The sequence below is a fragment of the Amphiura filiformis genome, chromosome 6 (genome assembly GCF_039555335.1).
Source record: "Amphiura filiformis chromosome 6, Afil_fr2py, whole genome shotgun sequence".
In the NCBI taxonomy this organism is placed as follows: domain Eukaryota; kingdom Metazoa; phylum Echinodermata; class Ophiuroidea; order Amphilepidida; family Amphiuridae; genus Amphiura; species Amphiura filiformis.
In genome coordinates this window covers 66579797-66636959 of record NC_092633.1, presented here as the reverse complement: position 1 = coordinate 66636959, position 57163 = coordinate 66579797, and the positions used below count along the sequence as shown (strand labels likewise).

The 57163-nt window shown below is 37.5% G+C and overlaps 1 protein-coding gene across 1 annotated transcript; it reads right to left on the bottom strand.

Moving 5' to 3' along the window:
- Positions 1-5894: 5894 nt before the first annotated feature.
- Positions 5895-33279, bottom strand: LOC140155861 (uncharacterized). The gene is made up of 9 exons (XM_072178853.1): positions 33171-33279; positions 24538-24770; positions 23588-23784; positions 20130-20643; positions 17564-17735; positions 13890-14203; positions 13185-13332; positions 11937-12076; positions 5895-10902 (listed from the first exon to the last, which is right to left on the bottom strand). The coding sequence occupies exons 1-9, from the start codon at positions 33226-33228 to the stop codon at positions 10690-10692; spliced, it is 1989 nt and encodes a 662-aa protein (XP_072034954.1). The 5' UTR covers positions 33229-33279; the 3' UTR covers positions 5895-10689.
- Positions 33280-57163: the final 23884 nt, after the last annotated feature.

Below are 57163 nucleotides of genomic sequence, written 5' to 3'. Positions count from 1 at the left end.
GAAAAAATCCATATCTTCAATATGAAAGGTCAAAATTTTCAATTGACTGTCGGCTTTTCCTCCCTGCTACATACACTTTAAGAATATGTCATTAGATTTATATAATTTACTTCGAGGACTGTTATATATCAAAATTTGAAAAATATCAAATTTTTATAATTTGTCATAAAATTTGTATTATATTGTGATTTTCAAAAATGAAAATTATCTGAAATCAGAAAGACATGCTTCATATTCATAATGCAATTCGATAGGTCTGAGGTGCTCTCATGTCCCACAAAAAATACTGTCGAAACGCAATAAACGCACATTTTAGATCCCTTAATCAGCTTATTATTAATCAATGTATTTCCGTATTTAGCTAATACGCAGTATAGGCCTTTTTGGTGGACCGCATGTTACTAGCTTACTAGCTTACTTAGTAACTGACTAACCATTTGGTCTTAAATGGGCATGGGCATATCTCGAAATGCCACGAAGCTATAACCCCCGAGTGGTCTCAAATGAAGAAGAAAAAAGTAAGAAAAACAATGAAAACACACAAGAGGTTCTACTCCTAATTCTTTTGAAGTTGCGTCCATTTTACTCCCCTCTCACGGCAAAAGATGTAAGCGACTCATTTTTGGGGAAGTTAAATCCTTATGCTTTGCATTGAGAAGTGGGGACATACACATTGTGACTGTTTTGGTGTACCCCCGCCGGGGGCAAAGGTTTTTGACACGGCCAAAAGAAGGACACAGTCCAGCAAACTAAGGTAAACGTCAAACGAATTTTTTTCACCACAATGCATTTATATAATGTCCCTAGAACATGTAGAAGGTTTAAGGTTTTTGGCACGTCAAAAAAAAAAAAAAAAAAAGGGGGGGGCAAAGGTTTTTTGGCACGGTCAAAGGGGGGGTACAGTCCAGCAAACTAATTGATATTTAGGTAAACGTCAAACGAATTCCAAGAGAATGTTTTTCACCACAATGCATTTCTATATTAACGGAATGTCCCTAGAATGGCATACTGAAAGTCCCTAAATATCCAAGTGGTGGAAATATGCCTAATTTGCATTAATCTAAAATTGCCACTAATCACAACCTTATTTTGAATTTAACACTAATCTTATATAACTTTTCAGGTATTTTAGATGCCTAAAATGGTTATTCAGAATGGATAATCAATACATGTTTCACAAGTTTGTCAAACATCTCAATATGGATGCCTTAATTTGCAACAATGCAAAATGGCCGCCAATTTTAGGACATTATATTGATTCGGTCATCATTCCCAGTCTTAGACAACGTTTGTGGTAATTTAAATACCTAAAATGCACATTTTAGGGTCGGTAATTTCTATATATGTTTTACAAGTGTGCAACGTGCCTTAATATGAATGCCCTAATTTGCATAAATCCATAATGGCCGCCGATTGTCATACTACAGTTAAGTCCATTTTAATTTCCTATACACAATGCTCTCACCATTGACGTGTGACCTCTACAAACAGTGCATAGTGCAGTTATGTCCACGGCAAATTCACCGTGACCTTTCCAGCCATAAACACGCTTAGTGAAGATTAAACCGAGATATGCAGTATATTAAACCATTATGGTAATCGATTGTCCAATGCAAATTTATTACCACGTGATAATATTAATCCAATGAGCGATCGAATTGTCCACTACGGTCGACTAATCCAATTGATAACGACGCTATTGACATGTACGGCCGGAGCTCCACTGACCGAGTTTTGGGGGTATTTTTAAATGGTTTGCTGTCATTTACTCATCAAAGCGGTCCCCCGTTATTATAAGGACTATGCTAAAGATTTAAAGATTGGCATGTAGAGAATAAACCATACTTGATTGACATTATTACGGTTTCGTGGCACCCCTCTAAATGCAACCAAGCCAGGGCGGCCCGGTGAAGCAAAATATGCATTGGAATAACACGGGAGTTTGGATATAACGGTATGATTTCTTTCTCACACAAATGTATGGTCCCCCATTATTAAAGCTTGTACCGGGTTAAAAATTCAGATATTTTGAAAGAATAAGTAATTGAAACATAGAGCAAGTACTAAAATCATAGCTTTTATACTTTTTGATATATGACGCTAATTAGTTCATCTCCTATATCTACAACACATCGCTACCAGTAGGGGTCAATTGCCTATTGTGAGTGCTCCTGTGTTGTGTGCATACATGTAGGCAACAATAACTGCATGATGGTATGTTAGAAGTATAGGGCATTGCCTAGTTAACGTCACTGTCAGTGAAAACTAACAGGCCAATATTTTTGGTACTCTCTGAAATTCTAGAAAATATAGTTTTGTAACATGTCATAAATTTTTAGCTAATAATATTTAGATGTTTGGAAATATTCGTACTTTTGTGTTATAGTAAGGAAGGGCACGGCATGGCCTGTAAAATTCCCTGTGTAAATCAAATGCCCCGGCGCGGCCCAAGGACTCATGTGCACTTGGTTTATCCCGATTCCATGCTCGCTCTCGCAGGTTTTCTCCGGGATCTCCGGTTTCCTCCTGTATCGCAAAAATCGGTGATTAGTTGTTTGGTTATCAAAAACTTCCGTCACCCAATTGAATTTGGGGAGCTGCACAGATAATTGGTGGATATTACAATCTAAATGCGGATAGGTGTGCGCCGTTCGGCAGCAACCTAGTTGATGCGATCTGATTGTGATGATTCACCATTGCAGCGAAATTACAGCGATTTGAGTCCTCTAAGATCTGGAAAAAGGCGCTTTATAAATCCAAAATTTATTTATTTATTAACTTTTAGTGACTATCACTCATTTTGTTGACCGCTGCTCTCTTCCGAAGGGCATTAAAACTAAACCACTTGACGGATATTTTGCTGTCAATCAATAATTCGAAAAACACGCTATTTATCCATCTAAATAAATTTAGATCTACTTCTTTTTTTGCAACCTGCAAGTTCAATGGGTTGGCATGATAATTTGAAAGTTTTGTAATTTTTCGTGTTAAAACAACGAAATTAGAGCTCTTCAAACAGGGGAATGTCATGAGCTAATTAGTATGCATAATTGGTTACGGAGCGGTACGCGCACTGTTTGTTATGCATATTTACTTTCACACAGAGCAGCGTTTGTGCGTGCTCACGACTGACTGAATGTGGCAAAGTCACCTTCAGTAGTTGTCTCGGTCCCAGCCGGTTTGTGTTCCTCCGTCATTAAACAAACCGTCTGGCGACAACCCCAAAATGACGATCGCTGATTGGTTTAATGAATTTCCAAATAAAAAGGTTTTCAATTGGCTATAGCTGATGAATTAGGGCGTGAGATGTGTAAGTGACACAAACATCGTACTTTGTAGATACCGCAAAACGCAAAATGTACGCTAGCTTGCAGCCACTGAGGCGCCAATCGTCTGATATCGCCTTTCATGTCAGCGACTCGCAACGCGTACTCACATACGTTGTGTTGATTAATACAGGGATTTATATCGCTGCATGGCTGTCCATCACTTGCCTTATTGTTATTTGGCAACACAATATTTTACGGCGTTAATTCATCCAATCAGGAAAGACGTTTTATGAGGTTGTCGCCAGACGGTTTGTTTAGTGACGAAGGAGCACAAATCGGCTGTTACCGGGACTACTTCAGTAGCATCAATAGGCTATTAATTTCGATATCTGGTGGTGGCGAGTTGGTACAACAAGTGCCACGGCACACCAGGTAAATAATTAGAGAGTTTGCGGAATGAAGTTACTGGAACTTTAACGGCAACTTCAAAAATATTGATTGGATTTCTTGCTCAAATTCACTTCAACGCGAACGTCAGATTGGTTTCTGTACCAACAGCGTCTTGTTGCTTAAACTCGGGACATGTGTATCAATGTGCGTTCAAAAGAAGGGCATGTGTAAGAGCTTGTTACCAATTACATCCAAATGTCTCTCTTTTGTTTAGTCAAATGGTTATTAGTCCCACTTCAAGACAAAAGACTCTACCTTAAGAGCTTCGTTTGAGTAAACATGAATGAACTCGCGATACCACTCAACATGGATTATGTCGGGACCCAGCGTTAATCTCCTTATCATATTATTTTGAAACTAGCTAGGCCCTATACGTTTCAATTAATATTCTTACGATAGTTATAGGCCTATATATATATAATATTATTTAATAAAGGCTCGTCAGCTTTGTCAATTGAATATATGAATACAAAAGCCACCTAAGTCCATACTTTGGCCAAATTGAGTTAAGCATGGGAAATTGTTGCTATACATAGGCCTGTCATATGCATGAAAGAACAACTCAAATTCATCCTCTGTGTCTATTGGGCATGTGAAAAATAGCATGTATGAAAGAATCGCCCAATTCCATGATTTGAGTCTTGTAACACATTGATTGAAATCCAGTATGTATAAAAGTCCACTTGTAACACATTCATTGCTAGAGAATGACTTTTGAACAAAAATGGGTTTAATAAAGGAAAGTGTGTGGTTTATATTACATGGCAGAATGCTTATCAACATTATACATACCTGTGTGCTTTATTTTGTATTATCTTACTAGTGGTAATCTCATTCTAACATTGTTGTCTTTGTATATGATTCAAAAAACCACCCAAGTCCAAAATTTAAAATGAACCCCACGAAGTCCCTGAAATGCTAATCGTCATACCTAATACAGGTTAATCCACTCATTTGCACGTAAAACTTACCATATTGACCAGGTAAATCTAACTGAAGGAATTAAAATGATACACGGGTTTTTCTCTCAAAATAACTTCGCATGGACTTAGGTGGCTTTTGTATTCATGTATTCAATTCCATATTCCAATTTACTTCGCAAAGCCTAATGAAATACATATTCTTTATTTCTTTCCCCTCCTTCTGAATCTCTCTCCCCCTTCCCCTCCTGTTTCCCCTTCCCTACATTCTCCTTATTTTCCCCTCCTTCTCCCCTCTATCTGTACTCGCTCTCTCAAACTTGACCCTCCTATAATTACCCACTCGCACTCCTGTTTCCCCCTCCCCAGTGATTTTGTCAGGGTTTTTCTGTTAGGAGGGCGTGGGCCGATTCTCAAACGGAAACGTTTTTACAAAATGGGCTTAAAATGGCAGAAAAAGGCCTAAAAGCGTAAAATATCACGGCGGCCAGCATCCAAAAGGGAAGGGTCAAGAAGGAAGAGAAGATGTCCCACAGGGAGCCCCCCTGGCTACCAGCAAAGCACCTCCCTGTCCACTTCCAATGCCCTCCTCTCCTCCTCCCTACCCCCCCCTCTCTCTCTCTCTCTTACCAGGCACAACCTATGACATGTTATATATAAAAATGTTATGCACCTGCTTTACTCTTCCAGAAGTATCGTACACTGCTGGCTCAAGTAAAACCAGACCATTTTACGGGTACTTAATCCCCTTAGCGTTGAAGTCAAGCCAAAAACTTGGTTCCGCAAGCTGATTTGGTGTACGTCATGAGCACACACAAAATTATATATCAAGTGTGATGTTTGGAACAAAATTTATTTTGATTTAATTCAATCAGTAATTTTCAGCAACATGTAGCATGTTTTTTACCCAAACCAAATTAGATTTCCAATAATTGGTCTATTAACTAGATAATACATAAGTGGTAATTATGTAGTCTATGAGGAAATAGGCAAACTATTGTTCTAAAGTATGATGTATTTCATCATAATTTACGGCACACTATAGATTCTCGCGTTAACTTTAACTTCAAGCGGCTTTAATGGCAGAGTGGTTTTGAATACATAATCCTCTATAATCCTCTAGACGTTAACGTTAAAGTTAAAGTAACTTCATTCCGCAAGGTCTCTATTATATTGTACAGGCGGGAAACTAAATCAATGCACGGACGTGTATCTGTTACCATACCGCTATATCGCCATTTACAAAATAGAGTTGACATTTTTATTTGTTCCTAATCAATGATAACTACCCTATTGTTAGTAATGACTAAACAGAATAAAAATCCTATATTGTTGAGGGGACAATAAAAAAAAACTATTAATCTTATTATTATTAGTACCTCATTTCAAATATTGAGTTTTTTTAGTTTTGGTTTTGGTCACGTGGTTTCCTATTATCCTGCCTAACCTCTTGACTCACAATATATTGATATCTTTGTTTCTACCTTTTGTTAAAAACTTAAAAGTTGTATCAAGGAGATTCGGTTTTCATTTGTGATCCGATCAAGCAAAATCAGTCGGAACTCGGAAATATTGATTTTGAGATATAGCCAAACAAAGGAAATATTTCCTTTTGTTTTCCCTTGTTTTGGAAACTCGTTGCTCATATCTTTGGAACCGGCTGTTCAATTTCAATGGAGCTTTCTGCAAAATCCAGCTTTGTAAATGCCTTTTGCTATCCTAAAAGAAACTGACAATTTAATATTTCCGAGTTCCGACTGATTTAGTTTGATGGCATCACATTTCAGTTTCTTATTTAATGGTGTGAAGAAGAAATCATTTAGTTTGAAGTTACCTGATCTAAGTATACAAAAGAAATGTTTAAATTTTGCAATGCAATATTCACGAGGAGAGAAATCGAGCATGTCGATCTACATTGAAAAACATGGTTTAGAAAACCGAATAAGCTATGGCTATTTTCGATGTGGCTGCCATTGAGGTGTGGGAATGCGTGAAATATTGGATTTGTCTATAGTATAGGCTACATCTTCCTCAACATCTTCCAGCCGGGATGGATTAGATCATGTACAGTCATCCACGTGTTTATACTCTAAAGTTGTACGTCAAAGTGTGTACAGATTACCGATTTAGCATGCGGCGACACCAAAAGGTTCTTAAAAACACATTGTTTTGAATTTGTTTTTGTATATTTTGTTACTTAATTGAATGTGAGCGAGCGAATGAGTAAGTTAGGGTTCAGGGATCGGGGCGGAGACAGCTAGCCTATTAGTCCGAGAGGATCATTATTCCGAAAAGGGTTAAAGTTATAGTTTCGTCAAATTACGTTAAAATTAGGTTATGGTTATGTTCAGTGGCGGCACTACAGAGGGGGGTATTTTTTTCGTGACCCCCAAATAAATAAATGCATAACCCACTCCTTCCGAAAAGATGACAGCCCCTAAATTCCCTGTCCTCATGTGCAAAAATTATCAAATAACACCATCGGCAGCTACACAGTTCTGACCTTAATGCCCGTAAGAATCCCATTACGTCATCTATATGGCCAATTGGCACGCCCATTTAGCACAAAACAATAAAATTATATATTTTTTATATCAGCTATAATTATCTAGCTTTTCCGTCGTTAAAATTTTTTTCCATAATGGAAAACGCAAATAAAGAGTTCATCTTTCGGGTTAAATTATTTTACCCTTTGCACTAAATGTCACTATTTTGCTGTGACAATTTTCCTTGCGACCTGTCATTTTCGCCTATACTTTTGCACGTGGAGTTTGTGCATATCTGGGTACCTTACATCGTTGAATAAGGTATGACGACTTGTAGATGTCACGTGCGTATTTATAAAAGCGCATTTACAAATATACCCGAAGTACACTCACTGGTTACAAAAACCATAAAAATCCAAAAAACAAAATGTACACAGATGAATATAATAAACATAATAATATTATAATATTTATCATTTATGGTATAATTATGTTAATAATGCCCAAATGCTCCACTGTAAATATACATTGCTTTAAAATAGGTTATTTTAATGTCATAAATATCATGAATATATGTGTCCAATTTACCCCTACCCCAGCATGTGTCCCACTTACCCCACATGCGTGTAAAATGGGGTTAGTGGGACAGTTCCAATTTACAGCTCTGGAATTAATAAGCCATGTAGTACTTGAGCACAAACTACTTTAAAAGATACCTCATTAACTACACTTTATATTAAAGGGCAAAAAGTGTTCTGCACCGTCTCTGTCTTAATTATAAATAAGGTTAAAATGGATTTTTTAAAACCATAAACTAAAAGGCTCTTTTCAGAGCCACCAAGTTTCTATAAAAGAGACAGAAAAGGTTTCCGAACCGCAGAATGAACGGCTCTTTCAGAGCCAACAAAACAAAAAGGCCGATATGATTGGTATAATCTTTTTGGTTTGATATTCACAGTTTTGAATATTATTAACCAAAAAGTAGTATGACTTTGGTTATGTATAAATACTTCTTCTAGAAAACAAAATAAAGTTTCACTATAGTGTTAGTTTATAATTAAGAATTTCTCAGCAGAAGAAGTCCTAATTTAATTGAGCACGGTTTAAGTTTTATAAGGTAATTACTGGAAGCAGGTACCGTCTGTGTCCTTCACTTTTTATAATGTCTTAGGGAATTTGAATTTAGACATTAACCATCTTTTCAGTCTTCATTTTCACTAAATTTAAAAAGCCTTTGGCGTAGGCCTAAATAAAATAAAATAAATACTCTGCCTTCTAAATCAGATTAATTGTAACGCGATTAGGTAAAATTTTTTATGATGTACTGTTAATATTTATATATTCCTTTATTCATCGGATACTACAGTCTTTACACAAAACATATCTACTATACTAAAATAACCAGCGGGGTGTGTGGGTGTGTGTGTGTGTGTGTGTGTCTGTCTGTCTGTCCGGCTATGTGTTTCGCCGTGCTGCGACGGAGGTCATTCGAGGGCGAAGGTCATATGGGGTCAGTATGCCCAATTGGCTTAAAAGTGGTAAAAAGAATCCTCGATATGACGGGAACATGTCAAAAAGTCAAAAGGGGTCACCAGGGGTCAAATAGCATCGCTATCAGTTACTCTCACAGCTAGTGAACTAGTTTGAAAAACCCTCCTACTCGGCTACTGCATTATTTTATTTTATGCTAACAACACTTTTAGAAATTTGTCATTATTTCGTGTTCGTATACTGCTGTGCAAATGATGAGTGCATCCTGCTTGTAATACACATTGTGGATCCTTTTCATATCTCGAAATGCCAAGAAGGTGTGACCCCGAGTAGTGTCAAATGAAAGAAAAAAGTAAAGAATATAATAAAAAATATTTCCCCATAATACAGTGTGGCACTCCTCATAAGACCGGGATCAATATTCATATTTTAGGTCTTTTCTATCTAGTATACTAAAATTATCGACGCATCGATCCGATATTTCGGGGCATGGGAGAATGAATAAAATCAAACCGAGGTCACTCGAGGGCGAAGGTCATATGGGGTCAGTATGCCCAATTGGGCTTAAAAGTGGTAGAAAGAATCCTCGATGTGACGGGAACATGTCAAAAGGTCAAAAGGGGTCATCAGGGGTCAAATATCATCGCTATCAGTTACTCTCACAGCTACAGGTGAACGAGTACTACTAAATTAATTAGCGAAGGCGGTGTGTCTGTGTGTGTCTGTCTGTCCGGCTGTGCGTTTCGCCACGCTTCGACGCATCGATCCGATATTTCGGTTATGGATAGGTATCGGGAAAAGCATGTTGACCGGGTGGTTTTGAAGGTCATCGGAGGTCAAGATCAAAGATCAAAATTTCAAACTTCGTCCGATCGGGCCCAAACTTGGTGGGTGGAATCCTTGGTACGAGGGGACTATATGCGCGAAATAAAATCGAGGTCAACCAAGGTCAAAGGTCATTACGGAGGGGGTCAAATTTCAAACTTTGTCCGATCGGGCTCAAAGTTGGTGGGTAGAATCCTTGATACGAGGGAAAAATATGGGCGAAATTAAATTGAGGTCAACAGAGGTCAAAAGTCATTACGGAAGGATAAAATTTCAAACGGGCTCAAACTTGGTGGGTGGAATCCTTGATATGAGGGGAATATATGCCCAAAATAAAATTGAGGTTAACCGAGGTCAAAGGTCATCACGGTGGGTTCAAATTTCAAACTTTGTCCAATCGGGCTCAAACTTGATGGGTGGAATCCTTGATACGAGGGAAATATATGCGCGAAATAAAATTGAGGTCAAATAGCATCGCTATCAGTTTTTAAAAAAAGCGCAGTGATTTATAGTGCGCTACGCACAGGTACAACGCCTAGACGTTGATCCACAAGCCTCAGCACACTTTACAGTTACTCTCACAGCTACCGGGTGAACTAGTATACATTAAATATATCGATAACCAAATGAAAGTGTGACCCCCGGGTAGTGTCACATGAAAGAGGAAAAATCTGAAACGTGTACTGCCGATGAAGCCCCATGGTTTAGCTATGATGCGGTATTCGCTCTGAGCCTGCTCTGAACGAATATGTATTGTCTACAGTTGAATAATAAAGATTTTATTTGTTGCTTAAATTAACCGTCAGCTGCTGTAGTCACCCAGATGTAATATGTACATATTAATTGTGTTACAAAAGAGCGGAATATACTAGGGACGTTAAAAATATGTGACTCAACATGTTAAAATTTCAGTTCTGTAAATAGCATAGCTCCATAAAATATGTACACTTGTCACCAACACATGATTTGTAAATGAACTGAGTTGGACCAAAGATCCCAAAATCTTTGGTTATAGATATGTATGTTAGAACAAAAACAAGAAAATATCAGGTACATTGTATAGTACTCCCAGCTATAAGAACCATAGAACTGGACACCCTTAACCATTTTAGGCCAGGGGCGCAAATTTGGATTCATACCCAAGTTTGACAATTTCTGGAACAATTCCATTAATGATGAAAAAATGCTAAAATTCCAAGATGCTTTAAAAAAACCCCACATTATTAGTTGGTATATATAATATACGTGTTAGTTAGGTATCAGATCACTGAAGACTATAGCATACACGACAACCAATATTCCTGATATTGTTGAAGTGGAAATGTTGAAAGACGATACTGCACCGCCAGGACAAGGTGCTTCGCTATATTTTGCAGGCCAAGGACCACATCTAGGAAAATTATCTGGTATAGGAGGAAGATCTTCATCACCACCAACGTGAATGATCAAAGACATGCCGATCTGAAAAGATTTATAAAGTGAAATGAAATAATTTTAGTGGAGAAACAATAAGCTATCACAAATTCCTTACTTCCATCAAAGAATGAAGTGTTGATTTTTCCAATTATAGTGCATTACGGTATATTAACGCTAGGACGTTTATTTATGAATACCAGAACCCCGAACAGAAGCTACTACCATATACAAAGCAGACTCCGATTCTGTGGTAAAACGATGATATTAAATGAAAACTATAATGATGCAGCAATGATGCAGCATGCAGTGGCAGCAGTGGTGAAGCCAAGGGGCGGGACAGAACATGGCAGCGAGAAGAAGCATGCAATGCAGCTTATTATTATCCACTGTTTCGCAGAATACAGCTCCATCCAAGTCCGTTTAGGTTGAGCTAACTGAGCAAGTTCATTTCAATATACAGTTACACCGACATCGCCTGGTTAATAATTACTTGGTACACAGAGATACTAAAATCAATACCCGGGATCGATACACGTGAATGTCGTATGCACGATTTTAATATTCAGACGAAAATCTTTGGATACTGGGTAGAAAATGATGAATATCTCCCGTAAATGATTTCGTATAAAGAAACCAGATGTGGTTCCTTGCACTTGAACATACGTGTTGAACAGATATGATAGTCGTTAGCTCACGTATTGAGATAGAAGCTTGCGTCTTGAACTCAAAAATTGACAATTCAGATTTTATATGTGCCGAACACCGAGCACTACTATATAGCGCAGTGTATAGGTCAATCGTAGATGTAGTCTAAAAGCAGTGACCTATGGCGGCCATGCTATAACACACACACAGCGAAGTCAGTCACCTTGCAATTGTCAGTAGCCTTAGTCAGATGTCCTTCGGCCCATTATGCCTTTCAAAACTATTAAACAGGTCGGAACAAAATGGTCATGCGTGGCGGTGGATTCACCCTACCATGGCGATTTCTGCCATGAAGATATCGGGGCGATGACACTGCGAGTCGGAATTTGGACAAGACGGTTAAAGGCGCTTTAAGCACATGTTTTAGAGCTTACCGCAACGTGAAATTCCAAGTGACAGTGAAAGAACCACCAGCCTGGATTATCTGCGAGGAAACGTATTGCTGTAAAACCTCCATCAGGAATGATCACTGTGTCCTTCAGAACAGCTGAGTGCAGCTTTCGTCTTATCATGCCTTCAAATCAAAGAGACATCATAAAATCAAAGTCGATCTATTTCGATAAAATAAGACACTTATCAATACATGAAATATTTTTGAAATGGTTGAATGTTATCATTTTGTTGATCATTGTGATAAAATACGACAATAAATCATTACATGGTCAACTATCATCATTAACTGTAAGAATGCTGAGTTGCATCAATAAGTTGTTGAAGTTCCCTGAACTGTTGGATTGTAAAAATCAGCAGTAAGGCAGCATGTCACCTTAGTGATTATTAACTTAAATTATATGTCAATCCCAAGGATTTGAGCATTTTTTTTACTGGCTAAAAGTAAACGGCAACTATAATCGGCACGTTTTAGTCCGGTAAAGCCAATTTCTAAAAAGTTATGAACCCTTAAGGGAAGGGGTATGAACGTTTGGGCAGTATTTATTGTGGGACATTAGAGCACATCAGACATATCGAATTGCATTCTGAATACGAAGAATGTCCTTCTGATATCAAATAATTTTGATTTTTGAAATTCGCAATGTAATACACATTTTATGGCAAATCATTAAAATTGATATTTTTGATATTTAACAGAACTTGAAGTAAACTTTATAAATCTGATGATTTATACTTAAAGTGTATGTAGGTGGGATGAAAAGCCGACGATCAATTGAAAATTTTGACCTTTCGTATTGAAGATATGGATTTTTTTCCCAAAACACACACAAAAAATAGGTCTCTTTGGGGAAAAAAAATCCATATCTTCAATATAAAAGGTCAAAATTTTCAATTGATCGTCGGCTTCTCCTCTCAGCTACATACACTTTAAGAATATATCATTAGATTTATACAAATTATTTCGAGGACTGTTATATATCAAAAAATAACAAATTTTAATAATTTGTCATAAAATTTGTATTATATCGTGAATTTCAAAAAATGAAAATTATTTGATATCAGAAAGACATGCTTCGTATTCAGAATGCAATTCGATACGTCTGAAGTGCTCTCATGTGCCACAAAAAATACTGTCGAAACGCCATAAACGCTCATTCTAGATCCCTTAAAAGAAACACGTCAACAATTAAATAAGTAATTGGCTTTACTTGTTATTATTTATACTGTACCTGCTTTGTCCATTGCCATCACTTGTTCAACTGAAGTCGATGTGTTGATTTTCTCTAAAGCTACAATCCTAAAAGATTGCCCATGTAAATGCATTGGATGACTCGCGTCAAAAGTAACTCCTTCGTCTACCACAACGAATTCAACAACCTGAAACAGATTTTCAAAGGATTCACTCAGGTAAGTATATAAAACTGTCAAGCTTTCGTTATTACGCTCTGGCTTCATCATTCTAGTTGCTAACTATTCCACGTAGAATGCCCTTAAAAAGTGGTGGCTCTGGAAAGAGTCGTTTGAAATAGTATAGTACCGAAGATTCGGCGGCTCTGATGAGAGCCCTTCAAGTGAAATGACCACAATATACACTGAAATGTTCGGTGGCTCTGAAAAGAAATGTTCAAATGAGCTTCCTCTTGCCTAGTGAAAGATAGGTGACCCATTCATTGTCAACGAATTAATGACATCATTGACATTATTATTTAGAGGGTTGACATAGTGAGGGTAGCGAAATTTGTCCATGGATTTCAAGCAAGAACAGAAGTTGTATTAGCTAGCAAAATATTTGTTTTTAAATGGAAATAGTTCCAAATTTATCTTTTGCTTGCAGCCCATAAAACAGCATTCGATATTTATTTTGAACCCGATTTTGGTTTTTCTATAATTTATGATAACAAAATACCAAAGAAACATAAAATGATATAAATTACCTGGCCCAATTTTGCTTCAACAATATGAGTGCATTCACAATATTCTGCAGAGCAATTCTTTGGGTAATTCTTAATCGTATCTGGTGTGCAAAAATCGTCATCACTTAGTTCCTTGGATTGCGTAAGAGGTGGGCGTGAATTGAAGGTGAAGCTGACGTGGTTGAGCTGCGGTGAGTATAAATGATGTGATCTGTCGATTTCTTCGATAGGATAGTGTTCTGGATCGTGAAAATGATAGTTGTTGACTTTGTTGAAGTCCATGCCGATGTAGTAAATAAGATCTGCCTTCTCTTTCGAAGTTTCATCATCAGGGTCTATGGATAACAAAGTAATACATCATAAAAGTTGACCAGTGGCGCAGCTTGGGGTTGTGCGCCCAAGGCTAAGGATACATAATGGGTCCCCCCAACAAAAATTGAAACAATTGCGCGCGGACACGAGAGAAAATTTAGACAAATAGGACCTCCCACTAATTAATTTTGGTTATAATGAAATTGAATCGGTTTAGAATGATCTTTCAAATGATTTTGACGAAAATTTTGACTTTCATCGCTTAGAGGGGGCGCAGAATCGATGCTGAATTGGTCGATTCGGCGCCCCCAAGGGTGGCGCCCAGGGTACGTGCCCCCTTTCCCCCTGTCGCTTAATATAAATTGTACCTTGGGGATCAACCCGAGGTCAAAGGTCAAATGAGGTCACATAATAACTTTGCCAGATTGGGCTTAAACTTGGCGCAAAGGTCAAAGGTCAAATGAGGTAGAATGTTATACTGTGCTTAAACTTGGTTCAAAAAATCCTTGATATGAGGTGATCATGAAAAAGTCAACCTGAGGTCACCGGTTAAATGAGGTCAAATGTTAAAATGGACAGTAATGGGCTTAAACTTAGTGCAAATTATACTTGATAAGAGGGGAGTATGAAAACGTGAACCTGAGGTTATCCAGGATCAAAGGTCAAATGAGGTCACATGTTACAATATGCCCAATTGGGCTTAAACTTGGTGCAAAGCTCCTTGATATGAGGGGAACATGAAAATGTCAACATGAAGACCTGAGCGTAAGAAGACCGTAAGTTCATGGCATTTTGAGATATAATCATTTAATATTTTTAAAATAAGATAATTTGGAAACCAAAAAAGCCATAATATTGACACTTCTCAGGTACATGGGTATAGGCAAGAAGAATCATTTTGTATATCAACCAAGTAAATATCTGTAATATTGATCGATATTGATCGATTTATCATTTTTGGACTTGCGTTCTTCTTGCGCTCGGATTGAAACAAACTCCAAACTGAATGAAGATGTTGGAAATATTTAACCATATTGGTAATCTATGTGCAAAGACGAGCAATTTGACACCTTGTTTGTTGAATTTGAAGGTTGTTTTAAAATTTGATCTCAGTTGACCTTTAACCGGAAGTGGACCCTCTAACTCATTAACCGAGCTCAAAATGTATGATAAATTATATATTTTTGTAATCGTTGTGATGAGACGAGTAATTTGACATGTCTCTTGACGACATTGGAAATTTTTTTCATTTTTGACCCCTCTTGACCCTTCATGTGACCCCTATGGGGAGGGGTCAAATGTCAAAAAAAATTGTCAAAATGTTTGTCTACATCCAATAACTTCAAAACTACCTGTAACTCAATTTCGTCAAAAGTGGACTTACAGTCTTCTTGCGCTCAGGTCTTCCCATGGGTTTAAAGGACAAATGAGGTCAGCATTCACCGCCTGATATTCGTGGCTCTTGAGCCACAGTAGTTCTATATTTTTGGTGCACTGCACCTCACGCTCTGCGTTTAGCAATGTCCTCTTCCATCTCATTGACGTTTTTCATAAAAATAGTTGTTTTTCCATTATATTATTGTATTATATCCTTATTGTATATCAATGGTTTAAATAAAATTGATTGATTGAATGAATTAGTATCATTAAAAAGAGCGTGGCACATCGTCTACACCAGGTAAATAATTATTTTGTATAGGCAGTGAAACGAACCGGTCTGTAAATGCTCCGCCAGCTGCCGAGGGTCACAAAATAACTCCGCGCGCGGTAAGCGATTGGTATTGGAATCTCATTGGCTAAAAACCCCGGCTAAAAACTAATCGCTGAAGCTCAGCGATGTAATTAATTCAGCTGTATGAGGCAACATCCAGGCAAAATTGATTATTCTATTGGTGAATGTCGGACAAAGCTTGTATTTACACACTCTCTAAAGAGCACGTGTGGCCGAGGGAGAGCACGTGTGGCCAAGTGGATAAGGCGCCCGACTCATAATCCATAGGTTGCGAGTTCGAGCCCCGCTCGTGCCAACTTGCGTGTTGTGTCCTTGGGCAAGGCACTTTATCCTCATTGCCTACTGGGGGATGGGGTTGGGTTGGATTGGATGTTTGTATAGTTGTTTGTTTCAATGTTGCAATATTGGCGCTGATTAAGCTGCTGCCTGCAAATTGCATTGTGTCTGTTTAGGTGTGTTTAATGTACAATTCAAGCAATTTGACCTGCGGGTCACCATTAGAGTTTGAAATAAAAACCTTCCTTTCCTGATAGCCCAATGACAATAGTCCGAATCGACTCGCATTCCTGAAGAACATAATAATAATAATAATAATAATAACAATAATAATAATAATAATAATAATAATAATAATAATAATAATAATAATAATAATAATAATAATAATAATACATGAGATTTATAGAGCGCCCTACGATGTAAAAACAGCCTCAGGGTGGTGCAATAATTATGTGTACCCCCTGGGGCTGAATTATAGGGGCGGGGGGGCAAAGATTTTTGGCACGCCAAAGGGGGGCAAGCATTTTTAGCAGGTCGAAAGGGGGGGGTCAAGCGATTTTGACAGGTCGAAAGGGGGGGCACAGATATTTTGGGCACCGTTTCTATATTACGCCCTAAAAAGGCGTAGGAAAACGTTACGAACACGTTCAAATATTCTTCGCATTATATGTTAAGACAATTTAAGGTTTTCAATTCGGGTTCCCCAAAATCTTGCATGTGTAAGGGGGGGCAAAGGTTTTTGGCACGTCGAAAGGGGGGGGCAAAGGTTTTTGGCACGGCCAAAGGGGGGACAAGCGATTTTTGGCAGACCATTTTGAGAATTCACCCCCCCGGGGTACACATAATTATTGCACCACCCCTCAAGGCGCTGCACACATAGTCTTATGTGGCACATACACTAATACAAAATCAACTAGGTCCTACATGCTGAACAAAATAGTATACTCGTACATGAAAAATAAGCATGAAAAAACTCATATACACACCTTAATATACTAAAATATAATAATAATGTACAAGTTACTCAATCGGTAAAATATCAATAAAATACCGTGAGCATGACCAGCAAACTATATAAACTTAGTCTACACTCTTTTTTTTGCCCAACCTTTGCATATACCAGATTTTGGGGAACCTCAATAAAACCTGACATTGTCTAATCATATGGTGCGAGCGCATCGAGCAGAAAATGTTGTACATTTGAACCTTTCCTATTACTATACCTTTTTAGGGCGTAATATCGAAACGATGCTGTACCTAAAAATCGCATGCCCCTGTAAAAATATTTGGCCTGCCAAAACATCTTTAACCCCCCCCCCCTATAATTCACCACCGCGGCCGGCGTGGCGGTAGCAAAAAGGATGAGGCCTACCTGTGGCATTAAGATTAACGATTGGGATTGCCGTGTCTGACGCTGCTTCATTCAATGGGTTTAGAACGACGCCCTCTGGTACTAGGATCTCTGATTCTTGTGGGTCTTCTAATGGTGCGCCCTCATAACGCACAATCGCTAATTCTTGTTGAAATCTACAGTCAGCCAAACCCTGCAGAAATTGTAGGAAAATGAAAGAAATGTATGATATGATTATCATGGTTTTCTTGATAATGTATTGTATCATGTTATGGAGCAGGTTTAACTTCTTTTTACTCTTTTCTCGGGTTCTTTCTTTATACCGTTTGTATCTCCATCAATATTTAGCTAGCCATATTAATGTACGATCTTTTAAAATGTTTTTTGACCTTTTTTCTTTCAAACCTAATTTTTAGCATAATTGTAATGTTTACACATGTCCCAATTTAAACCTATGGGATTCAACCAAATTCAGTGTGTTTCTATAGGACAACAGAACAAGACATAAGTATGACTTTAAAGGATGTCTTCGGCAATCACAACATTATTCCTTATAATTATGCTAGAAAATTAATTATCAAGCCCGAATCATGTGGTATTATTTTAAACAAACTCATATTGACCATAAAAACGAATTTATCAGCCGTCTGTGAACACGCGATATTCAAAATTCCCGGGCGCCGAAATTGTCGAGTGCAACGACGTCCCAGTAATACAATAGTAATACAATGAAGGCTGATAATAATTTCGGCGCGGGAATTTTGAATATCGCGTGTTGAGAGCCGGCAGTGTTTATTCGTTTTTATGGTCAATATGAGTTTTTTTTTATTTATATGAAACCATGTGATTTGTGCTTGATAATTATTTTTCGAACATCTGGATCTGGACATTATCCTCTGAATAAACAGGTACCCGCATCACATCAGAGTTGGTACAAACCAATGACCTAAGACTGGATTTGGCGAAATTTAATTGAGGTAGTCCCTAATCATGCTAATGGCGGTCTTGAAGTTTCCGTAGTCTGGAATGTCTAATATGTCGTGGGGTAGTGTGGAATTGTCCATGGAAAAAAGCTGTTTGCGTAGGTTGCTGAGTTGACTCTAATTTGCATGTATGAAGATGGGTGGTGTCGTCTGGTCATTCGTGTTGGTCGGGTGAGGTGGTCCTGCTAGTCTATGTCGACGAGATTGTGTGTAAGTAATTCTGTACACTCAGGCTAAATCGGCAAATAAGGCATCACACACCGACATCGCCTGGCTAATAATTATTTGGTGCAGCAGAGATACTAAAATAAATACCCGGGATCGATACACGTGAATTGCTATGCACGATTTTGATATCAGACGAAAATCTTCGGATACCGAGGTAGAAAATGATAAATATCTCCCGTAAATGATTTCGTCTCAAGAAATCAGATGTGGTCTCATACACTTGAAAATACGCGTTGAACAGATATGATAGTCGTTAGTTTGCGTCTTGAGAAAAGGCCGTGCGTCTTGAACTCAAAATCTGACCAAAACTCTGAATTTTATATTGCGTTGGTCAACCTAGCAGCTGACCTCTGTATCATGTCTAGCTGGTGTCTCTCTTCACCAACTCTCTTCACCGACCCATAAGTCAACTGGGTTGAATGAGTGACAAATATAGGCGAGACTTGATGTATGTAGGACAAGCTTTGAAGTTCCTTCTGATGACACCCTGGATCTTCTTACAGCTATTTGCTCATTCTAACGTAGATTGTCACAAAACTTCAGACCAAGGTACGGATGAGAATGTGTTGTCTTAAGAGTTTTTTGGCACAATGTGTATGGAGAGGTTTTGATGGTTTTCTTGGTTGTGAAGTTCATTTTGAAACATTTATCGGTATTAAAAGTCATCTGCCAGTCTTGACTCCAACGAGATATTGCATCAAGATCTGTTTGAAGGATGATCTGGTCTTCTACAGAGTTGATCTCTCGATAGATGAATGCGTCATCGGCAAAGAGTCTGGTCTTTGTACCAGCACTCACACAGCTAGGTAGGTCATTGATGAAAACTAGGAAGCTCATCGGCCCAATAACATATAAGGCATAATGTGGTGATTGCCGGAGACATCCTTTAAAGTCATACTTATGTCTTGTTTTTTTTGTTGTCCTATAATAATTGTATAAATTAGGGGATTAATGAAAATGTTTCGACACTCTTTACAACATAACTCAAAAACTACAAGACTTGCAAAAGTAACTGTGATATTTGAATTCTTTGTCCATCCCAACAATTTTCGCCAGAGGTCATTATGCTACCACGATTCCATAAATTCACAACAGCTAACTAATCTAAGTGGAATTAATGAGCTAGAATTATTTCCAATTATCATCCTTGTGAATGTGATGATGATACTTGGCAATAATTAAGATTGATAATGGTAATGTTAGTAAAACGAAACATTCCGTCTCAAGTCTACTTCAGAATAATCAGTAACAGCAAATAGCAGAATATGGGAGTGTTTTCCATGAGCTAGTACATGTAGCTACACCCAGGGTACGGCTGGGGGGGGGGGGGTTAAGGGAAAAGCACCTTGGCCACGCCACTGGGTCTCCTTACTCACCTTAACACGCATCCAATAGTTTCCTACATCCTGGTCAGCATTTAAAACAAAATCAAATCTTTCCCCTCCATAAATCACAAATATATCTGTTTCGTAAGGCTCTAACGATGCCCCATCGCTTGCAATCACCGTAAGCTTATGTGAATCTACAGATACTCTTAAAGCACAGTTGGTAATTGCATTATTGATGAATCGAAAACGATACCGGGATCCAGCACCAATTTTGAAAACTTCCCGCGCAGTGTAAGCTATATTTCCATTCTCATCCACAACTTGCTCTCGTTTGCCTTTGCCATTGATTAGAATAGATTCTGGTTTATTGCTTCCATTGTCAAAGTGATGTGCAGCAAATTTGACCATTGTCATTTCATCTAGCCAATCATGAACCAGCGCAACGTGTTCTGGAAGGTCATAGTCATATAGATGACTGTTGGCATCCGCTTCAGCTGCTTGGCGAAAGATCAAAGCTCCAAAGACCCCATCAGCTCTTTGCATACCAGCGTGTGAATGCCACCTATATAAAACAGAAAAAAAAGAGAAGCAAAAGTGTCATTTGAGTTCTGCTGGTTTGCAGCTGTTTGTAAAAATGCTTCAGCTTAATATTTTGTATGTCCATCATTGGTGTTTACCAAGCCACACAGCGTTTCCAATTAACAATTAAATAAACCGCGCATTACACCGCCACTTGGGATAGTCGGCAGAGGCCCATCGCAGGCAAGCAAGCTTGATCACACTTATGATCTTTTGAAAATGCACCAACGTTTATTTACTGCACTGGTATCAATCTTCGTCAATTTAGAGTGTTTTGTAGCAACTTTGGTATCAAATTGGAGCTAGCAAGATTCTGCATACGCACACGACCCTATCAATCAAATTGCCACAACAAGATCCGGTTTTGGTGTAGGACGGGTTATATAACTGCGGTCTCATTTATTTGAGGGGTTTATGTAAGAGATTAGAATGTACGGCCAGATAAAATATTTTGCCCTAATGATAATTAATGAAAGATCTATAGAAAGAGAGACATTAGAGATATAATTATTCTGTTTACCATCAATATAAATTACCATAAGGCCATGTGTCCTAAATTGAGACCCTCTGTACTTTCGTATCAGTTTTGAGATAAATGGTTATAACGTTTATGTACCAATATACTTCTAGTGCCCGTTTCTATTCATCGTTATGTATTCTTCTCGAGCTAAATGCAATAACTCCACGGCGCGTGCGAGTATCTTGCACTCAGTTCATTATCTTTATCATAACAGGCATGTAAAGGTATGAAGAACACAGATTACAATGAATGACCTAAACTTGAAATCAATATTCAGGGTGGACGAGAAGATATACAGGGTATACCAATTAACTTTTTAATGAACAGGTTGTATAGTTTTGATTTGCCTATTCCTTTTCAGGACCATTTTCACAATCTGAGGAGGTCAAAATCAAACAGTGCTTGAAAATGAACCAGAAAATATATAGTTTGTATAGGGTTCGATGCTTGCTGATAAATGTATACTGGGTGATCAACATTTTCTTTATTATCATGCTAATTAATTATACACAAGTCTTAATTAATGTTAATTTGCTGCTTAAAATACTATCAATAATTGGTTCAAAGTCACAAATAATCACACCAACCCAGAAAGAGTACATCATATCTCTTCGTTTGACACTTTCGGACTTATTACAAGCAATTATGAAAATCTGCATCACAACCCAGCTAACGACTGAATGTTTCAGTCGCAAAGTCGGTTCGTTCGTCAAGAATAGGTATGTTTGGTTGACCAGATTTAAATTAGATCTTCAATCTATAGAAAAAGACCTAGAGTGATTTGTAAATTGAAATTACACAAACTACATAATTATTTAATTGCTATATGATTGCTATCAACCTTGGTGAAATAATCATGAATTTTAGTTTGTAAATCAACATAAAAGGGAAAACAAACATGTCATCAAATTGTTCTGGACCCTTTTCATATAGTTTGTATGGCTCCATGTCCATACCTTCGTGTCCTGTGGCGGCGCCAGGATTTTTTTCGGAGCATGGGGTGGATTTCAGGAGATGGAGGGGTGCAAAATCAACAAAGTTTGCGCACAATTGCTGCAAAAGTGGATATTTTCGTAATTTTGGGTTTTTACTGGGGGGCGGGGGCAACAGGGGGCAAGAGTTCTGACTGGGGGCATTTGCCACGTGCCCCCCCCGTAGCGCTACCACGGTGGAGTCCACACCTCCTCCAACCAATGACTTTGTCAGCGTAATTAAACATTATAGTAATTGGCAACAATAATGTATAGACTATAATTAAATTGTAAACCTAGTCATCTTCCGAAAATAACAAAACAGAACATTTTCTCAGGTAAAATGTGCCAACTCCAGTTTTGGTTTCTCTTTAGTTCAGAAACCAAATATAAAGGGATTAAAAAGTGGAGATGATCTGGTCTGCAACTGGAAGGACACAGTTGGGTATGTAACCACATCATAATAATGTCCTATTGTGCTAAGCATAATAATTATCGGATACCTATCATCGCGGGCGATAGTTGATGCTCTTCAGAGAAGTCTGTCGTAGGTGGCATACTTAGTCTTTCATGTCACCGTATAATTACAACCCGATTTCTACGGCCTAGAAATTAAGATATCATTTTGATGAATCTTATATAATATATTAAAGCAAGCATAATACCCATTCAGCCTCTCACTTGTCCCCTTCTATGGTGAAAATATCACGTAAATCTCATTATGGTCTTAATCAAGATAATATAATTAATATTGGAGGTGCAATTAGGTCCTGGGATCAAAACCTGACGTGATTGGTGGAAAGTCGATCAGTATGATCAGGGCGGAGATATCCTACCGCACCCTGGTCTACGAAAGTTGGGTGCAGCCTTATGTTTTGTGGGGGTTAAGGGGGTGCGTTACCTCCGGGCCCGAGGCCCTTGGGGCCCGTAAAAATACCTTAATGGGCCCATAAAAGCAAAGAAAATATATCCCAGGGGCCCGTAAAAAGGGGGCACGTGCGTTCGTTACCCCCCCCCGGGGGGCCTCTCGGCGGCACTGCAAGCATGACAAGGTGACCTCACGCTTTCAGATCACCCTCTCATCATCTGCATTTATAGCAACCACGGTCAAATGAAATATCAGCTGAACTATAAACCAACGTTTCTCTGGCGATTTATTTGTGTGATTTCTAATCCATTTTGGAGGGAAATTTTACAACACAAGCACTTAATTTTGTACATTTTGTACCCAACCTTTATTACCAAGAGCTCGCCTACCATTAATATTATTAGTGTCATTTTGCTTTCTTCGCCCTGTTCTTGTGTGTTCATTCAAAAATTAGACTTACCAAAGGTAAAAGTCTTAGTGGGCTACATATAGCTCACATGATATAGATATATGCACCACTATATTATCTATCGGCGACTCAACTTGGATGTGACTTTTATTTCCTTACCAATGTGTTCCATAAGGAGCTGCTGTGAAGTTGTAAGTGAAGGATGCAAAGCTGGGAATTGGACACTGTGTTATCATTGAAGTCCCGTCCATATACGGTGTTCCACGCTGATGAGGACCATGCCAATGTATTGTAATCCCTTCCGAATTATGCATCTTGTTGATGACATGAGCTACAATCGTATCCTTCTCACAAACCTATAATAAAAAAGTAAAGACATAACAATAATGTTGGCCAAATCCTACAGTAATAGCTATGGATCTATAAAAGTGTTAAATTGGGTTGTTTAACGTGATGACAGCTACGTGCCTTCAAAGAAGGGTACTTGTGACCAATGTGCAGAACGAAGAAGATTTGGAGTACGTCAAAGTGTGCATATGTGCAAAAAGAGGATACTCTTTCGTCGACTTGCTAAATAAGTCTGGTTTAGTAAACAACACGTCTGTCAATGTAGGTGGGACAGCACCAGGAATAATAGCTCCTGAAGAATGTGAGTAAATGGTGAAAGCAGAACCGTTTTGGAAATTGTCATCTATTCAAGGATTTTGTATGCAAAGGATTATGAAAGTCTACAGTGGTCTTCATGGGACAGAAGTTTGGATAATACTTCAGAGATAAACTGATCAGCAGCAAGAGCTAGACTTTTGGTTGAGTATCAATATATAAAGATTATCACGACCTTGTTGTAGTAATTAAAATCCTAAAGCAGTGACGGTTATCCTTTTTATGTTTTACATGTTACAGCATTGTTCAATCATACCATTCTTTTCATAATTCCATTTGATGTGAATTAGACGTATATCAACGTATTTGTACTTTGTGTATCATATTTGCGTGAACTTGAAAGAGGTTATTTTAGCCTTGGGTATTTTCCGCCAATAAAACTATAATACGAGTTAATACGAGTTAATAAACTTGAAAATATCTCTGATATCTGTTAATCTGTATACCTGAATACTTGGCCCAGGAAACAATCGATTGACCACGGCTACCGGTCTTGGTACACCATTTAAAGGTATGCAGTCTGGACTTGAACATTCTGTTAGATTAAAGGGGCATCCATAGCATGCCTTAGACATAGAGTAAAACCATTCAATTACAAAGGTGTATTCACACGTTTTGGGTTTGGCTGGCCATTCACATGTCCGCAGGCACTCGTGGTTCAGATCTGATTCTGTTATACCTGCATTAAGAATAAAAGAAGTTACTTATACAAATATTCTAATCATTTGATTGGTCAATTACTTTGATTATTTTTGCCATTTTTAGAAAAAGTCTATTGCACTCCGCACCCATGCAATAGTCCATTGCCCATATTGCACTCACGCGAGGATACCATATAGCAACGCTTACAGATGCGAGCGTATAGCATGCACCGTGACCACCTCGACTCGCCAATTATAGGTGTGGGTATCGCTTCGATTATAAATACAGTTTGAAATATTTATTTAATTTATTTCGTTTTCCTGGTGATTTATAAAATTAAGTGGAAGAAAAAGAATTTTTATATGAGTTATATAAAACAAAATTGAATGTAAAAAAAAGTGGGTAATGGTGAATCCAACGGATGAGGACACAAAACACATCAAGGATCAATAAATGATACAAGAGGATACCTTGAATAATAACAACAGGAAAGAAAAAAGCAAGGTTGAATGTCTTTATTTATTCAATGGAAAGAATATTTTCATTCGGTGAAAAATTGATTGTTCTTATTTTCTAGTACTATTTGAAAGTAAATCTAGGTTTCATTGGAAGTGGATAGTTCATACAATAGTGTAAATCAGAATTTTCATAACCATATGAAGGGTAAGTGAGTATGTGACACTGGCTTCAAATCAAACTATACTACACAAGGTTTTTTTTTCGCTATTGGTTAATCTCCATTTTGTTAATTTCCCTTCAAAAACATAATAATGACTCTGTTCATAAAGAAAAAAGAAGAAAGAAGCAAAAGTGTCATTTGAGTTCTGCTGGTTTGCAGCTGTTTCTAAAAATGCTTCAACTCAATATCTCGTATGTCCACCATTGGTGGTTACCACAGCCAAACAGCGTTTCCAATTAACAATTAAATAAACCGCGCATTGCACCGATATTCGGCAGGGGCTGATTGTTCTCGAACCTCATTTGACCTTCGCAAAATAGTGTCTACCTCCTGGTCGATTTACGCCAATTCGTACGGTTTTTTTAAGGTATTGGTATTCAAAACCTTTGTATCGGTCATATTTTTGAATTATACGAATGTGTTATTTGAATTACCGCCGAAAATTCGAATTTAATACTGCGTTTTTTCCGACTTCTGTACTGAAATTTGCTACTTCGAAAAAACACGCTATTTATCCATCCAAATAAGATCTGCTTCTTCTTTTGCAACGTGCAAGTTCACTGGGTTGGGATGATAATTTGAAAGTTTCGTAATTTTTCGTGTTAAAACAAAGAAATTAGAGCTCTTCAAACAGGGGAATGTCATGAGCTAATCAGTATGCATAATTGGTCACGGAGCATTACCCGCACTGGTTGTTATGCATTTACTTTCACACAGAGCAGCGTTTGAGCGTGCTCGCGACTGACTGATGATGATAATGAATTTATTTTGATATCAATATGTATCTAATTGATTGTTCTAACTTTCTAGTATTATTTTAAAGTTAGGAAAACATGAGCTGTTATGTAGATAGACATGTGAGCAGAAGTTTCCACGTGTAACAGCGACAATATTAATGGGTAGGGGACTTATTATACAAACAACATAAACTTTTACTGACGATAATAAATTCAATTTACAATATGTAGCTAATTGATTGTTCCAACTTTCCAATATTATTTTTAACAAAACAACCATTAGTTGGCAAGTAGATAGACATAAGACTAGACATTAGTGATAGGAGACATGGTACTTGTATTATCATGCAGGTCTAGTGATATTGTTCCTTTGTAGATTATTATTCAGGGAAATTGTCTAGCATTGAGAAAGGCCCTATAGATGCGTTAGTACGACCACAATGCCGTCGTTTCTTGGCTTGTGCTTTAAATAGTATGAGCTTGGAACGGTCCATGGATTTCCCATGGATTAGCATGTGTCCCTCACGGACCAACCTGGGTAAACAAACAAACAAACAAACAAACAAACAAACAAACAAACAAACAAACAAACAAACAAATGACAGTGCTATCTCTGGGTCCTTTTAGGTGGACTAGGGGGATTGGGCCGTGTTATGCATGTTACTGCATGGTGTAGGGTCTTGTATCTGCTATTGATATTCATGCGTTAGAGCTTTGAATTCGTATTCATCTCGACCTGGATATAGAAAACTATGAATATATCCCGTTATGTGGGAGCACGAGTGGATAAGGCGCCCGACTCATAATCCATAGGTTGTGAGTTCGAGCCCCGCTCGTGCCAACGTGTTGTGTCCTTGGGCAAGGCACTTTATCCTCATTGCCTACTGGGGGATGTGGTTGGGTTGGATTGGATGTTTGTATAGTTGTTTGTTTCAATGTTGCAATATTGGCGCTGATTAAGGGGTACTACACCCTGGCCAATTTGTGCCTATTTTGCATTTTCTCAAAATTATAGCGCATTGGTGACAAGTAAGCTATGAATATTATAGGGGCAAGGACTACAACTATTGCACTGAAAATTCAGGAACTCAAGGCAAGTAGTTATTGATTTATTGATCAAATATTGGTTTCCCTCATTTTTGACTGTAACTCCACAACTGTTGTCTGTGTTGAAATAAAATTTCCAGTGCAGTAGTTGTATTCCTTGCCCCTATAATATACATATCTTAGTTGTCACCAATGCGCTATAATTTTTGAGAAAAATGCAAAAATAGGCATAAAATTGAGCAGGGGTGTAGTACCCCCTTAAGCTGCTGCCTGCAAATTGCATTGTGTCTGTTTAGGTGTGTTTAATGTACACTTCTAGCAATTTGACCTGCGGGTCACCATTAGAGTTTGAAATAAAACCTTCCTTTTTTATTTATGGTTTCTATAAAACTTTATTGTAAGGCTTTCACTTGTTGTTGTTTATTTAATAGGGCCTACCAGGAGATGCCCAGAATGTAACCATAGTTTCCATGACACAGGAATTACGGTGTTATCGTGGTTATTACAATTTCCTAAAATGCATGCATATCTGTAACCAGTTATATTACACAAATCATTACATCAATGCAAACTTAGCAAATAAATTCTGGAAGTTGGTGCAGATGAAGCGCAGTGATATATCAAGACACGCTGTCACATGCAAAAACACCCCCAAACCCCGCCCCTATAATCACCCACTACACCCCCACACACCTGCCACCATACACCTACCCCAAACCCACACCATACAAACCAAGCAAACATGCACATTATACGAGGGTCATTCAAAAAGAACTACCTCCACTCTTATAACTTTGATTCTGTAAATGATAGCTTCTTCAAACTTGGAATGTCACCTACAAATATATATTGATACCTTTTCCACATTTTGTAGGTAACCTCAGAACCAAAATAACGGAAACATAAAGATCATGAGATAACCAGTTATAAATGCATTTTATCTTTAAAAACATATCCCAACATCTAATGTTTACTGCTATATCTAATGGTCTTTCAGAGCACGAGAATCTGCTTGGTTTACTTTAAAAAAAATTTTACCTACGTAAAATGGCCACATCTGTTATTGTTGGATGAGACTTCCAACCACTTTTTGTCACTTGCTATTTATAAAATTAGTTTCCTCGGTGTGACATTACCAATACCTTAGGACAACCAGTAATTCATACTGCAGTTACTGTCCGTTTTCCTATTCACAATACACAGTGCTCTCACTATTGACGCGTGACCTCTACAAATAGTTTATGTTAGAAGTATAGGCAATTGCCTAGTTAACGTCACTGTGTGAGAAATAACCGGGCAATATTTAAAGTACTGTTTTGAAATTCTAGAAAATATAGTTTTGTAACATGTCCTAAATTTTTAGCTAATTTAGATGTTTGGAAATATTCGCACTTTGGTGTTTTAGTGTATGTTATAGGTATAGGACATTGCCTAGTTAACGTCGCTGTGTGAAAAATAACCGGCCAATATTTAAAGTACTCTTCTGGAATTCTAGAAAATATAGTTTTGTAACATGTCCTAAATTTTAGCTAATTTAGGTGTTTGGAAATATTCGCACTTTGGTGTTTTAGGAAGGATATGTAAACGACAGATAACACCAAAAAATATGAAGAAATTATTTCCAAACCGTTTTATGGTCTACAACTATTATGTTTCTCATTTTCAAGAATGCTGGTTAACAATATGCACACTATTGTCTCATTTCGTAAACAAAGGCTCGCACAGTATTGTTACCTTGCGTTTGCTTTATAATCGGTTACCCAACTGAAACTATAATACCAGCTCATTGCAATACCGTACAGGAAAAACAGAAACATCTATAATAATTTAATACATTTCAAATAAGTGCTCGCGAATGTTCATGTTTTCTCAATTTTTAGAATGACGAATGGAATGTTGCAAGATTTTCAAACGCCATTTACTCAGAACAGTAATTCAGAACTACAATTTTGCGTATTCGGCACTCTGCCGTGTTCATATTATTATTATTCATACCAAAATAAAATTCACTATCCTGGGTAAAATCATGAATTTATATTTTACGCTATTACACAATTTGAGTGTCAAATTATGGTGTCAAACCTTGTATGTAGTGAGGGGTGAATGAACTCCTATAATTAAAGGGTATATATTGCTCGGACAACATCATATCATTGGCAAGCTAATATTATGAGGACAATGAAAATGACTCCTTTTTTGAGAAAATAAGTTCAAATGATGATTTTCAGCAAAAACCAACTGCAAGCGGTGAGTTCCTTCGAACGAGACAGATTTGGCCTGGAAACTACAGTGACGTATAAATGGCCAGCTTTGAGAGAATGGACTGTCAACACTCTCAATACACATATGGATAAAATCAGGCCGCTTCTTATATTATATATTAGTAAATTATGATATTACAATTCATATGTATATCAACTTGATGAGAAATACTTGGAATAAGCAATACATTTTTTTTAATATCAGTATCACTCTACACGACCAGAATTTAAGCATGACAAAACAATATTTTATAAGTTTGTAAGTTATTATGCAAATAACCAATTTCCATGGCCCGTGAACTAACCTTTTGTTGTACCATCCCAATTTCTCGTGTACAAGGTCGCACATCACATACATCAATGAACATCAAAAGAGCTCTCCGAGAGCTCGTGTGTATGTACTGCTCGTGAACTGTTCATAAATGTACATCATCAGCCTGCTGCATTGGAAATCAATTTCGCTTCGAACGCTGAAAAGTGCCGTACGAGCCAGCATTTTACCAACACAATTTGTTTTGTTTTCAGGAGAAATACGAATAAAAAATATTGCAACGAGTGTCAACTTGTAATGTAATAAATATTCTCTTCGAATGGAATTAAACTTGTTTTTGCAATAAAGCTCCGTGTTCAATTGTGAACAGCAGCTATTGATTACGATAATATGCCTTATCAGAGCTACATGTGTTTAATGACCCAATGATTACATAAGTCCGGAGGTAAATAAGATCACGCCAAAAGACATAATTACACAAATGGAGCACTGTCATAGTGCAGGCAGTAAGGCCTATAATATTGCCTGTGTCGTGATGAAGACCTTCAAGACAAATGTATCACAATATTGTAACATACATTACTTTGGCGGAGTTTGGCCCTCGTCTTAGTAGCTACAGGGTGTATCAAAATGATTGGTACCCATCAATTTTAATGTGTATCGAAAAGCCTGCCTCTTCCAAATACAACAGTGAATAATCTTGAAATGTCCAGAATGTATAGTTTATGAGTTGCTTTACAATAAATCAACAAAGTAGTTGGATCTAATGTTGAATTTTGATGCCTCATGCTCATCCATTATCAGTGAAAACTGATGGGTACCAATCATTTTGATACAGCTTGTATATATCCACCAGCTACGAGCTACACAATAACGCCAAAATAATCAGCCAACCAAATGACTTGCACTACTCGTAGGACCATTCCTAGCCATTCCTCGGCGCGGGGGTAAGGCCCCGTGGGGTAAGGCGAAACATATAGGCTAAGTAATACGTATATAGCTTCATACCCTAATCACATTCGCCAAATTTTGTTCAATATTAACAACACAGCAGTATTATTTTATTTGTTTGATTCAGCGTTGTCAGAATATTTCTAAAGTTTTCATTATATAATAAGGTTTTCCTTTTCACAGCGTCAAACGCCTTATTCATATCGAGCAAACAGTGAAGCAAGTGGCATTCATACTTTTAGGACCAATTTTTGGCATGTCGTTTAGAAATTTTACCCCCTCCCCGGCCCTGGGCTCATAATTATTATAACACAGCTAGCTACAGCCCCTTATATTCTTTAATTAGACAATGAACGATCTGAGGATGCTTTTCCGAACACAGGCTACTTTTCGTACATTACTATGCATACTTCCCGTAGTATGGGCGTCTATTACAAACATGCAAACACGTACCGTACTGTATGGAATAAAGCATAGTACTATCAACACGTCCGTCAATAGCCTCAGATAAGCATGACATATTGTTATGTATTTAACACAGTTGTTTAAAAAATGCGTAATAAAAACAGCAAACACACTGTTACCTAATTTATGTCGCTTAAATAATTAAACGCTTATTAAATCTTATTTAAATTATTCTAAGGCGACTTCATAAACTAGTCTCGGACCATAACAAGTCAAAGCTGTGATGTGGTCAAAAGTTATCTAAAATGTTATTTGTTACTATACATTTGTAGGATAATAAAGGTCAAACACCATAAGTTGCCATTTGATCTTACTGAGATTACTGCCCTATGCAATCGCTGTCTCAATAACTCGGCAACCAGACTTTGGACCCGATGTCAACTATTATATTTCTGAATTCCTTTTGATAGACTTTAACTTTAATTTTAAACCCCTATACAACTGGAAATTGACCCTTGATCTGTTGCGGCACGTAACTTGTAACTTCTAAACCGTAACACGTATTGAGAAAAACATTACATACTTTCAATTTTTGACCCCTACATAACCCTATGGGCTCTGCATTTTGGTGTCATTTATTTCAAAATCCGAGGGAGGGGTTCTTCCTGGTCGAAGGTATACGGGGATGCACCACAGTTTTTTGGTACCTTTTCAGCGATTTCGGTATATCGATGGATGTGTCCAGTCGAGACCAATGCGCATTGGGTCAAAATTGCCCCTAAGCGACCAATTATGGCAAATTTGGGTGCTTTTTGGTGTTTTTTTTGTAAAAACAATTGGTATACTGATCGGTAGAATCTGCCATATAATAAATCGATAGGTCTCCGAGATATAGAAAATACAATAAAACGTTGTTCGGACGGTGCTTTCAGGATTTGGGCTATGCACCACATTAAATGGTGTTATAGCCTATGCCTAGAAAATGGGGGAACCAAAAAAATCTGGAACTTAAAGACAATTACGTTATCATGGTTATTAGGGGATGATTAAGGGATCTGGAATGAGCGTTTAGGGCGTTTCGACAGTATTTTTTGTGGGACATGAGAGCACATCAGACATATCGAATTGCATTCTGAATACGAAGAATGTCTTTCTGATATCAAATAATTTTTGAAATTTTTGAAATTCACGGTATAATACAAATTTTATGACAAATTATTAAAAGTTGATATTTTTCACATTTTTGATATATAACAGTCCTTGAAGTAAAATTTAATGATATATTCTTAAAGTGTATGTAGCTGGGAGGAAAAGCCGACGATCAATTGAAAATTTTGACCTTTCATATTGAAGATATGGATTTTTTCCCAAAAGAGCTAATTTTTTGGTGTTTTGGGAAAAAAAATCCATATCTTCAATACGAAAGGTCAAAATTTTCAATTGATCGTCGGCTTTTCATCCCACCTACATACACTTTAAGTACATATCATCAGATTTATAAAGTTTACTTCGAGTACTGTTAAATATCAAAGATATAAATTTTTAATGATTTGCCATAAAATGTGTATTACAATTTCAAAAATAAAATTATTTGATATCAGAAGGACATTCTTCGTATTCAGAATGCAATTAGATATGTCTGATGTGCTCTAATATCCCACAATAAATACTGTCCAAACGTTCATACCCCTTCCCTTAATGAGTCCCCGTTTTCCTGTTTTAGGGTCACCGTTCTGCACCTTTTGACTTATACATGTACATTTTACATTCTTTCATTGTTTCATACAATTGCTGGTAGTCGTTGTTGTTGTTCTGGCAGTTGTTTTCTTTTACATAAGATATTTCCCGCTCGCGGAAGCCGCTTGTGTAAATTGTTAGCAGTAGTACTTCCCCACTGCAGAAAAATGTGGTGCGTTCATATTACTTTATATTTAATACTATATAACTACAGCAGTGCTGGTAACTTTCACTTCGTCATGAACTCGTATGAGAACTTTGTAACTGAGTTGTTTTTCATCGCCTTAACTCGGCAAAGCTCATTTAGATACCATTTAAAAATATTCAATAAAGATGTTTAATTACTCACCCTTCACAAAGATGATTTGTGCTACCAGGATAACAATGCTAAATATTTTGCATTTCATTTTTACAATGTGTTATATCAACCACTGCGTCGCAATAGTAATATCCTCCCGTACTAGAAGTATTATATATACCTTACATAACTATGAAGTCACCAATCGATCCTGAATTTGGGTCAACAAATATCCGAGATACAGATGCACTATACATAACCCCCGACATAACCACGTAATGTTAGGAATGGAAAGCGAAAAAGGCTCGCTTTGCAATATAAATATATGGGGCCATTCAAGCAGAACGTTCATGTAAGAACAAAGGTACTTCAAGTATATTACTCTCCCCCCCTCTCCCCAAAACGGGTTTTTATGCCCAAAGACCGCTTGTGATTTATTCGTAAAAGTTATTCTGTGAGCGAAAACACTAGATTCACTGTCTAAAATAATACTATGTTCACAGATTTCATCAAAATCCACCCATATCAAAAAGAAGGAATCTATGGCACACTGATGGGATGGGAGCCATACATTGGGATGGCTGTGTATATGTTTTTAGTGTGAAATCCATGAATCTTTGTTTTGAAGAAAGTGTGGATCTCCTTTGAAAAATGTCAAGTTATCCGTTACACACGGAAAACTCACCATTGACACCATGTGAATGTATTTTAACCTAAATATTAATCATTTATTCACGGCACGCGAAGTATAGGTCAGCTGCTACAAAACGTTAAAATGGTAAAAATATGGATTTTATATATTTAACAAAATTTGTTTCATAAATCCCAAAACAAATTGTTGAAAATAGAGAACGTTATCATTCAACAGTGTACTTCGGTTAATATATAAATGCGCTTTTATAAATGCGCACGTGACCACCTCCGCGCTGCCATAACAGCTTATAGACACTTTAGACAGTAAGTCTCGAAGTGACCTTCTACATAGCGAGTGGTCTTTCTATACATTTGAATGCAAAGGTGGAACAACATGAGACTGCTGTGCAGCAAAATTGTCTATTTTGTTCAACTTTGTGATTATATTGTAAATGTTTCCGTCGTTGAATTTTTTCCCGTCGTCAAATACTTTCAAAAGGTTGTTTTTGATAACATATGTGACCGTCCATCTCAAACCGCTCGTAAAGTAGGCAAATTGTATTTCGAGTTACAGTGCAAAATGTGCATAGAGCTTGTATTCATATGTCCCTAATGTTTGTCCTACATGTTTCTCATTTTAGTCCAGTCAAACACCAATCTTTAATCCTATTGTTGAAGAGGATAATAAGCTTATACTTATGCATAGAATTAGTAAAAGCTTAAGTCTTTCTTTACTTTGGCTAAATCCTGTTCAAGTGGTGGGTTAACCAACAATTAACAATGAGAGGACATTCCTGAACCTCGTTGAGTTGGGGATGATTTGAAGTGACCGCCAATTATGACCATTTGATATTTAATACCAGCAATGTGAAAAAAGAGAAATAATGTAGTGCCAAAATAATGTACCCTTTTACTGAAGGAGCAAAGTTTAACAAGTTACAACTCCGCGCTTCTGGATATCGTTTGAAGTCAAATGATATCATTGTAAAGCTTATGATATATATTTTCTAAACACGAAAGAAAACAAATTTGACCAGGGGCCGACTTTACGAGCGTTTCGACCTGGACGGTCACATATGTTACTGTACACGACGAATGAGTCGTAAATTCCTCCCCGGTCAATTTGGTTTTATTTCGTGTTTAGAAAATATACATCATAAGCTTTAAAATGGTATATCATTTGACTTCAAACGATATCCAGAAGCGGGGTTATGGTTTGTTGAACTTTGCTCCTTCAACAAAATGGTAGCTTTTTTCGTTTCTACATGTGTCTCTTTTTCCACATTGCTGGCAATAAATATCAAACAGTTATAATTGGCGGTCATTTCAAATCAAGAAAGTTCTCTTATTGGTAATTGTTGGTTATACATACCTATACAAAATACAATGCCTGATAACGCAGCACTTGAACAGGATTTAGCCAAAGCAAACAAAGACCAGAGCTATTAAAAATTCTATAGCCATCTAAGGTAGAAGCTTATCCTCTTCATCAATAGGATTATTGATTGGTGTTTGACTATAAAAATGAGATAGATGTCGCGCCAACTTGAGGTACCGATGATACGACCATTTTACACTGTAACTTACTGCAAAATGTGTAATAATTTTGCAATTCAATTAGTACTTAAATTTGATGATATTTATCTACAGACTTCCTATCCCTTTCTGTATAGTGGTCAATGCATGAGGATTTGGTCACTCTTACTGGTCTTGGTATGTCATGCCCATGGGTCTCGTGCGCATTTATAAAAGGGCATTTATAGATATAACCGAACTTACCGAAGTACACTGTTCAATACGGCGTCAGTGACCTCACCATTCAATAAGCGTGAAGACCATGAGAGCTCGGAAAGTCGTTCAGATGAAGTCATACTTTTTCAAGTAAAAATGGATATTTGTATCTAAAAAGTAAGCCACATACTTGATAATTACAGGCAAGTAGAACAAAAGTACACTTTACCCTGTCTTAATTCAAATTTTAGAAATGGTATTAAAATTTTGATTTATGATATTTACATTACTTCATTTTTTACCGTCACGACTTTCAAATCGAACAAAATACAAAGACAGTCATAGACCTTCCCGAAGTTCCCGTTATAATATTTATGTTCGCGACAATTTTACCCACCTATACGTGCAAAATTATTTAGGTGAGATTCTGCACTTCCCACCATAGATTGATCCAAGGCCAGTTAACACGTTTATGCTCTAGGGCGCATTTAGCTTTAGGGAGACAGACCCTCCTAAAATCATAATAGAAGAAAAAACAGGGGCAGTTCAATAATTATGAAATGGATATAGGTGTAGGGCTGTCACTTTCACACTAGTAAGGGGCATTCGGTGATAGCAAAATGACAAATATGTGGTCATTGGGTAGTTTATAAGAGCGTTATTTTTCAAACTTTGTCCGATCAGGCTTAAAGGAAGTCTCCGGCAATCACAACATTTTGCCTTATATGTAAGAAAAATAATTATCAAGCACGAATCAAGTGGTTTTATTTAAAACAAACTCATATTGACCACAAAAAACTAATAAAAACATCCGTCTCTCAACACGCGATATTCAAAATTCCTGGGCGCCGAAATTGTCGAGTGCAATGACCAATGATGACGTCCCAGTAATACAATGAAGGCTGACGACAATTGAACACAAATAACCATTACGTCATTGCACTTAGACAATTTCGGCGCCCAGGAATTTTAAATCACACTATACAGGCGTCAACATTGGGGGATGATTGTATGGACCATCCCCCTGACAAAATATTGGGGGATTTATCCCCCCCCGGATCATACGCCTATTGTGGCCATGTCCTCCCAAAGCTTCTTTTTATCCCAGGAATAATTTCCGGGTCCTTCCAGATTTTGAGGAGAGCCAATGTCTCCTTGACATTCCAATTGACCCCTCTGCATGCTGCGTTTATTATTAACATTTGCAGCTGCAGCCATGATGATATCACGCAGTCTGCTTAAAATTTTTGCGCGATTTATATTCGACAGCCCAATAGTGCTGGCCACACGTAATTACTATTACCGGACGCAACGTTATGATCGGTCTTAACCCTGCTCATCTTCGGCTTTAAATCATCGGATTTAAGGCACATTATGTCCGATAGAGTTATATCCGACGCTCGTTCACACTGATGAACCAGCATGAATACAGGACTGATTTAAAGCCATAAATTATAGGGCTTTAACCTCTAATGTACTTGTCTTGTTAAGGTTAGCAACTGTTTGCAATTTGGTAGTTCACAGCATCTTGCCTATGGTAGTGAGCTTTGGCAAAAATTGCATTAATCATTATTTTCAAAGCGAGTTCAAATATCACAGATATACTTTTGTAGGTCCTGTGGTTCTTGAGTTATATTGTAATAAAAATTCCCTTTAAAATGGAAGGCCAGCCTCAATGCAGAAGAGGTCTTGTAAATAGTTTGGGTCACCGTGAAAGGCATTTTTAGGATCACGCTTACATCCATGTTACATGACAGTTCACCAAACCATCAATGGTGAGAACATGCACACTAAAACAGCAAAAAACATTAACTCCTATAACTCCTGTCAACTCTTTTAATTCATTACTCCAAATTGTTCTGTATTTTTGTCTTTACTGCTTTTTACCCATATGCTTATTATTAAAATCAAGAAATACACTGCAACTCAACTTACATGCACATTTTTATTTTAAAATAATTTTATATTATTTCGCAATGTATAGTTTACTATAAAGTAGATAGTGGCAAGCACATGATAAAGGACTGATCATTCACTACAATCTTCACTTTTAAACTGTATTTTTTGAATGTGTTGATTGTTAGTCCGAAACTCCTGCAAAGCTATGGACATGACATCTTACCTACTCCATTCTGTAATAGTCTGCATTGTGTGTTTTCTCAGTCTTCAATCATTTTGTTGAATGTAATTTTATGAATCAAATAAAAAAGATAGAAATTGGCCTCACTTTAGTTATGTGTCATTTTACAGTATTTATAATTTATAAAGTAAGACAATAATTTATTTATTTTCTATAAGTGCATGTCAAAATATGGGATATATTGTTCAATATTATAGCTAGCCCCTAAAAACTTTATTTTCAATCGGATTTTTCCCGTTGAAAAGGGGCAAAACTGATGTTAAAGATAGCAATAATATCATCAATAACATTTTGAGTCAATTTTATCCATAACACGATACAGGATAGGATAGATAATTACTTTGACTTCAATGTGGTCCATATAATGAAGATTTTGATTCTACAGCATTATTAGATCTGTTATCAACATATCAATTATGCACTCACAGGCAACCAAACATCATGCTATGCTCAGTAGTCCACTGATATGACCTCGTGATCATTCCCCCGCTTTGACCATGTCATTTTTTTGATATGCTGATTGCTGAACAAGTTTATGTTTATATGTGTAGGCCTAACCTATGATAACTTTTTAAGTCATAATTAATTCAAACATAACTTTGGCAATACTCAATCGTTTTCGTTCGTTGAAACGGCAAAACATACTTTCTTTTCCTTGCAAATCGAATTAGCAGACATCAAAACATTTCCACCACGAGAAGTAAAAAAAATAATTCATACCAATAGAAGAAGGCTATAATCTTAGCTAATCTTTAGTGTACACAAACCCCATCTCAGAATTAGGTACCAGCCCTATGGGCTGGCGAAAAGGGCTGAAACAACAATGCTTTTGTAAAACGTACACAACTCATCAACAACAATAAATAAGTTAAAGTATATGATTTGTAGAATGAACTTTTGCAAACAAAGCATTATTTTGCTATAATATTTTGATTTAGATAATGAAAATTATTTATTTATTTATTTATTTATTTACTTATTATTTTATAGCTTGATTTGATGGTGTCTGATAATATTGCCCACCTTGATTTGATTCCTTCATGTTCCATTTGTGTGTGTCGATATCTTTCGTTTGTGATAGATCTACGGCAGAGGTTGCTGAAAAAACCAACAAACAAAAAATAATCACAAACTCCTTCCATGTCATGGTTGTCAGGAGGTTAGTGTGTATACGTGCGGGAGAGTGAATCAATCTTCTTCAAGTTCAAACACGGTCTGCTCCGGACGGTCTGTTGCAACTACTGCAACTACTAGGTATCTTGGTTGCAAACCCGGCAAAGAATCATTCGATTGAATTGACAATATTATTTGCATAGTTTTATGATTGATGTTTTGGTAAATCCAAAACATTTCAAAGGTTAGTAAGATTAGAGAAATTTGAACATGAAAAGTCAACAAATGTCAAACGGGTGTCTAGCGTATGATGACATATATATGCGGGAAAACCCAGGTAAAGCTCCGGTCGGTAACGCCCTGAAGTTGTTCTTTTCGCCCTCGCTCTCATAGCCTCGCTGCAAGAACGGTGGACTACCCCTATACCACTCTACCCCGCCCGGATTCCACTACTTTACCCCAGCAACCTACCCCACCCCACTACCACCCTATCACCACACTCTTACCCCAGCAACCTACCCCACCCCACTACCACCCTATCACCACACTCTACCACCCTACTCACCACACCCTACCCCATCCTTATACTCTACCCACCACACCCTGATCCCACTACCTCCACCTACCTTACCTCCCATTTACCGTGTGTGAATTGACTACGTACAAAATCAGACACTCATCGGTATCTAGACTAACTGCACATATCCACTCATTTCAAAAGCCGTATCTTGCTAAACAAATGTATTTAGGTAAAAATATCACAATTAATATTGATTTGAATATGTTATCTTCATATTACATGCAAAAAAAAATTGACACAGGTACCTTATGTAATTTCAACCAAAAATTTCACTGTTTCGTAGTGAATCAAGGCCCGATAATGCCATTGACAATACATGGTACCATGCGTTCAGCGCTGACATATACAGAAGGTTGTATGCTACCATTAATACTACATTCGATTCATAAGACATACTGCAGTTACTGTCCGTTTTCCTATACACAATACACAGTGCTCTCACCATTGACGCGTGACCTCCACAAATGATGTATGTTGGTAGAATGGACACTTAAGTTAACATCACTGTGTGAAAAATAACCAGCCAATATTTTATTTATTCTCCAAAACTTCTAGCAAATATATTTCTCTAACATGACCTAAAATTACAGCTAGGTTAGATGTTCAGAAATGGTCGCACTTTTGTAAAATATGAGTGAGGGCAAGGCATAGCTAGCCAACTCCCCGTGTTAATTGAATGGAGATTTGACCGAAAATATTGGTATCGGACCGCTTACTTCTGAAGGATGCCACAAAAAAAACGGTAAAAGCTACATTTAAATTATTCTAAATAGGTTCTAGAAAATATAGTTTTGTAACATGTCCTAAATTTTTAGCTAATTTAGATGTTTGGAGAGGGTCGCACTTTTGTGTTTTAGGAAGGATATGTAAACGACAGATAACACCAAAAATATGAAGAAATTATTTCCAAACCGTGTTAAGTCAATAATCATTATGTTGCTCATTTTGAAGAATGCTGGTTAACAAAAAGCAGGTATTTGTCTCATTTCGTGAACAAAGGTAAACACACCATTGTTTCCTTTCGTTTCCTTTATAATCGGTTACCCAACTGAAGCTATAATACCAGCATTATTGCGATGTCGCACATTGAAAACAGACACTTGTGCACAACCAGAGAAGATCTGATTTAATCAGTTGAGCTGCTTCAATGAGTGTTATCTTGGTTTAATAGCTTTTAATGGGGTTAAGTCCTGCAAAGGTCGAGATGAATTCTACTGTAGACATGACTGCATCATGAATATCAAACTCACTCGATAGTATGAACCATAATTTGAGCCAAATTTGGACATCGTTAGGGTATTTTTCCTTTATGTACCATGCAATAGTCATAAATATTGGTCGGAAACCACCCAGTCAAGCTAACTTTTTGCAAATTGATCATGCAACGACTCATGGCCATTTGACGCAATTTGAACCGGTGTCCTTTACCGTAATCAGTAGCGCAGTGCAGTCCATTCAATCAAATGTTGTCATCAACCTATTTGATGGTAGTGTATTTGTTATGTGTGTGAGACGAACTGTCGCGGATTGCAATCATGCTTTTGTTGAATGCATTTGAGTAGTCCGCCATATTTACGGTACGATACGTCATATGTACAACCTCTATAGCCGTGCATGCGCAGGTCATTGTGTACATTCTCATTTACATATGATCATCTTCTCGGGGCAGTGTATGCGGTTCTCATGAATATTTGGTAAACAGTTCAATTGTATTGGTTGTGAACCTAGTCTCGGTCCCAGCCGATTTGTGCTCCTTCGTCACTAAACAAGGTTGTCTGACGAGAACCTCATAGTACGTATTTTCTGATTGGCCAATCATCGTCATAAGAAAATGTTCCGATTGAGAATTGGCTGTCAATCAGTGGTGGGTTTCAACGCGTGCAGCGGTTGAGTGACAGCTATGCGGCACAGTGTCATCGCCCCGATATCTTCATGGCAGAAATCGCCATGGTAGGTTGAATCCACCGCCATGCATGGCCATTTTGTATCGACCTGTTTAATAGTTTTGAGTCGCATAATGGGCCGATGGACATCTTACTAAGGCTACTGACAATAGCCCCGATTAGGCCGGTGACTGACCTTGCTGTGTGTAAGTCGAGCATGGTACGCCATAGGTCATATGCTTTTAGTCTACCTCCACGATTGGCCTATACACTGCGCTATATAATTCGGCACATATAAATCAGAATTATTGTCAGTTTTTGACTCAAGACGCAAGCTACTGTCTCAAGACGCAAGCTAACGACTACCGGTATCATATCTGTTCAAAATATATTCAAGTGCAAGGAACCATCTGGTTTCTTTATACGAAATCATTTACGGGAGATATTTATCATTTTCTACCCCGGTATCCAAAGATTTTCGTCTCATATCAAACTCGTGCATAGTACATTCATGTGTATCGATCCCGGGTATTGATTTTAGTATCTCTGCTGACAAAGTAATTATTAGCCAGGCGATGTCGGTGTGTGCGGTTACATAAATCCACACAACGTACGTGAGTACGCGATGCGAGTCGCTGACATGAAAGGCGATATCAGACGATTGGCGCCTCAGTGACTACTAATAGGGATGCCCACTCTCAATACAGTTTCCACTAGAACGATTTTTCATTTACTGTGTGCGTGCACTCACACACGTATTGTCTATGGAGAAACTGATCGATACAAGAAATCCCAGGCATGTTAAATGGCGTACATACTTGTTTTGATCCAAATGTAGGCCTATATCAGGGTGTTTCAAGAAATTCCTGATTCCACCAGAAAACATTCACCAAACTTTTTCCTGTTTGGTCAGTAAATAGAGAGGACCTTCCTGCATGAAGAGATCAACTTTTTTAATGAAAAATTTAATGAGATGAGAACTACAACAGGTTGAAGTGACACCATTCCGTGCATCAGGTGTTCAAACGCAATTATCTCCGAATTTGGAGTGAATCAGACAAGCAAACTTACATACTCATAAAATTTAACTATTTATGAAGACAAAATGTGTAGGATGTTAAGAAATTTAAGAATGTTTAAGCCTACCGCGGCCCATCTCAAATCATGCACTTCCCCGTGCACTTCTCACTACCATGTCCATTTCATAGGGAGTATAAAAACCGGGGACCATCATGGCTTCCATGCACACAGTGTATTGCTCAATGTAGTAAAGATAACCTTTGAGTTGGAGCAAATATCTCAAAATTGGTAGTGATTAATGTTACCAAACTTATGCCATGATGAAATATAATAATTTTTGAAGATAAAATGTGCTGACCTTAAAAGATTGAACAATGTTTAAGACTACCGCTTTTCATTTGAAATAATGCACTTATTGTTCATCTCCTCTATGGAGATATTTTCCATGGCGGCCATCTATGATCATGCTTGAGGTTTCAACAAACAAACCATGGGTTTTGAGGTCTTATAGTTTTTGTTGTATGTCAACAAAATCGATTAAATTTTCAGGATGATCTTATTTTCATGTTGTTATAAGCAAATATAATGTTCCAGATAAGATAGTTAATAAATACATTAAGAAAAAGTACCTTAAAGTTGCACTTTCTGTTAGTATTCCTTTGTGGACTTTAACTTTTTAACATGTTCTAGCAGCCCTATATAAAACCGTGACACTCGAAAGGCCATATCTCTGGAATGAAACGTCCGATTAAGATTATTTAAACGCCAAAATGTTTCTTTCATCAATTCCCATCCAATAAGTTAGGTCTGAATCAATTTACAAGTACTTCAATTTTTAGTGGACATGCCTACTACTAAGCGAGCGTATATTTTGCATTTGCTGTACAAATACTGAGGGGCCTGCGATGTTTAGTGTCACTTACACAAGTCACGTCTTATAGCCAATTGAAAACAGTTTTATTTTTAACCAATCAGTGATCGTTATTTTGGGGTTGTCGCCAGGCGGTTTGTTTAGTGACGGAGGAACACAAATCGGCTGGAACCGAGACAACTGTGGACCGCGAGATGTAAATTGGGTGATGATGTCACAGCTCATTATAGTTTGTCACTCGGTCTGTGGTAACTTGATGTAATGCCATACCAAGCACCCTCCCCTGTACACAGGCCCGTAACCAGGATTTATTGGGGGGGGGGGATGGGCGGATTTTGAAAAGGTGGACTGGGCGAAATTTTGAAAACAGTGGAATTTTCTTTGTGCAAAATGTGGACCTTTTTTGACGCAAATGTGACTTTTTGGGGTAAAAAGGGTGACTTTGTGGACCTCTGGTGATGGAGGGGGGGGGGGGTTCACCCTCACCCGCCACCACCTTTATTAACAAATTTCACTAAATTAGATGCACTCTTGGTTGCTTACGATCAACTTTGTTTCAAATTGATTCCTTTTAGGAACAATCCAACTGGCCCTGATTTTCTGGCGTGATACGTACGCCAATCAAACAATATTTTGAGGTCCTTATCTACAGATTGTACTTTACACCAAAACCACAATCATACAAACATTCGGGACAGTAAACTTTATTCTCCTGGTATGATTTCTCAATAGTCCCATCACATTTTGCAAGAACAGAAATAACAAGTCTGACCTATATCTAGATCTGCATCTCTATTTGCATAACCCGCTACCAGATAATTTGAATCACATTATCTGTATATATACGTCTAGCCCATTTCTTTTGTTCCATTATCCATTGTATTTCTTTTGTTCAAAGTCTGGTCAACTGTCGATTATATCAAGTAATGTGGACAGGTCAAGATAATCGTGGTCAGGTCAAGATAATCGTGGTCAGGTCAAGATAATCTTGTTCAAATTAAAATAATCTTGGACAGGTCAATAATTTTTGAACAAGAGAAGTACGCGTTCGTATTTAGAAACACTGACCAATCCACCTTTGTGCCCCCTCCCAATGTAACGCAAAGATTGCGACAAATTAGGTTACAACTTACATCAGTTCAACCAAGGATATTTTGCCCGTAAAATGCAGTACATTAGAGGCCACAAGTCTAATTCGTAGGAAACCGACAACAATCCGCGGGCTAACTTCAACCATAATAGGAAAATGCGTTGAAATGGTTCAGGACAATAATTGTTCTATAAGTATATTAATGATAAATTTATATTCTATGGTGTTAAACGAGTTACCTTCATGTCAAACGTACCCACTTGGGTAATTTGACCTTTGAACTATTATTATTTTCAATAACAAGGGTATAAGGAATGAACAAAGCTCTCGAGTGGAATAGGACCAGTGGCGTAATTTGACATGACATTTTCAGCGGGGGCAAGCTGGGGGAGAGCATAATAAATGAGGGGCAGGCATCATTCATGCTGTTTGGGTTTGTAAGCGCGTCAACACCCTCGTCGCACTGGGCGACACGGGGGGGGGGGTCTGATGAGTCTTGGGATCTGCTTGGAATGTGTCCGCAGAACAGTGACGTAGAAAGGGGGGATAGAGTTGGAAAAATTGTCTTGAAGTATAGTGAATCCAGCACCTTTTGGTGACCAAAGAAGTTTATGGTAGAAAATGTTGGTGACATATGGTACAATAGTGGAATAAATGCGCACGAACTGCACAAAAATTGGGTTTTTAAAGGTTAAAATGACCATATGAGGTTAATAATAACTCTCAGAAGTAGGCCTACAATGTACCTTTTTCATTTGAGGGGAAAACAGGGGACAAGGGTTCAAATCGGGCAGGGGGTAGTCTCGCCACGCTAGTTACGCCACTGAATAGAACCACTATTGCGATTTGGTACTTAACAGCATCTTGGTAATGAGCTTTGGCAAAAATTGCATTGATCGCGAGTGTGAGAAGAATTCAAATGTCACAGATATACTTTTGTAGGTCCTGTGGTTCTTGAGTTATGTTGTAAAGAGGGCGGAAACAACAATACTTTGCATGGCATGAACATGGCAAGATATTCTGATTCTTTTGTTTTGTATATGGCATGAAACTTCTCTATCAAGGATTCATGGGTGGTTAATATTGAACCAATTAAAATTGTAATTGACGCCCTTGAATAAAGTATTAATGGGCATGGAAATAGAGAAACTTTGACATTGACCATGTGATTCATGCCATGAGTTACCCATGAATAAGGAATTTATGGGCTTGGAAGTAGAGAGAATTTAACATTGACCGCGATTCATGCACATGAGTTACCCATGAACATGCCTTGAACATGCCAAGGCTCTGGCTAAACGCATGACACAAAAAAAGAATGCAAGGGCATGAATATTCATGTGTGAGCATGAACAACCCATCAAAAATTCCCAAATTCACGAAAATTCATGCCCGTTGCTAGTGAAAATAGGGCATGTTCATGGGCATGACTCATGCCTAAATTTTTGCCTGGGGGCTCTAATTGATATATTTTATACCATCAGCGCTAAATTGAATTTATTAGATGGTCAAAAATGCAAATTAGTTTCTATTATGTCTCTTAAAAATAAGCCTGCATAATTGAATAAATTAGACACACTTGATTAAAACATGGGACGAGGGTATCAAGCTACCTTCCCCCTCTCCCAACAAATTAGATTACAAAACAAGAGCCATTTGGTTTTACATCTCATCAACCAAAGATGTTTGCACACCTAAATTGGCCACGGGACTGTCTAGTAGTAGGAACTGGCACAGTGTCATCGCCCCGATATCATCATGGCAGAAATCCCCACGATGGTAGGTCGAATCCACTGGTTCTTCAACAGTCAGGCATGGCCATTTTGTTCCAATCTGTTTAATACTTTTGAGACCATGGGCCGAGCGGTTACTTCACATATCTAATTGCCACCATGTGGTCTAATCGTTCAGGAATTCTTTAGAGACAGTGATACACTGCTTAATTTATTGTTCTCAACAATATAGGATTTTTATTCTGTTTGGTTCTTACTGACAATGGGGTGGTTATCATTAGGAGCGAATAGAAATGTCAACTCTATTTTGTAAATGGCGATATGGCGGTGTGATAGCAGATACGCGTGTATCGATTTAGTTTCATAATTTTCATAGTTACATAGGACATAATTATAGTTTCCAAGTTATGAAGCTAAACAGGTCCAAGGTCAATTTGCATGATATACTTGGGTGAAAAATTCAAGTTGAAAGTAAAAATGGATGCAAATTGTTCCTAAAATTCAAGGAATTCAGGAAAAGAATAGTTTTTACTATCTGCGATGTCAAGTTCAGAAGATATATGATAAATAAAAACAAATTTCATTGAATCCTATGTAATCCTACATATCTTTTGATCTTTGCTGTGTAACATGCTAAATAGACATCGCGGTTACTGCAAACTATTCTTTTTTTGAAATCTCTAAGCTAGGCAAACAATTTACAAAAAATTGAGCAATTTTGAATTTTGACCCATATACAACAAGCAAATCGACATGTGACCTTTTGTGCTTCTTACCTTCTTAACGATAGGTCGTACACGCACAAACATTACATTTCTTCTGGGATCCATGGGTTCAGACGCATATTGGAATAAAATTAATTTTTGCCCTTATATAATTATACGATCCGATGGGGTCATTTTGAGGATCGCGTCTCAAAATATTGCTTGGCAGACAACAGATTCGAGTTCAGCATACCAAAATTAACCAAAATAAGCTGGTTGCCAACTTTTACGCAAACTTGCCGTTAGGAACGCGAGTTTTCCAAAATATAACCAATCTAATAGTCAGCAGGGCCCATCGCGGGCAAGCAAGCTTGACCACACTTAGCAATTTTGACCGCGTGCATGGTTCTGATTTGCAACTTTGAAAATGCACCCACTTTACTGGTATCAATCTTTGTCAATTTAGAGTGTTTGGTAGCAAACTTGGTATCACGATATTTCAAATTATCCTAGATTCAGTTAGAAACATTACCGGGACGCTCGTGGAAAATCTTGCCAATTTAGCAACATTATAAGCGAGACCCAGTTATAGTTTGATCAACTCGTAATAGGCGGGAAATATTAGACTTTTAACACTCCGCCGAAAGTAGACCCACGCTAAGAGTGCTATTAGTTGACCCGTCTAGTCTATATTTTTTGTGTTAAAGAAAGTAGACAAAGTATAGGACTTGAATTAATTATTCGTGATGCTTTTGGCGAGATGTAAAATAAATTTAAGGAGGTGATATTAATCCGCGATGTTATAATGCCGGCCGATTACGAGCTGATCAAAGGTATACCTACCATTATTCTCAGTCTATAGCTTTCAGTAGGGAACTTCAGCGGTCTACCAATTTGGCGCAGTTTATGGCGTATACGGAAGTGTGGTTCTGATAGGCTAATTGAATCACGTCATCATCACATCGGCACCTCATTCGCTGGTCAACATGTCAAGCTGTGTAGCAACGCGTGACCTAGTTCTTTTTACGCGATAATCAGACAGAGCAGACGAACACCACTGAAGTAATTTGCTGAATGGTATAGTAATATCATCTATTTTGTGATAGCTTCATCCAGTATAGTTTCATGTTTAATATGAATATAATCTCGTCAAGCAATGTCCAGTGTTAGTGGTCATATTCTATCGTCAGTGGCGTAACTAGCACAATATCTAGCGCTAGCGCCAATTTTGTTTCTTGCACCGGGCGCTACCAATCCTAGTTACGCCACTGTCTATCGTAAGTTACGAGCCACATTATGCAGTTACTGTCCGTTTTTCCTATTCAGTGCACACACAGCGCTCCAATTGACAGCGCTCACTCACTGTACTGTAGGTATAGACAATAGACTAGTTAGTGAGCTGGTGGGAAAACCCTTCACCCAATATCAGCCATAGAGGCTCACATGTGAATTATAATAATCATCCTTAACATACTACAATTTGTAAAACTACAACAAGTAAAAAATGTCACGGGAAAACTGTTGTCGAGCAATTTTTCCGAAGAGAGAATTCCCAAATTTCATAGCAGTCGGACGTGTAATTTCAATGGCAAATTGTGCTCAACAGCTGACTTGTGATAGCTCCAACTTCGGGGGATCGGTTTGATCAATTTTCGCCATAGAAGCTCAAAATAAACTTCAATTCTTTCCCTCTATGGTCATCTAAATATTATTAACATGCGATTTTGGGAAGATTGTAGTCGAGCCCTCCCAAATATGGAGTTCTGACTGCCCGATAGAGAGCTAAAAAATGAAAAACTTATTTCCAAACCGTGTTAAGTCTAAAACCACATGTTTCTCATTTACTTGTGTGATACAATCACAATTACTCTGACAAGTTTGACATGAGTTGTACCATCAACAAGCCTGGTTAACAATATGCATACTATTGTTCTCATTTGGGAAACAAAGGTCACGCACAGTATTGTTACTGTGCTGTGCGTTCGCTTTGTAATGGTGCATCCAACTGAAATCATGATACCTATTTCACCACAGCCCATTGCAATAATGCACAGGTAAATCAGAAACATATGCTTGTGGATTTAACCATGGATATGAGACACATCCCTGATTTATCATAGTTGAGCTGTTTTCAATGAGGTCTATCTTGGTTTAATGGGGTTAAGTCCTGCAAAGGTCGTGGTGAATTCTGCTGCAGACATGACTGCATAATGAAAAGACACTATACATAATAGCGTATAAAAACGTTGTGGACATATAGTACAGCGTGTTTCAAAACCTTTTAAGTGCAAACATTTAGAAATATTATGGAATTGTTAAAATCGAGCTCTTGCACTTAATCCATATTTTGCATTTTTTATCAGAGTATTGGGCACGTAAGTGCTTTGTATTGGATGTTATTCCATTCCTTTTGCGTTTGTCTATATCTGCGTAAGCAAGTGTCCATTTATTATGCTAATTTACCTTTTTATTATGGCCCTTATACTTTCATCATAAATAATTGTAACTTGACAGTTTGAACTTGTCTAAATCATTTTTGTTTTAAATGATCACCGACTTAAAATATCTATATAATAATGATCTTGTCCTGTCTCATCCTAGTTACATCCGTTATCACTGGTAATAAATTACTATGCCAAGGACGGGCCAAAGACGTGTTCTTGAAATGCAGCTGCTAACATTGATTTGTTAATAACAACAAAATCGCTACTTAAAGGTAACTGTGGACATTGCCATTTGTATTTGATCGGTCCAAATGACATGCATGTGTTTAAAATGGAAATATAAAAACGACAACAGTAACCGCATTACTTCCGTAATTCAGCCTCTATTAAAGCCATGTAGTAACATTGCCATAAAAATAGATAAGTATTTAGATCGAGAAAGTACAAATTTAACAAAGTTCTCACGACTTACGTTGTGGAGGTTGGTGGCCTGCGACCAGCATCCACTGGTCTTCAATGCCGACTGATGTTTTCGTTGGTAGCGGATAAGTATTTCTTTTCTATAAAATGTTAGCTGTTATTGTCAGATATGTCCCTTTTAATTTTGAGCGGAACAACTGAGGTAAAGCAAAGAAAATTGAAATTTACTACCCAGCGTCGATGTCGTCAATCATGTCACTTCATCGGTCATACTACGACGCGGCCCTTTGATGTGTGTTGAGCGTCTCGCACGCCCATGTACGCACTGTGTTATGAACATCAAGTACGTGTTCGACTAATATTTCCATCGTAATAATTAAACGACGGTTCCTGCGTTTTATTCAAAATCTCAGATTTTGACTAAACTATAGCACCTAGAGTCTTGCTTTTTGCTGGGTATGTTAGTTTAATAGCGTACATTATAATCGTGTAAAAAACAGAATTTTGACAAATATTGAGGGCGTCCTCCTCAGCAAATCTTACAATATGTGACCATCCACATCGAAACGCTCGTAAAGTCGGCCCCTGGTCAATTTTGTTTTCTTGCGTATTTAGAAAATATATATCATAAACTTTACAATGATATATCATTTGACTTCAAACAATATCCAGAAACGGGGTTATGGCTTGTTAAACTTTGCTACTTCAGTAAAAAGGTACATTATTTTGGTGCTACAATATATCTCTTTTTCTACATTGCTGGTATTAAATATCAAATGGTCATAATTGGCGGTCACTTCAAATCATCCCCAAGTCAACGAGGTTCAGGAATGTCCTCTCATTGTTAATTGTTGGTTAACTCACTACTTGAACAGGATTAAGCCGAAGCAAACACAGACTAAAGCTATTTACTATAAGTATAAGCTTATTATCCTCTTCAACAATAGGATTAAAGATTGGTATTTGACTGGACTGAAATGAGAGACTTGTAGGACAATTGTTAGGTACATTATGAATACAAGCTTTATGCACATTTTGGACTGTAACTCGAAATACAATTTGCCGACTTTACGAGCGGTTTGAGATGGATGGTCACATATGGCTTTAAATAATATTCTATCATAAGACTTAGCATACACTTAGCATGCTTAGGACACTACTGACCAACGCGCTGCAGGGTCTATTGTTCTATTGTTTCCGATTAGAGCGCTGACATATGTGACGTGTCATGTCAAAAGGAGACACTTTTGGGCAGGGTCGTAAATGGAGATATAGCCAAAAATCTGCCCGGGGTGATTTTTTTCACAATTTGGGTTTGTTGCGAATTTGTGATGTTATTAATGTTTGAAATATTGTCTGATAGTTTCAGACCGGAATATAACTGGCATCTTGTATTTTTTTAGTCATTTTTCAAGGTAATTCCTACTCTCAACATTGTCAATAATATTTTTAAAGGCCGATATCTCAATTTCCAATTTTATAATACCAAAACTTACGAACTCAATATCTTAGCTTAGGAATGTCAAATTTCATTGGGGAAAACGGCGTTGTGGAGCAAAATATCTCTATATTTAAGATATGTAAAAAACTCAAAATTGATAACCTGCCCAAAAGTGTCTCCTTTTGACATGACACGTCACATATTGGAAAATGTTGCCAATCAATATTCATGAGAGTGTACATTCAACGTCCAGTTTGCGAAATTGGGTGAGTTGTGTTTGGTAGGTGTGAAATACATATGACTGGACGTTTTAATTACGTAACGAATAAAGGCATTGACATCATCGAATGGCTGCCCAGTGCTGTTATGTGTTTAGTTATTATATAGGCCTAATAATTATTATTAAATGTATTCATCATTCCTTTCTTTTCCCTTCTCTGTATTTATTCTTTCCTAGGCCTACACTTTATCACTCCGTCGCTCTTATTGTCCCCTCTCACCCTCCCTCTCTCATTCCCATCATTTTCCTTATATTTCTATTTATCTACTTGTCTTTATTATATCTTTTATTTCTCCTTCCTCCAGCCCTCTCTCATTCTCCATATCCCTCCTCTCCTCTTCCTCCCTCCTCCCTCCCAAGACTTCTCACAGAGGTGAATCTGCCCTCTCCAACCCCCTTCCCTCTTTGGGTACGCCACTATTTCTCCTTCAATCTCCTTCTTAAAATAAAATTAAATGAAAATTTCTTAAAAACAACCTTTATAGGCCTATACTTATACTTACATGTATACGTATAGCGATTACCATTATAGTGTAATATAGATATATGGACTGGACATGGCAGCCTTCATACATTCTAATGTGCAATCGATCAGCGAGAGCATTCAATTTATTTAAATGAAACGCCTAACGTCAGGTGGGTGGTAAAGATGATTGCATCGACAGCTAAAGCCTCCTTATATACTTCAGACCCACACAAGCACACATTTGGGATACGTGAGTACAATGGTACCACTTTACACATGACTGCCCTTACACATGACTGTAGTGTGGTCACTTATCGATACTCGCCTGTTGTGTAGAGCGTTAATATGATGCCGGATCAGTGACCAATTTAATGGCGGAACCCTTTATTCGAAACAATGGTACCACTTTTATGAATAGCCTGTCGCAACTTCTAATCGGCATCAAACGAACAAAAGATTATATAATCTATTGCGACTCTATTTCTATTTAAAAGCTCTGTACTGACCATCATCTATTGTTGTGCATAGTCGCGCTAAAAGTCGATCGATACATGTTTAAATTAACACAATTTAAAGATACACCTTTTTGTTTTGAAATTAATTTTCTCGGTCAAAGAAAAAACAATAATTTAATTTTTTTAGTAATATCAAATGAAAACATATTGCTTGGATATACTTTTTTCAAAACAATCCTGGTGATAAAATTAGGCATGAAATCGTGTCTTTTATGGTAAGATTTTTTTTCAGACCTGAACTTCGCCCATGAGCTTTTTTTTTTTTGGGGGGGGGGGGGGGGTAACTTTTTAGCGTTTCAAACTAATATAGTTCACTATTGAAAGATTTGTTCCCACCTCTATAAGGCACATCGTGTGGGTCTATATATTATAGTTTTGTCAGAATATCCGTTTTGATTTCACCATTTTTCACTTGCGATTGCCAAAATGTCCAACTCAGTACTTCATTTCTAATACAACCAGCAGAAATAATCGATATTTCTATTTTGGCTTGCAAAGTCATCCATCCACGAGTATATTCACGCGTTGATTCTGAAAAACATTGGTAGTCGGAAATGAAAAATGGTGTAAAAAATAATAAAAACCGAAATTCTGACAAAACCATGATATATAGCTCGGTATGATGTGCTTTAGAAAGTCGGGAAATATCTTTCATTAACGAATCATATTACTTTCAAAAGAAGCAAAAACGTTGACCACACCCCCCTCCCCACCTCACCCCAAAAAAGTTCATGAGCGAAGGTCAGGCTTGTCAAAATCGAAAATCTTACACTAGACGACTAAATTTCACACATAAGTGTAACACCAGGATTTAAAATAAAAAATACCGTAAAACCCCGTCTACAAGGATATACCTAAGAAACGCCTTCAATAAAATTGGTTGCTTTTTGTATTTGGAGTTTGAGCAAATATATACTGGCACTGGGTGGCTATGCATTCCATCTAAGTATGTTGTAACACCAATCAATTGTATTGACATAATAACGACTGTTTCGTATATCAGGATCGTATAGCTCAATTGATAGAGCGTCAGACTTTGGAACTGAAGAGATGCTGAAGAGAGCATGGTCCGGGCACCGGTTCCGTTTTTTCATTCTCGTTTAATTTTAACTTTTTGACATGTTCTTTTTATCTTTCTTCAAATCTACCTTTCTACTTTTAATTTTAGGTGTGTTTTTTGTTTTGTTTTTAGTTTGTTTTTAGGTTTTTTTAATAGTTTTTTTTAGTAATTTTGTGGTTTTATAGAAACTAGTAAAGCATTTATTCTAAATAAAAGCGAAACCCACGGTTAGACAGATGTGTTGTAACTACTTGTCTGTCCTCGTCTTTGCAATAAAAACCTTGCTCGTTTTCCTTTCTATGTTGCACCTTTGTGCCATCCCAATTCTTGAGGAATGGTAGGTAGGGTGCGTTTTTGGCTTAAGCACGATTTTGTTTCTACTTGAAATGAAATCAAAATAAATATTGTTCTATTGCCACAATTGCAGTTTTTTCAATAAAAAAAATAGATGAGGAATAATAATTATTCCATATTTGAATCTATTGTCCCATCAAGAATATAGAGTGTCTTCAAAAACTTCAATCAATTCATCTGACAAAGGAAACTATTCTGGTCATTCAATTTTGTTTCGCTTGCACCTGTTATATCACAGGCGTTGGTAGAGAAGGCACACTTCTCTTGTCTTCACCGAAGTAGTGATGTAAACACTAACATGATTAATTACCATAGCTAGCAATGGGCATACACTATTTTTTGTTCCACTTGAACCCATACTCATAGGCTATTCGCTGTCGATGTGACGTAATTAATCGGATTAACTACCATAGCAATTGATGAATACAATTTCGAATAGCCCTACACTTCATCGTTCACGTGGCACCTATGCATTGAACCATAGTTGTCAAAGAAATGCTAATCACTCGCCATGTAAGATTAGTATTTATGAAAAGAGTGGTATTCAATCTATGTTTGGTGATATACGCGGGTGATTAGTGCAATCTGCTTGATGGTAGTTATTCAGCATCGAAGTGGTTACGTAATTCTCTTGGTTACCGGATCACGCTACTTTGGTATGCCTTCGAGTGCCATATACTTTATGTGGTGATCATTTCGATCGTGGTTCATTACTCTAGCGCGTGATCCCGTTGACATAGTAACATTACGTAACTTCGATACTGAATTGCGATTATTACGTCACTTCGACAGCGAATTGTAGTATAGACGAATCCAACAAGCCAAGTGATGGTCAGAATTTATTCGGCCATTATACGCTGGTGAAGTTACGTAATTAATCGGATTAGTTACCATAGCAATAGGTGAAAACAATTTTGAACATATCGCGTGCTACAAGCAGGTTACACTCATCACCTGTACTGTGTATGTCTGCAATCATAGATTGAATACAATACTGGTCTTTTCAAAGATACTAATCTTACAGGTGCAGCATGATATGGTTCAATGAAGAGGTACCGCCTGAACGTATCAGTGTATAACACGGTATATTCAAAATTGTTTTCACCTATTGCTATGGTAGTTAATCCGATTATTACGTAACTTCGCCAGCGTATTGAATAAAACAGGAGGATGTGAGTTCATAAGGGCAATGTCGGGGATTATAGGTCACAATCGATGTGGAGAGATGAGAGGTCCGACCAACAGCCATAGCGAATGGTTCATCAGGCGGCTGACACTGAAAAATTTGCATGGAAAAATGACCCGTCTCCTCCGCAGCCAATTCGGTTCCGCTCCATCGAAATCAAGCTGGTCACGGAGGAGACTACCCTCCTTTGTGTTTGTTCATTTGTGTATGGAGAGCCCTTTTTGGAGTCCGAAATGACTTAGGCTACGCTCTCAGCTAGAGTCCGACGCTGCATTGCACTAGAAATACCTTTTCTGTGAAATCGCTAAAGAGCCAACCGGGAGCACGTATTCGTTTTGAAAATATAGCATTAAAATTAGTATCACCCTTGTGGCCCCCGTGCAGTGGAAAACCTTAATTCTTTCATTAAAAGGAAATGAAAATTTAAAAAACACGGATCTACTTGTGCACCAATAAAATTGGCACAGCAATTTGTCTCAAATATGAATGAATTTTAAGAAACATACGGGGTATGATGAACATTGACCTGACGCCATGATAGTAGGATCTATTAGTCGTTTTATATACAATGTATATACCGTATTGTCATAATACCAATATTTGTCATTATATATAATGAGTAATATCTAGCAACGTAAATATGCAGTTCATATGCACAAACGAATACTAATCTTTATGATATTCAGGTTTTTGTACATCACATATAACATGTCACATAGGAGGTCATACGTGTTGACCTTCATCTATTGTATTTGTTCATCTGTGTATGGAGAGGATTAGCGCCATTAAACGCCATTAAAACTCCATCAGTATTAGGGCGTAGTTCAGTGAACTCACCGGATTGCTATTCCAAGTACTTTGATAATACAGATAATATGTATTAATGGGTCGAGGCGATTGCATTGAAAAACCTTATAAATTATTCATAACAGTTACGTAATCAATCGATAGTGCGGACACTTTTCATTTGCAAACCACCAAAATTCGTGATCTTTTAGCGTTGGAAAAGAAACCACGTGAATAGAGTGCCCTCTCAAGAATATCAACTCTCTGGGTTCATGTTCAACTAATTCCAGCGGACGGTCTGTGGCTAGTAAGGAATCGTCTTTGACCACACGCGCAGATCTGTCTCGTCAGGAAGATATTTAATATCCCGAATTTATAATAGGCCTATGCCTCTATGCCTACCAGTTCCATCGTATAACCGATCTGCTAGATTTGTTACCATGTTTAATAAATTCGTATTTATCGTATAATAAAATGTAGCCAAATGTATATTATGTGTCACACGGTTTTCTGCTGAACCACTAGCAGGCTATGTAACCACATCTATGACAATGACAAAGGTGAATTTTGATGATTTTTACGATCGTCCGGATGAGCAAATCACTGAATGGGTCTTTAGTTCCCTCCTCTCCTTATCCTGCCAATATTATATGAATCAAAGAAAAATAAAGAAAAATAAAATTAAACAAGCAAAAAAGACAAAGAAAAGAAGCAATAAAAGAAAAACAATAGAATAAATTAAACTAAATATGAAAAAAATGATCACGAAAGGAGTCTTTAGAAAATGCAAGAAAATATAAATGAAAAGTTTGAACAATATTTTGTTTATAAAAGTTTGTGTGACCGTGATGAGGCTCGAACTCACCATCATCCGATCTAAAGAACCAAAGTCTTATGCCTTGCCAAGTGAGCTATGCTCGTGAGATGCGAAATAAAGATAAAATAATACATTGTATACCTGCTTGTGTCGGTAAATGATTTGCTCAAATTCCATAATGATATAATATTGTGGAGGGCGCTAGCGTGAAATATGCTATCATCACAGTCGCTGCTATTCCTTATAGACGGGTTTCTACGGTATAGTATCACATATTATGGCTTTCTGTTTACTGAAAGAATGAAAATTATTGCTGACAACATTCATTTTAAATTGAAAAAATATAGCTCACAATTTCACTCATTTCAACAACGAATTCGATCGGTGGAGAGTGACGATGACCGTATTTGACGGAAGCCCTAACCCTAACCCTAAACCGAACCCTACCCGTTCCGGCAAATACGGTCACCTCTCTACTGGGTACATGACTAATTAAATGACTGAGTGAGTCTTGCATAACAATGGCCATCGAGTGACTAGCGTTCTGAGTGTATAGTTTAAAACTAATATGAGTATATTAGCTCTGGCATGTCTGGGAAGTGACATATTCCCTATTGGGAAGGTCATCGCCTAGCTAGGCCATTCATATTTATTTATCTAAACACAGCCAAAAAAGAAAGTCTCCAGTAGTTCCATCCCCATTTAATCAGATTTGGATGAGTTTATGGCAAAATAATTTATATAATAATTTTCTATACGCTTTTCTGCGAAGATTGA

Coding starts and splice junctions, on each gene's coding strand:
- LOC140155861 (XM_072178853.1), bottom strand. CDS start 33,228: ATGAAATGCAAAATATTTAGCATTGTTATCCTGGTAGCACAAATCATC. Junction 17,736..20,129: donor ACTATTGGATGCGTGTTAAG/GTGAGTAAGGAG, acceptor CAATTTCTGCAG/GGTTTGGCTGACTGTAGATT. Junction 10,903..11,936: donor ACTTGGAATTTCACGTTGCG/GTAAGCTCTAAA, acceptor AAATCTTTTCAG/ATCGGCATGTCTTTGATCAT.